Source organism: Uloborus diversus, chromosome 4, assembly GCF_026930045.1.
Source record: "Uloborus diversus isolate 005 chromosome 4, Udiv.v.3.1, whole genome shotgun sequence".
Classification (NCBI taxonomy): Eukaryota; Metazoa; Arthropoda; class Arachnida; order Araneae; family Uloboridae; genus Uloborus; species Uloborus diversus.
In genome coordinates, this window is record NC_072734.1 from 47,380,317 (window position 1) to 47,447,078 (window position 66,762).

General features: G+C 34.9%; 1 protein-coding gene across 1 annotated transcript; it reads right to left on the reverse strand.

The window, feature by feature from the left end:
• Positions 1-23,311: 23,311 nt before the first annotated feature.
• LOC129220442 (uncharacterized) lies at positions 23,312-57,927 on the reverse strand. Its single transcript, XM_054854863.1, has 8 exons — positions 57,655-57,927; positions 41,681-41,704; positions 40,643-40,750; positions 39,665-39,762; positions 33,277-33,403; positions 31,410-31,583; positions 28,266-28,429; positions 23,312-23,536 (listed from the first exon to the last, which is right to left on the reverse strand). Exons 1-8 carry the CDS (start codon positions 57,710-57,712, stop codon positions 23,423-23,425), a joined length of 867 nt encoding a protein of 288 aa, XP_054710838.1. The 5' UTR covers positions 57,713-57,927; the 3' UTR covers positions 23,312-23,422.
• Between the last annotated feature and the right edge of the window lie 8,835 nt (positions 57,928-66,762).

Here is a 66,762-nt window from a genome sequence, read left to right on the forward strand (position 1 = left end):
TGGACAGCGTCTCTCGCGTTGCTATATATATATAAACTCATGAAAATACTCTCTAGAGACAAATTTTGTCAACTGGGTTCCACTGAAAGAAAAAGAAGATGGTTCCTTTACTGATGATAGGGAAAGTACTCTAACAGAGATGTTTAGGGTACATTTTCCAGGCTCTATAATTAAAGATGACGAAAGTCATTCTGATATTCCGCTACACCCCTTACGTGGTAGTAAAGAAAGGTGGAAACTAGCGGGTGAAATTGTGACCCCTGGTAAAATTGAGTGGGCCATTAATTCATTCAAGCCTTTCAAATCTGCTGGACCGGATGATATTATACCTGCTCTTCTGCAGAATGGTGTGGATATTATCACACCACATCTTTGTAGGATCTACAGGTCCTGTCTTGTTTTTGGCTATGTGCCTTATGCTTGGAGAACTTGCAAAGTAATTTTTATACCCAAGCCTGGTAAGCTAAATTACAATGTGGTGAAAGCCTTTAGACCCATCAGTCTTACCTCTTTTCTCCTAAAAACTCTGGAGAAACTGATTGATAGGCACATTAGGGATTGTGATTTGAAAACCAACCCTCTTTCTAAGTGTCAGCATGCTTATCAGCCTAGAAGGTCCACTGAGACTGCACTTTATGAGCTGACAACAGCTCTGGATAATGCAGTAAATGGACAAGAAGTAGCTCTCGCTGCTTTCCTTGACATTGAGGGAGCTTTTGATAAGGTCCCTACTGAGACTATTAATGATTCTCTCGCACACAAGGGAATTGATCCCATGATATGTACCTGGGTTCATAGTCTGCTAACAACCCGTATGGCAAAAGCTTGCATGCTGGTCAGAACTATGATGGTGGGTAACTGCCGTGGCTGCCCACAAGGGGGTGTTCTCTCCCCTTTGCTTTGGTACCTGGTGGTTGATGAACTTCTGGAAAGAATTCGTCGCAGAGGTCTGCACTGCATTGGCTATGCGGACGACATAACCCTTGTTATTAGGGGTAGGTTCCATGATACTGTTACAAATCTAATGGGGTCTGCCCTTAAGGAAATTGAAAAGTGGTGTTTGGAGGCAGATCTTACGGTCAATCCGAATAAGACTTATTTGGTTCCCTTCACTCTTCAAGTCTCAAAGACTTGAAGATAATTAAGTTCTTTGGTTTGCCTCTTACTCTAGTGAGGTCAAGTACCTGGGTGTGATCTTTGACAAAACTTTGGACATGGAATTCTCACCTTGAGCAAATTACCGATAAGGCCAAGAGAAACTTTTGGTCTTGTAGACGTGCAATTGGTAATAATTGGGGTTTTTCTCCAAAAATCACTCATTGGGTTTATACTAGAGTAATTGTACCTACGGTTACGTATGGGGCAATTGCCTGGTGGGGTAAAACCTGTACCGTAACGGCTGAGGGTTGCCTCGCCAAAGTACAAAGGATGGCTACTGTTACTATCACTAGTGCCATGAGAACTACTCCTTTCCATAGCCTTGAGCTCCTTCTTAGCCTTCTTCTGTTGCATAAGCAAGTGGAAATGGAGGCAATTCTGTGTGCATACCACCTCAAGCTCATGGGTCTCTGGAAGTCCCCTCGTTACCTGTCTCTGTACGATAAACTGTGTGCAAAGACTAGTACGCATCCTTACTTTATGATGCCTTCTGACTGGATGTTAAAACAATTCAGCTTTAATGCCAATTATAACATTGTGTTTCCATCCAGAGAGCAATGGAAGGACGTACAGGATATCATTGGCAATGCACACGAAATCTGGTTTACAGATGGTTCCAAGACTGCGTCTGGAACTGGTTCTGGTGCATATTGCAGCAGCAATAACACTAATCTGTGTTTCTCTTTAGGGAAGCTTGCTACTGTCTACCAGGCAGAAACTTTAGCCATATTGGCTTGTGTAAACAACTGCCTAGAACGAGGCCTAAGCGGGAAGGTTATCAGAATATCAGAATATTCTTTGATAGCCAAGCTGTGTTGAAAGCTCTCAATCGTAACTGTTTTACTACCAAAACAGTTTGGGAGTGCCATAATGCACTGGTAAGACTAGCTGGCAGTAATAGGGTCTCCCTTTACTGGGTTCCTGGTCACCGTGACATTGTAGGTAACGAATTGGCAGATCAGTTAGCTAAGCAGGGCTCCAATGCACCGTTTATGGGACCCGAGCCTGTCTTCTGCCTGCCCTACAATGCAGTAAGGGCTACTGCAAAGAACCTTCTCATGGATTAATCATATGGCCTGTGGCTTCAGTCCGAGTCTCAAAGACAGGCCAAGACTCTGAACCAGCAGCCTCCCTGGCTCAGGTTCAAGGAACTGCTTAACTTGAGCAGGAATGAGATCAAGAAGTCTGTTGGGTTAGTAACTGGACACTGCTCTCTTAATAGGCACCTTAATCTGATGGGTGTTACCGACAACCTTCTCCTCTACCTTCGTGTAGAGGATGTCATATGGCTGATGAAAGCTCAATTCATGTGCTATATATGAATGTGACTTTTACTCTGCACAAAGATTTGAGCACTTGGGATACCACTATGTAGATCCCCACAGATGTAGATAGATTAGAGAAAAATTCTAATTTTTGTTAACAAAAATTAGAGAAAAATTCTAATTTTTGTTAAAAAAAATTAGAGCAACTCAAACGTTAGCTTAAAAAGTGCAAGTGACATCTAGTATTATTTCTTAACAGATTTTTTTTGGGGGGGGGGGGGGGGGGGAGAGTTAAGAACCTAGGAGGTTCAGTTTTTAATAGGATTTCATCCAGAAAATGCTTGTCTTTAGAATAGGGTTAACTTGACCTCACACTCTACCCCCCCCCCTCAAATGCCAACTTCATACTTTTCCCCCCTCTGTAGGAACATTTAGCTAATGCTGAAACTTGGCTTTGTTCAATACTTTTCAGGTCAAAATTTTTTTTTGAATACTTATCCCATAAGAGTAAAAAATTCTAAGCATTTCGAAATCCTTCGAATTTCAATGTAAGAAGAACAGTATTTAATAACTGATCTCCTCTTCCTACCTCAATATTACCTAGTAATGTGCATTATGCCATTAAGTATTTTAGTGGGCATCAAAATCATGATAAAAAGCTAATTCAACTTTTTGAAAATTATAGTTTTTCAAACAAAGTAATTAAGTTAAAATACTGTGTGCAGTGCTTCAAAAATGCAGTTGTAGCAAGGTGCAAAACCAAAACCGCTTTATTTCAATTATATTCCTAGTCTTGAACTTGTTCAAATTCAATATGTTTGTAGATGTATGCATTGCCAAATGCAGTGGCATAAGCTGCTGGAGCCAGTCCAAAATTTTTATCTCACTGGCAATTTTTGTGAAAATTTAATAAATAATCACTTTTTTTTTAATCTTTAAAATCAATATATGCTATATAGTAGTTATAAAAAAAAAACTACAAGATAATTTTAGTTGGGTAAAGTACAAGTATGTCAAAAGTATGTTTTCAGTTATGTCAATACGTTTATAAATATAATCTTATAAAAATCGTATTCAAAGATAAAACAAATACTCAACAAAGAGGAATAGATGAATAAATGTTTTGCAGGTTGAAAATTTCCCTGGAAAACTTCAAATAGAACGATATGTTTCCATTTCAAACGCTTTATTTTTTTCGAAGGGGGGGGGGGGCAAAAAATCCAAGATAACAAAAAATACCCTTGTATTTTAGCTCAGTAGGCTTTGTACTGTGGAGTACTTAGGAAAGAATCCGAAAGTTAACTAACCATAAACAGATGCAGAAAGATTGCTACACAATCACTAGCAAATCGCCAAAATTAGCTAAGCCTAATTTCCACGTGCAAACGAAAATTGGACACGAAGGGCTGAAACGTTACGAAAATATCGTATTCTTACGATGTTTATTACTCAGTTTAACATTCTATTTCATTAATTTAATTTTCATTTTGGTGAAGGTGTTGTTTTTATTACATTATTTTTCTTAATGTTTCGATTTTACAAGTACGATTTTGGAAAAGTGGTAGATATAAATGGGATAAAATTGAGCTGTATTGAAACTTGAAATTTTAAACTAGAACAATAAATGAGGAAATATTTCGCAAATTATTTTTAAAAAATTTTCCTTACTTTTTTTTTTTTTGTATTTTTTCAGAATTTACCATGGGCTATTTCAACAGGCATAGGTTGTGAATTTCTTTGACTCTAAGGAATTCGAGCACTATATTAGCTTTCAAAACTTTTTCTATCACTTCAAAATGAACGCTGTTTCCAAGCCTTTTACAAGGTTTATCAAGAGCATAGGAACCCTGCTTCTCTTCTATTCTGCAAAAAAAAAAAAGAACAACAGCCTGAAACATGTCAGTAATCTTCATATTTTTTCTGCCGGCATCTTTACCCTTTTCCTTACCCTTTCAATTTCCTTTTTGCAGAAAGCATTGTCAAGAATCGTGTACTTTCCGATGCACGTGTTTGCGTTTGCACTCGGACAAGAAATTGAATAGTTCTTCTGTTCTTGTTTAAAACAAAATATGTACTCCTTCTCTTGGAACAGGCACCCCCTGGTCCTTCAGGTGAAAATACTGGGAAGGAAAGACCATCTCCCTCTATTTCTCATTGCTGATTCTCAGAAGATAAAGAATGTGGAGAGCAGAGTCGGACAAAAATATAAAGTATCTGCGCACGCAACTCAAAAGTATCTGCAAGCTAATCATTGTTTATCACATTAATAAAAAAAAAAGAAAAAAAAACTGGGGGGGGGGGGGATTGTCGGGATTAAAAAAAAAGAAAAAACATTTTAAATCATAAGTATATAAGTATAATCATAAGTATCATGCGTATATACTATCTATTTATAACTTTTACAAATTAATTAAATAATATCAGTTTAAAACCAATTAAAAGTAAGCAGTAAGAATTTGAACGATTATCGCCTGATGTGCGCGTGCCCGCAGCGAATGTATGTGCACAGCAGCGAATACATTCACCGAACGCGCGGGTGTATATAATCTTTTAATATTTTTTACAATCTAAATAAATAAGATCAATATCAATTTAAAACGAATTAGAAGTAAAGATATTATCTTTACTTCTTATTCGTTTGAAATTGATCTTCAATTGATCTATATTTTTTATTTAAGAACTTTTACGATTATCGGACAACGTGCAACTCCGCGGCGTACGTATCCGCACGTCAGCGGATGTATCCGCGCATGGCGTGCGTCTACATTATCTAGCCCTGGTGGAGAGATGAAACAATGACTCCCCACTTTCACAGACCCCTTCCCACACCCTTTCAAACACATCCTCAGTAGAAGAAAGAACATGCTTGTGTTTTCAACTATTAAGCTTCTTAGAATTCCAAGAATCTCATCCCCTCTTTGCCCTGTGTGTGCTTCTCCTTTTATTTATGGGGCAGTTTTTAGGATGAAATTCTGGTGACATTGACAAGACATGGGCGTTTTTGTAGACGATTGTTGGACAAATGAAATTGACCCGATATCGCGGAGGGTCCAAATGATGCTTGAGGCATCTTTTAAAAAACACAGGGCACACTTAGTTACTTCTGAAAAGGGTAGGGTGCATTTTGCAATCCAAAAGAGGGGCAGGGCGCATTCTACTGATATGGAAAAGGGCAGGTTGCTGCACTCTTCAAAAACGGCCTAGCGGGAACACTAGCTCTCCGCCATGACCGGTATTGTTTTCGAACCTCCCCTAAGTTCTTTGTCACAGCTGATTGGATCTCTTCTAGGGATGAAAAATGGGTTCATTTCAGGCCTGTCTTAATCCGAGGGAACAAAAAGAAGTCTGCCGGGGCGACGTCAGTACTATAGGCGGCTGGGATAGTTTTCACCTGGTGTTTAGCCAGGAACTCACGGATTTGCAGCGGCAAGGTGGCAAGGTTTTATGGCAAGGTGCTTCGGCACTAACTTGCCTCACACTTTTCTTATCACTAAATTTTAAATAATGCAAAATACAGCAGTAGATGACATGTTCAGTTCATTTGCAACCATCTTGATTGTCAATCGAGGGTCAAAGTCCAACAATTGAGGAACACGAGCCACATTATTGTCAGTTTTGCTGGTTGACGGCCGTCCAGAGCGTTGTTCATCTTGAACCTCTTCCTGGCCCTCTTTAGAGGTCTTTAACCACCTCAAAGCTTGTGAATAGGACAGAGAAGAGTCGCTGTAAGCCTCACGAATCATTTTGTTAGTCTCCTCAAGAGATTTTGTTGGTTAAGCAACAAAACTTAATTGCATACCATTTTTCCTGTGACACGGTCGATGCGCAGAGGTTAACATTAACTTGTGTTCGGCCACTTCCACAGCTCCGAGAACCCTGAGACTGGTTTTCCAGAAAACCTTACAGTCCCCCTCACCTAAACCAAGTAGTTTGATTATATTTCGACCAATAAAAGCGGCCTCGAAAAAACCATTGCATTACTTTTGGAATACACCTTGTATAACCAACTATATACAAAACAATAAATTTTTACTCAAAAATTGGATATTGATCACATATTTAAAGAATTATTGTGTGAAACAACTTAGCAATCTAATATGTTATTCTCATTAAATGTGTTGGTTATGCATAATCAATGTTGATAGCCAAATTTCAGATATAAAAAGACATTCACAATGTAAAAAGCTTAACTGGTTACAAAAAAAAGCAAACCGCTTCTAAAATTATGACATTGAAAAGAAAGATTCTTTGGTTTACAATATGTTTCTTTCATAGTTTCATTAAGTCTTTCAATAAAAAATATTATAAACTGTGTAATACATATGTATGTTAGGGTGGGCCTAAAAAAGTCATTTTTTTATTTCGAAGTTGTAATAGCGCGAAAAAGCTACAAATTATAAAGACAAACAAAGGGAAAAAAGAATTATGGAAATCCATTGACATCTTCCGTCCGCACATGGGGCCTAAAGTTTGGCAAAATATGAAAAAAAACACCATTTTTGAGATTTTTTAAAAATTTTTTAATTAGGTGTTTTCTTAATATAATAGTTTGTAACGTTTTTAAACAGAGCCTCAAAACATTGAAACTTAACTTAAGGGGATATCACACGAGAGAAATTACGGGACATCGCAACCGCAATAGGAACCGTCAACGCTATCTGGAACCGGTTTTTCTACTCACTTCCACAAATGATTGCTCCAAAATTCTTGTGTGCTATGGAAATTCGCAGTTGCTCGTATAGGGGCAAATTTTTTCCTCCGCTAGAAAAAAATTGCCTTTAATTCTAGGCAAGTTACGAAGGAACCAATCAAGGCGCTGGGATTTCGTGACGTCACGCAGCGTCACTATAAAATACTTTTGCAATCGTGGCGACAGAAATGTGGGAATTCCTTTTTATTGTTGTATTTATTTTATGTTTCAATAATTTTCAGTTACGCTTTAAAAAAACGTATGAGCGACATTTAACCTTTGGTTTTGCATCTGATTTTGAATTTAAATCGCTACTTATATGTCAGTTAACATCAGTGCAAATTTTATGCATTTCTTAATTTATATTGGTGCTTTTTGTTTCATTGGGTTTTTGAAAATTGTTTTGCACAAATGTTACAATGGGGTCATTTCCAAAATTTTGAAAGTATTTCTTTCTGCTTAAAGAGCATGCTTAAAAACATAAGATCTGACCATTTTTTAAATAATTTGTTTTTGTTTAATATTTTGAAAAAATTACTTAAATCGTTGTGCTTTCATTGTTTATATTTCTGTCGTGTGACGTCACAAATGATGAAATGCCATTTCGTGTTGCCATTCAGAGCAAAATATTTAATTCGCATCTTTACTCACGTGTATTGGCAACGATATGGTTGATAGCAAGCGTAGAACGCAATTTTAATTCGCTTCTTCATTATCATAACGTGGAAACGTGGTAGAAAGATGCGCCAAAATGCATCATTTGTGCACATGGAAAAAAAAGATGAAAAATTACCACCTTTTTTTCTTTTGAGGCACAAACTTACTGCCAAAAATAAAAAATACTTATTCAATGCGAGTTTTAACGCAAAACATATTTTCCTTCCTTTCTGTACCGTAATTTTCAGAAGGAATTTTTAATTTGTTCATTTTGAAAAAAGTAAGTTAACTATTTCACTTTGCCCCACATTCCCCTACAGTGTTTTTTAAATTTATTACTTTGATAATAATATTTATTATATTATTTTTTTATAATAAAATGAAATTTCCATCATGCTATACAGAATGGTGTATAGTAGCATGTAGGGCAGACATCTATTGTACAATAGAAATCTAGAACATTATGAAAAGTTTTAATTTTCTCAACTTTATAACGTTACTAGGCAGGATTCTTATAGTGTTAAACAGTTTTGCAGCTCAAATAATGAGAGTTCAGTCTGCAATCCCAGTTATTTACGCGTAGCATATTTAACTGAAATTTTAATGATTTTATTAATCGACTAAAAGAATGTTTTTAAAAAATTTCAAAATTGTACATTAAATAATACTAGCTTTTTGCGCTTCATCGTTTCATCACATTTTTTTTTAAAGCGTCATTTTATTTTTAAATGTCAGGAACTATTTCAATAAACTCGGCCACACATTTTTCTGTGTGCAATATGTATCTTGTGGTATTATATTTGTGTAGGTTAAAGAGTTAGCACATCCAATAAACTCGAAGTTTAAAAAAATAACTATAAAAGACCTATTGATCAGAGTTTGCTGGTCTTTTTTTTTTTGAATTTTTCATGTTTGTTTTTAGCTATGAATTTAGGTATAATTTGTTAGAGTTAAATTTTTTTCTTACCTGTCAATAAGTGACTAATAATTCCTATCTAAAATTAAGATTTTATTTAGTAGTTATGGGAAAAATAAGCCTAGAGAAGTCATATAATCTGTATGTCTTCTTTAAATGTAATAAGAGTATCACTTTAAATGAAACATTCAATTAATAGTAATAAAATTTTTCTGTTTTTCTGAAATTTTCACCATAAGTTCTACAAATTAATGTTAAAACTCAAATATGAATTTAACAGGAGGAGCTTTGGTGACTGCATGAAATAATAATTGATGCTCTAGCTCTGAAATCATTGCCTTGATCATTTCCTTTTTTTTTTTTTTTTTTTTGCGATCTTTTCACAAATCCACATACAATTTAAGCTGCAAGAGCTGCATTAAGTATTTGATTACTAATTTCATCCATAAGTGTCAAATTAACGGACACAGTGTGATAACCAAATGCGGAATTGACGGAAAGTGGTGAACAAGCGCAAGCACATGGATGTAAGTTAAAAAATGGTAGCCCCCGTTGTAAACAAATTGAGCAACCGTCCGCGCAACCCAGTAACCCTGTAGGCAACTTCCCGTCCGAAAAACCAGTTCCAGATAGCGTTGATGGTTCCTATTGCGGTTGCGATGTCCTGTAATTTCTCCCGTGTGATATCCCCTTTAGGTATTTGAATCCTTAGGCTCACATAATTTGGGCATGAAAATTAGTTCCTAGTAACCTCAAAGCATATATCTGCAATTATTTGCAATTTTGTGCTTTATAACGTTGTTTTAGCAAACGAAATTTTACAAAATGTAATTATTTCTTATGATTAAAAATGTTTTTTTTCTTTTGGAATCCAAACCCCACTCTTCCCTTCCCGTTTTTTTTTTTTTTTTAATAGACAATTATTAGCTTGCAGATACTTTTGAGTTGCGTGTGCAGCTATACTTTATATTTTTATCGGACTCTGATCTGCAGCAATCTTTTAGCATCTGCTTTCTGTTTTCAATATTTCTTATTATTTCTTCAATAGTGCACAACACATTTCCATGGCCATAAAGCGATAAGGAGGAAGGATGACATCACCCCGAGGGTCCCCTGTTCCAATCACAGTGCAGTGATTTGCCCAGATGGGAAACATTCGGGAAAGGAAGGAAGACAGTCAGTATTCTCGATTCTGTATTCTTTGGCAGTATCAATGCTGGAAATGAGCGTAAAAAACCTCCCACTATAGAATAAAATGTGATGCAAACCCTGAGGTAAAGAGTAACGAAGTGATTCTGGGAATTCAGCAGTCTGAGAATTTTAGTATCAGAAGGAAACCAGGTGTTTGTTCAATATTGTTCATAAAGTGAAAGGCCCTTCGAAGAGCATATTCTACAAGGCCCAGGCTACTTTTTATCCCTTGTAGTAACTGATAGTAGAAGACATGCATTTTTCATATTCAGCTCAGTGGCAATCCAAGTTAGGCGAATTGTTTGGCGGGAAGCTTTTCAAAGTGAAGTGATTGCTTGGTGAGCAAAAAGCTTCCCGCCAAACAAGATAAACAATTTAAAAGATCTATCCATATTTCTGAGGAGTTGAAGGCGGGAGGAGGTTCTAATGGAAGTAGCTGTGATGAAAAAGGAGAAGAGGGAGGATGATAGTTTGGCAGATACTTGGCACGCAAACTAGATATCATAACTTTTTATGGCTGAGGGTTTTTGGGTTTAGGATGCAGGTTTTCTTTTTTGTGCAGAAAAGTTAAAGGTTTTCTTGACGAGGAAATTTTACAACAGGGTAGTTTTTGATGAGATTTTTTAAACATTATCTTAATGGGTTTTAAAATTGGACCAAACATTTTATTCATTGTAACAAATATTTCTTTGTATTGTTATTCGTTGTAATGGGATTACACTGCATATCAAATTGTATTTTCAGAATTAGTAATTCATTCCTCATCATCCCTAGAACATTCATAGCATGTAACATTTGCGAACATTTCAATAGTCTACCAACTTCATCAAGAATATTTTGGATCTCTTCTGAATAATGAGGGTCAGATTATAAATGAATCCATTTATCTGCGGACCCAAAGTGAGAGCCACATATTACAGGTTAATGGAAAAATATTCAAATTATTGGACATTTTACAACAGCATCAAAAGGAAAATTTTTGCATCACAGAAACAGGTCTTTCATTTCATAAGCAAGTATGAAAAGATTTTTCAAATTATGGCAACACAAGAGTTTTTAGTTTACATGTCTACATTTCCATGATTAATATGTTTTTAAAAAGTGTGCTGCGAATATTCAAATAAAATTCTTGAAAAGGCACACAAACAAATCTCTATATTCAATTTTTTCCCCTCTACATTCTCGATCTTTTTTTTTTTTTTTTTTTTTTTTGAGGGGGGGGGGGCATTTATAAATACAAATGTTTGATTGGAAAAGTCTTCAAAAATCAGAAATCTCAGTTATCATAAAAAAGGAAAACAATCACCATGACTAATGTATATTGGGTGGCTTACACTCAGCCATAGTACCTTCAAAACAACGAGTTTAAAAAGCAATTGATTTTCCATTACAAATAGACGCTTTACCCTTAAAGGTTCGTAAAAATACAGGCGATCAACGAAAATACCAATCAGAAAAAACAAAATGACCGCGAGGAAAAACACACGATGCATCACGAATTTAGACGGCAGCAATTAACAGATCAACGAAGCTATAAGGCGGCAAAATAAACATAGCGTCCAACAAATGAAAACATTAATTTTCAATTCTTGTATTCCAAAACTATACTACTTAAACAACATAGAATACCTTAAAATTAAGTTGTGATATTAATTTTGATGTATAATTATTAAAAAAAAGAAAACAAACAAACGTAACGTACCTTACCATTCCCAAACATTGGATCTATTTCTGTTTGATCTTCTTCTTCACTTCACTAGAACATTTTCCCCCCTCTTTTTTCTTCTTTTTTCAGAGAGCAGTGAAGAACATCATTTCCGCCGCTTGCTCGCCGGCACGAAACTATAGGTAGCGCTGCTATGAAATCCTAAATAGGATAACAAAACCTACTTTTTTGTCTATGTCTTCGTCTTTTGATAAGTGTGCTTGTTCTGCTTGCTAATATGAATATTATAGCTTTCTTTAATTGTTTTTACTGTTATTCTCCCATTAATTAGTCATAAACTGTAGATTTACCTTTTATTTTGAGCTACGAAAAAGATTGCTTATGCTCTCATGGTGAAAAGAGTAAACTATTCGCAACTCCAGAGCTCGAATACGCTACCTTGCGGTGATTAACAATACTGCCGAAAAAGGTAAAACATTCCGTTCCACGTGTTTTCTTTGGAGTAAATTACAGGCTTCAGACAGTTTATGGTGTAATGTAATTTCAGAAGAATGGAAGAAAAAGCTTACCACAAACAGGATGAAAAATTACTGACTTTCACAAAGCGTCAAAACAAGTTATAAGTTACGGTATTTGCTTGTTTTACCTTTGTCTTCCGCCATTAGGCAGTGGCTGCAGCGCCTCCTATAGTTTATCGGGGTTACGAATTGGGATGGTCGTCAAGTTTTGGTGAGTGTAATTTTGTTTTTGTTGGGAATATTGCTTCCTCTTCCAGCATGGGAAGGCATCAGAATTATAAGAAAGATATAGAAGAAAGTTTCGTGATGGTCACAACATACTAGTTTGAAATCGGATCCTTCAGTTGTGTTCCCCCTATACAGTGGTCGCCGCTTATATGAATCATATTCGTTCTAAGCAATTTCGCTTCCTAAAAGCGGCTGATTCAATAAAGCTTCTGGATTTTATTCTGTTTTTGACAATTTGAGTCATTAAAGCGGTGATTCAATTTCCCTTTGATTCAAATAACCGGCGTCCACTGTATTATAAAATCTCGCTCACTTTATTTTGACTTTTTTTCTATTAAGAACATATATCGGCAGCCCGTGTGTTTTTCTCTAAGCTTGAAATTTTATAATGATAGGGTAGGCCGGGGCACGTTTACGCAGTGTCCTTTTTTCAAAATGAATTATAACTGGAGAGCCAACAGTCATAACAGATTGATGCTACTTCCTAGCAAATATTCTCACTAGTTTTTGAACATTAGTGGAGCTTCGGTCTAGCATGCAGAAATAATAATGAGTCATTCCAAGTCAACTGACCTAATTTTTCAAATAGTGACCACTCGACCATCTCCGATTTGGATGAAATTTTATAGAGGCGTAGAGATGTCAGAAACTAACTTATGCAAATTTTCAACTTCCTAGGTTCAAATCCAGATGATCTAGGATCTCCGAAAAATGTGATCCAAAATGGCGGATCAGCTTTTTGTGCCAAATTACCAACTTTAGACTGAGTTTACAGGAATTTTTATCACGCTGGAAGGCTGGGATTTTAGGCGCTTAAAGTACGTTTGGCTTTTCATATATTCAAGTATTTTTGTGAGTTTCAGCTCGTTAGATTTTGTGTAGCATGCGCGTAAACTTGTGAAAAAGCACGACATAGATATTTTTTTCTGGAACTTGTCATAAAATCTGAATAAAAATAATCCAAAAGCTCGTGCTTTGTGATACCATTGTAAAAAAATTTTGTTTTTAACGGGTTACATACAGTTGCAAAGCTTAAATATCTATTTTCTAAAAGATATAGAAATACAAAGTGGCTGTCAAAACCGTTCAAGTGAAAAATGACCTAATATCAAAGCGCTATATCTCAAGTTTGTCACATCGCATCTTCTTTTCGTTAAAACTATTGGAAAAAGAACAGTTGTTTTTCCTTTCAAAATAAGTTTTTTTCTTTGATGGTATTCTTTCGTTTAAGGATTGAAAAATGAGCTCGAAATTCTGTCTGTCGTAACGAATTTCTATCTTTAAGAGAAGGTTGTGGAAAATTTTATCACACTGGAAGTCTGAAATTTTAGGAGCTTAAAGTATTTTTAGTTGTCAATGCATTGTAGAACTTGTATGGATTTGAGCTCATTAATTTTTTATACAGCACGCATGCAAAGTCGCAAGAACAACGCAGTGGAGAAACTTTTTTCTGGACTTTAGAATGTCAAATTCTGAACAAAAATGATTCAATAGCTCGTACTTTGTAATTCTATTATCAATATACATGTTTTTAATGGGTTATAGTTGCAGAGCGTATATATTGATTTTCTAAAAGATATTGCCATACAAACTGGCTGTCAAAATCGTTCACATGCAAAAAAGCCTATTTTTAATGCGCTGTAGCTCAAGTTTGTCACCTTGCATCTTCTTTTCATTGATACCATGAGAAAGAACATATTTCTTCCTATAAAAATAGTTTTCTTTCCGATGGTGTTCTTTCAGATAATTGTTAAAAAAATGAGCTTGAAATACTGTTTGTCGTTAGCGAGAAAATTTCGTTCTACAATGAATAAAGAATTGTGAATGCCGTGGAAACTGACTAATAGTGATTTTGCAACTGTTATAAGTCAGAAATTGTTTTTTATTCATCTTTTAAAAAATACTTTGCAAATGAAATATGATAAAAAAAGAAAATTATCTTGTTTTGTCTAATGTATCAGTCTTCTTCCTGTCTTCAAGATATTTGTCTGTTTCTATCATATTTAATTTGCAATGTAACTTTTAAAAAGAGAATTAAAAAACTATTTCTGACTCTCAAAAGTTGTAAAATCTATATTAGTCTGTTTCCACGATACTGTTTATTTGTTGTAGAACGAGATTTTCCCGCTAACGACAAACGAATCTTTATCTTAAAACGGAAGAACACCATCGAAGAAAAAACTTACTTTGAAAAGAAAAAATCTGTTCTTTCTAATGGTTTTAATGAAAAGAAGATGCGAGGTGACAAACTTGAGATATGAAGCTTTGAAAATAGGCTATTTTTCACTTGAATGGTTTTGATAGCCACTTTGTATGTCAATATCTTTTCGAAAATAGATATTTAAGTTCTGCAACTGTAACCCATTAAAAACAAGTATGTTTTACAGTAGAACCACGAAGCACGAGCTTTTGGATTACATTTGTTCAGATTTTATGACAACCTAAAATACAGGAAAAATTTTCCATTTCGCGCTTTTTCACAAGTTTACGCACATGCTACACAAAATCTAAAGAGCTGAAATTCACAAAAATACTTGAATATATGAACGGCGGCCAAACGTATTTTAAGCGCCTAAAATTTCCTGTAAACTCAGTCTAAAGTTGATAATTTCGCACAAAAAGCTGATCCGCCGTTTTGGATCACATTTTTCGGAGATCCTAGTATTAAAGTTGTATTATTGTTTATGTATATTTCTTTATTATTGTTTGGCAACACTAAGTAGTTTTTGGAGTTTTAAAATGGCGATCATCTAGTAAGTTGGAATAAAGTTTCGCTAATAATGTCTTCGTCTTTTCATCTTTATAGTTCACACTTTACTCTGCTAAGTAGATACATAACCTTAATATATTACTTAAAGTCATTAGGTTATGTAAAATTTATCAGGTTATGGGCCCAGCAAGCTCATTGCGTTTTTAAAAGATTAAAAGCAGAGACTAAGTTAAATCCGAAAAAGAAATAGTTCAAAGATGGATTTATCAAGAACTGTTAAGTCGTTATCTGGATAAGCAGATTTTCCAAGGTGGAAACGGAAAGTAAGAGATATATTAGATTATCACGAAGGAGTATTGGAAGTAATTGATGGTAAGTTAAAGAAACCTGAAGAATTACCTAGTACAGCAGACGAGCAGAAGTCAAAAAAGTATGAAAAATGCGCCAATGTATACCGAAAAGCCAACAGTTATGCCAAGAGTATGATCGCAAGTACAATAACAGACTTCGTTTATCAAAAGATTATGGACAAAGATACAGCTTTTGAAGCTTGGGAAGCTTTGAAAACGTTGTTTGAAGCTTCATCAAAGGATCAACTGTTCAAAATCTGCAATGAATTTTTTAAATTTGATTGGACTTTTGGAGATGACATTTCAACACATGTAGCGAAATTAAGTAGTTTGTGGAATGAGCTGAATAACGGGCTCATAGCTAAAGGGGAAAATAAACTTCCAGAAATGTTGCTCGTATGTAAAATTCTACATATTTTGCCAAATAACTTCAAATCATTCAAATCAAGTTGGATGCTTCTTGCAAAAGATGAAGAAAAGCCTTTTGAAGATTTGGCTGCTCAGTTAAGTATGTTTGAGCGAAATTTCGCCGACAACAATGAAAGAAGTGAAAAAGCTGCAGAAGCTCTTGTTGTCGCCAAGTCTAAAAATAAAGCGCATGAGAAGAAATTTCAAGCCAAGAACAAGCTAAGCAACAAAAATGTTTGTAATTATTGTAAAGCAGTTGGACATTGGGTCAAGTCATGCTCCAAATGGATTGCAGATGGCCGGCCTCCAAAGCCAAGCTCGAGCTTCCAGAATAAGTCCTATAATAATCAAGTGAATATTTCATCGCCAAGTACGACAATGACATCCTATTGTGAAGAACGTTTCCTATCAGAAGGGGAAACGAGCACATTTTGGATAGATAATGGAGCGACAAGGCATGTTACTAACACATTTATTTATTTTAGCAATTTTGAGACATTTCCTTCTTCGGGCACCCATACTATCAAAGCGGCAGGAAAAGAAGTGTTGACAGCTTTAGGGAAAGGAAGAATTCTAGTCAAAGCTTCAGTTGGAAGAAATACAGAAGTAATTGAGTTGAAAGATGTCTGGTATGTTCCTGGAATTAGCAGAAATTTGTTTTCAGTGTTAGCTGCTCAGGATAGAAATCAGAATAGTGAGTTTACTTCTACTCCTACTGAATGCTGGTTGAAGATCAACAATGAAGTGAAGCTGTATGGCACTCGAAGTATATGTGGAACTCTCTACAGGGCTGCTCTAGAGCCAATACTTCCAGAAAAAGAAATCGAAGTTCAAATTGCAGATACGTATAGCGGTAAAAGTTTCTTACTGCAATTATATCACAGTCGATGGGGACATCAAGACAAGCGTCACGTTAGGAATACGCTCAAAAATGAATTTAATATCAAAGTGAATATTAATAAAGAGCCATGCGAGCCTTGCATATATGGTAAAGCTCATCGTTTAAGGTTCTGCACTAAACCAAAAGCTACAAGAGTTGGTGAACTTGTGTCGACTGACGTCTGTGGACCATTCGAAGAGTCACACAGAAAGTATAAGTATTTTGTTGTGTTTAAAGATCATTATTCTAAGTACCGGTATGTTTTCTTTCTGAAACATAAGTCGGATGTCGTGTTTTCTCTAAAATCGTTCATAGCTCATGCTGAAAATTTGGGACATTCAATTAGAGAAATCCTTAGTGACAATGGTGGTGAGTTCGACAACCAAGAAGTTCGAGAATTTCTTCAAATGAAAGGAATTATTCAGAGACTCACAGCACCATACACACCAGAACAAAATGGAACGAGCGAAAGAGAAAACAGAACAATTGTAGAAATGGCAAGAACGCTAAAGTATTCCAACCAAGAAATCGAATTTCCAGCATTTTTATGGGCAGAGCTTGTTAATACAGCTGCATACATTTTAAACAGGACTGGAATTCCATCCGTGGAAAACGTTAGTCCACATGAATTATGGTTTGGAAAAAGGCCAAGGATAAAACACATGCGCATAATCGGCTCACTTTGTTATGCTCATGTGCCGGTACAGAAAAGAAAGAAAATGGATCGGAAAGCTGTAAAAGGTTTTCTGATTGGTTATAATGGGGATGAACGCTATAGAATTTGGATAGAAGAAGAAAGAAAAGTAATCCTGTCAAGAGATGTGATTTTTCATGAGAAAATGAAAGAGTGTGAAAAACATATTACAGTCTTACAGGAAAATTCAGATTCAATAAATCATCCACCAGATCAAGAAGCATGTGAAGAGGAGGAAGAAGAATTAAGAGAGGAAAGTATTAACATATCCGATACCGAAGCTGAAAGTACAGATGAAGAGGATGAACTTAAGTCTTTACATGGTAGGAATCTAAGAGATCGTTCTCAGATAAAGAAACCAAAGCGATTTGAAGAATACATCATGGAAATTGAATCCTTCGTCTATGATGAAAAATATCCAGAAACATATCGAGAGGCTATAGAAAGTTCTGAAGTGAACAACTGGAAAAAGGCCATGGACAGTGAAATGACTTCTCTGAAAGATAATCAGACATGGAAGTTATGTAAACTACCTAAAGGAGTCAAGCCGATACCATGCAAGTGGGTTTACAAAATAAAAAGAAATCCAGATGGTCGTATTGATAAATACAAAGCAAGGTTAGTAATAAAAGGCTACGCTCGACGGAAAGGAATTCACTTTCAAGAGACCTTCTGTCCAGTTGCAAGAACAAGCACCATAAGAACTTTACTTAGTATAGCAGCAAGTGAAAATATGAATTTAGTACAATTTGATGTCTCAACAGCTATTTTGTATGGCAAGTTAGAAGAAGATATTTTCATGTGTCAACCTGAAGGCTATGAAGATGGTACTGACAGAGTATGCCACTTAAAGAAAAGTCTTTATGGTCTGAAACAAGCGCCAAGGTGCTGGAACCAGTGTTTTGGATAATATTTGCGTAAAATTGGTTTTGTAAGAAGTGAAGCAGATCCATGCTTGTTTATTAGAAGAAGCAATAGGGAATTACTTATGTTAGTTCTGTATGTTGATGATGGTTTAGTTGCGTCAACAAGTAAAAAACACTTAGAAAATTTTCTTGGAGATCTGAAGAAAGAATTTAAAATTACAACAAAACATGCTGAATACTACTTAGGGTTTGAGATTCATCGTCAGGAAGATGATTCTATAAAGTTATCTCAAACAGCCTACATGAAGAAAGTTCTTGAAAGATTCGGCATGAGTGATTGTAATCCTGTGTCTACGCCAATGATCAAAGAGAGTATTCAATCAGGGAAAGTAGAGAGTACTGAGACAACATTTCCTTATAGACAAGCCGTAGGAGCACTAATGTATATCATGACAGGAACTCGACCTGACATAGCTTATGCAGTAGGAGTAGCTTCCAGAGCTTTAGAAAGACCAAGTAAAGAAGATTGGCAAAGAGTTAAAAGAATATTCAGATACTTGAAAGGAACTTTAGACAAAGGATTAGTTTACAAATCAGGATACAAGAAAGGCATTATAGAAAGCTATAGTGATGCTGACCATGGAGGAGACACCACAACAGGGCGTTCAACAACAGGTGTTGTTTGTATTTACGCTGGTGGAGCAATATCATGGTGCAGTCAAAGACAGTCGACTGTAGCAATTTCCACGAAAGAAGCGGAGATAGTTGCAGCTAGTGAAGCAGCCAGAGAATTAGTTTGGCTTAAGAGATTGTTCAAGGAAATAACAAATTTAAAGCAGGTACCAGAACTTAAAGTGGATAACGAGGCAGCAGTCAAATTATCTCAGAATCAAGGAGAATTCCATAAGAGAACAAAGCACATTCGGATTAGACATTTCTTTGTGAGAGAAATGGTAACGAGTGAAGAAATTACTGTAAAGCGAGTTCCTACTGAACTACAGTTAGCTGACCTTTTTACTAAGCCACTTTACGGCCCTAGGATTCTAAATCTGCGCAGCAAAATAGGACTGATTTAGAATTAAGAACTGCAAAAGAACATTCGGGAACACTAAACAATAATAAGGGAAAGTGTTAAAGTTGTATTATTGTTTATGTATATTCCTTTATTATTGTTTGGCAACACTAAGTAGTTTTTGGAGTTTTAAAATGGCGATCATCTAGTAAGTTGGAATAAAGTTTCGCTAATAATGTCTTCGTCTTTTCATCTTTATAGTTCACACTTTACTCTGCTAAGTAGATACATAACCTTAATATATTACTTAAAGTCATTAGGTTATGTAAAATTTATCACCTAGATCCTCAGCATTTGGATTTAGGGAGCTGAAATTTTTGCATAGGTTAGTTTCAAAGGCATCTCGGTAGAATTACGGTAACCGGGTCACGGCGATAAATATTTCATTCTGACAACCCGCTACCTTACCTTGGCGACGGAGCAATTTCAGCAACCCTAAACCAAAGCTTATTCGCTATTCGTTTGGCCAATCAACCATTTCAGAATTCACTACACAAATTGTAATTTACTTGTCTACTAAATATTTTTATTTTAACTCCAAAGAACAATATTTTTAATTTCTTCAAAGGTGATTTTTTCTGAAAACTGGCAACATATATTGTGTTTCTTCAATTTTTAGATCTTAGAAACATTTTATAAAATTTTTCTTCGTGGAATGTTTGTCACTTTTAACTATTTTAAGCTATAGATTTAAAAACTCGTTATACGGAACTAGTTTGATATACCCCCCAAATCGGAAATTTGGCGACTTTTTTTTCTCACTCATGGTACAAAATACAAGAAAATACTAAATTTGGCAACAGCAAAAACCTAAAAGCTGAAGAAACCTTAATTGGCAACACAAAAAAAAGAAACAGCAACCCTAAAAAGTCTGTGGGGAGTGCCAGATTTGGCGCGTAATTTTTGGGGGGGTATATCAAAGTTATACCCGTTATACATATCTTTGGATACTTTTTTGGAATTTGTTTGCAGTAAGTAATTTCCTTCGTGTTTTGTTGCTCCAGCTTCAATTTAAAATTCATTACTTATCGTGATAACATTTTTCAGTAAGTTTGAATTAAAATTTTAGTTCTAACGTTCTCTGGATGGATCTTTTGATATGATTTAACTTATTTAGTTCATCTTTTTAAGTTTCAATTGAACATTAAATTTACTTAAGGGTTCTTTCTATGTTTTGACGAATTATTTCAGACTAATGTCGTTTTCTATCCAACTTTTAATGTTGTTAAATTTCCTAGAAATGTATGTTTCATCTTTATATTCCTAAGGAAATCATACATAAAAAGTCTATTATTTATGTCATGAACCTTTTCGTTTTATGCGCTTTATCTTCCCACGCAGTTAATGTTAACATCTTGAAAAAAGTTACCTTTCACTTGTCTATTCTGCAAACTTAATTTTTAACTAAGAAAATCAATAAAGGTCTACAAAAAAAAAGGTTTTATGATATGTTTCTGCATATTTCACTATATTTTCATCATTTAAAAATGAAAAAAGAATTTTGTTACTTTTTTTTTGAGCAATCACGATTGCTTATTGTTCTTATTTGACCGTTTTTGGTGTCCGTGCCTTTTTCAACTTGGACCAGAAGCCTATGCAACACCACCGCCCACCGTCCTCTGCTGGCGGCGCGGCGCGGCTGCTCCGGTTTTGAGCTACCCGCTTCTCCTGGTCGGAGGCGTCCATGTCCTACGCACACGCACGTTCACACACATACTCTCACACACGCCTACGTGCATACACGCATACGCACAGGTCTACGCACACACACAACTATGCACACGTAACCGCCCAGGAGGAGAGGCAGGCTTGGGGGGGGGGGACAGGAGCCGTTTCCAGAAACAATAACTCCAATGAGTAGGGTCTTGTCTCAGTTTGTGATTGCGAAAAACATAATTTGAATTCAAAATTTCAAAATTCAAATTAATTTTTTTTTTTTGCTTTTTTACGATTATGATTAAAGAAAGAAAAAGATTAAGAAACAGTTCTAGTTACCAAGCTGATAGTTTGAGCCAACCGAAGCTCCGCCCCTTTTCTTTGGGTCTCTCTCATTGGAAGATTTCCTCTGTTTGCAATGTAGTACTTTGTTTACATTGAGTCGTAGGTGCCAAATTTGGCTGTTTTTGAGAAAAATACGCCAACGCGACCCGGTTACCGTAATTCTACCGGCATCTCTACACCTCTATGAAATTTCATAAAAACCGGTGATGGTCGAGTGGGGACTCCCATCTCCTAGGTCACTTGACATGGAATGGCTCTAATCTGTTTTCTACGAAGTTGAGTAAATTTTTTGTTGAACATTTTGAAGCTTATTGTGAATAAATAATATACTTAAACGTGCCTCTGACACTTTTTCAGCTCCAAACTGTCTCAAACCCTTTCAGTATTTTCCGGCTATTTAGTTTTGAAAATTACTATTTAATTTTTAATTAAGTTACACATTCGTATCTTATAGCTTACAATCATATAGTGCTGTCTTCATGCTTCTTCATCAGCTTCAACTTTATACACTATTCAGTCTGTAATAAATTTGCTTTATTTTAGCGATGGTAAGACATTATTTTCCAAACACTAACAGCCTCGTTAGGTATCAAAATAAATATGCGTAAACGTGTCCCGCGTCTGGGGCAAGTTTACGCAACCTGAGCACTCCATTTTTTTCACTCCATTAACAGCTTCTTAAAACCGCAATGCCTAAATTTTCCGAAGTTACACATAAAAATTAGAAAATTCATTGAAAAAAATCCTCATAAACGGGTCCCGGTCTACCCTATTTTTATTTTAAAAAGTCTAATATGTCGGCAGCCCTCATGAAGCTACAATATTTCTTTATGCACTTATTATTTCATTGTTTATTAAACTGAAGTCTATCGTGTTTTGCACTATGCACGGAATTATGTTTTTCGTTAATAAAAGGGTCTCAAACGTACATTTCGTTCCTGTTACGTAAATTATAATGCAGGATCTTGGCTGCTCCAAAATAATATTCAAAAATGGCATTTTCTCTTAAACTTTTGCAGAAAAATACTTTTTGCCAGTTTTATTCCTTTTTTTTTATTTTCAAATAAATTATTGCTATTTCATTTTTTTTTTTCTTTTTTTTTTACTAAATTGAAATTGGCGGCCCCTTTTCTGAAAACTTATCACTCTGCGAAATTATGCAAGTTTTTCTGAAATTAAGTTCTCGTTTGGCTTCAATTAAACAAAGTGCAAGCTATTTCTTTTCATCAGACATTAATGAGCTGTTCGATGAGTTTAACTATTTCAACAAAACATGCAAGCACGATTAGTTAGCCAACATTTGAATAAGAAGTGAAAGCCCATATAATTTATGGCACTTATGTATAACTGAAAAGTTAACATAAGTACCGCAGTTAAACTAAAAGTTAACATAGAACGCAGGAACTTTTTGGAAAATTTTTCCGAATGGGCCCTGAACACCATTACCTCTTTTGTTTGAAGAATATGAAAATATTTTTTTTTCTCCCTTAAAACAAGCTTTTAGTTTTAACATAAATAGTTTTGACAGTTTAATGCAGAAGGGAACTTTGAAATTTTCGTTCGTTGCAACGAGGTTTCCCCAAATTCTATAGTAAAATCTCATCACAGCGAATACCAATAAAACGAAATAAAATTTCAGTCCCATTTTAACTGTCATTACGTTGCTTAAAATCCATCACAGCAAAAATTTGCGGTCCCGTGAACATCATCGTAACAGTTTTTTACTGCACCACACAAATTCCCAAAACCCAAACTTTTCTTCTGATTCGCGGCACCTTTTGAATCATTCAATTGATTACGATACCCTAGCCTATCTCTATTGTATGTATTGTATATTGGTATCGTGCATTTTGTGGCACCCGCCTCGCTCTCCCTATGGCACTCCAACTCCAGATGTCGTGAGACCCACTTTGGGAACCCCTAGTATAACATAAAAAACATTGCAAAAAGTTAAAATATACAATGACGCAAGAACTTGATTCGTGTGTATACAATTCATGCAAAATGAAAAATAACGCGAACAGTAATCATATTCAGCTGCTTAATTGAAAATATTTATTGACATTCATAACTATACAAATCAGACACAAAAACAGAAAATTTTCTTTTCTTAGAATGAAATCTTTGGTATGCATTCTGCAATGTTTTCACTTCAGCAGAACAAATTCCACGGTCTTATCGTGAAATAGACATGCATGGAGCTGATGCCACCGGACATCTCGTATTGGTCATTGATGCATTGAGGAAAAGGAGAAGGCAAAAACATCTAAAAGGGAAGAAAATCAGTAAAAAGTTATTCTTTGTAAGGAAATTGAAGGGTTTGCAGCAACAAAGAGTTAACACCATTTTTTGGTCCTTTGGTTCAACAAGGATTTATCTTCGGTTGATACAGTGCTGGAAAAAAAATTGCATCACCCTTGTATTTTCACAACAATGGGATATGTGAGAAGTTTTGCTCGACCGATTAACGATGAATGTATGTGAAATTCTGCAAAACTTACGAAACAAACATTTAGCAGCAGGAATCCGATAATTGTTTACTTTATTTATGGAAATACATGACCAAAACTGTAACAAGTACAATGTGAAGTGCATCCACGTTGCCAAGTGGATGACGAAAAAGTAAGTAGAGGTTTTAATTGTAACACTCGTTCTGTTCAAAAATAAACAAAAGTGACATGGAAATGTTTAAACATCATAAAATATAACCTAATATTTTGTTGGTCCGCCTCTAGCTTTAATGACAGCTTGATATCAACGGGGCATTGAACGGATGAGTGATTGAATGTATTCTTTACTGAGTTCGTGGTACCAGACACGAATTATTGATTCCCGGAGTTTTGCAAGTGGGCTTATGTTTCATCACTTCTACACCCATTCTATTCCAACAATTTTCGATCGGATTAGATCGGGTCTGTTTCCGAGCCAAAGCAAATTGCTGACCCCCATGCTCATTTTTCCATTTCTGAACCTGCGTGTGAGTTTAGAGAAAAAAAAATTGCCCCATGTGAATTTAAGTCTAATGGCAGGATAAAGGTTTTTAAATTGTTACTTACCAGTTTTGCCCTATGGCACGGAGCAGAATCATCATGGAATATGACGTTTGGAACTGAAGTAAAGTGATCCCGAATAGTAGGAAGCAATTTCTCCTCCAAAATGCCAACATACACCTGAGCGTTTACTGCTCCTTGCACAAAGTGAATCCCACCAACTCCTTTATCAGAAATACATCCTCAAATCATCTGGGATACGGGATGCTTGACTGTGTGTTGAATGCATTCGGGATGATATTCCTCTCTGCGGCGTCTGTGTGCTGTCCGTGAGACACCACGCAGATTGAATTTGAACTCGTCCGAAAACACATCTGATTTCCACTGATCGACAGTCCACCCTTGGTGAGCTTTTGCCCAGTCTAGTCGCCGTTTCCTCATTTTTGGCTTCTTTCGTGGTCGACGTGCCACCAAACCCGCAACATACAGTCGTTTTCGTACAGTAGACGTGGATGCGTGAACAGCCGATTCGTTTTCCCATGCTGTTCTACGGTCTGTGGAAGATGATTGTCTGCTCCAAAGACTGAGTCGTATCAAATACCTGTCCTGCGCTGAATTGGATATTCGTGGACGACCACTGTTGCTCTTTCTTAATGTGCTTCCGGTTCTCTTTAGCTTATTCAGTAGTCGCAGTTGATTGCGAACAGTTTATTCTTTTTGCTATGGAACGTGACGACAATCCTTCTTTGTCTAATGCAACGGCAAACACTCTTTCTTTGTGGTGTCAATTGAACGTATTTCGACGTACTGCAACTCATAAGTCCAGATCGTGAATGAATGCGTCGAACGTTCAACTGGTTTTTTTTTATACAGTTAGAAGAATGATGCAATCTTACGCAATAACTTGCGTCATGTACCGATGCCAATTCGTGTTATATGATGCAAGAACCGTTAAATATTTCATAAGTACTTATAAATGCTAAAAATATTTGGATTTCGCGGGTGATGCAATTTTTTTTCAACCACTGTAGTTCTCAAGTTATTCGCTAAAATGAGTTAGCTGCTTCATTTGCTTGAGGCAACATGCAGTTAACTCCAGGAGATTTCCCAACAATCAAAAAATGGAGTTAAACTCTTTGTTGCGGCAGACTCTTCAATTGTCCAAAATTATGCTTATAGTGTAGACTAATTATTGAATGAACATTGAACAGTGTATCCTACAGTAAACTCCCGATTATCCGCAGAATTGGGTGGATCAGGTGCCGCGAGTATAGTGCAAAAGCATACAGTACAGTAAAAACGTTTTGTATTTTTGTGCTACAAAATTTAACATTAATAAAGAACAACTATATGTACGATGAAGAAAGCGCAATAAATAGATAAGCAAATAAATAAAACAAAAACAACAGAGTTCAAATTTACAATTTTTCGAGAAAAGGAAACTGACATTAATATTTGCTTTCGGCTGCTAAAATATGTATTTATGATTGTTAATTAACTTGCGGATAATCCGCCCCGACGATACCCACATACCCACTCGCGGAAAAACGAGAGTTTACAGTTTTGCATTTTCAGAAATTCATAATATCGTTAAAAAAAAAACAGTAGCATTTGGTACATATGCTAAAAATATTTTTGTTGATAGTGTGGCTCAGGTAAGTTGAACTATGACCTGGACCATGTTTACTTCTTTTTTTTGGGGGGGGGAGGGTTCAGTGAAAAGGGGACGTTATTGGCGCAGATTTGAATACTTTTGAAAAACTACTATGAGAGTCACCAAATTCAACTAACGCCAACCACCCTTCCCTATAACACCCATATAATATCTTAATCGGCATCATTGTTAAATTTATGAGGGCAACCATATAATTTTTTAAAATGTGAAATCTCTTTGAGAACTTTCGCAGATTAGGTTCAGGTTTTTTTTAGAGTTTCAAATGAAAAGTGGAGTAGCAACTCAGCGAAATGAACATGACTAACCAATGACAAGTGAAACATTTTCTAATCGCTGCCTTTTTGAAATTATAAATCTAAGTTGTTGTCATCAATTCATTTAATAAAAAACTTTTAAAACATTTCTTTTTTTTCCTAATTGTGAACTGTTAATTACCTGGGGGTGGAATTAGACAACCCTGATTGCTGAGAAAAAGCATTGAAATGCAAATACTATAAATCTCGGAAAACATTTTTTGTGTAAATTTCAAAATTTTCCACTTTTTCCAAGTGAAAGTAAAGCAATTTGGAAGAAACAAAAACCTGAAAAAAAAAGTTTTCCCCAAGTTACGGTTCTTTCTCATATCTATTTAGAATTTAAAAAAGTATTTAAAATTAAAAACATAGGTTAAAATTTTATAAATATTGGAGAAATATATCTTCTTTACTAATAATAAAGCTCTAAGTCTCTCTGTCAGAATGTCTGGATCTCTGTGACGTGCATAGCGCCCAGACCATTCCGCTGATTTTCATGAAATTTGGCACAAAGTTAGTTTGTAGCAAGGGGGTGTGCACCTCGAAACAATTTTTCAAAAATTCGATTTTGGACACTGACACCACTGTAAAAAGTGTAATTTTACAGTAGAACCAACTATACATAAAACAACTTCATATAACCTCGTAAAATGAAACATAGTAGTTGAGTTACTGACCTGGTGGCTAAAGTTGAAAAACAAATCTGTCAGTGTTCCATCGTATGGGGTGACCACGTTTGGACCCAGAGATGACAAGAACTCATTTTCAATTAATTTTGCAGTTACCTCAATGTTCCACCGGAATCAGGGCCTGTTTACCCAAAAGGCTCGGGAAGCTTGAGCTTCCCCTCAGAATTTTTAGGGGGCCCAAATATCACTGTAAAACTGTGCTTAACAATTCCAGTTTCTGCTTTTAACTGCGTTTTTTAAAGAGATTGAAAACATTTAAACATGCTGAACAGAAACGTTCGCATTTAATTTCCTTCGTGAAGTGTCAAATATGATTCAAAATGTTACTACCCAAATTTACTGAGAACTCAAGTGCAACATTATGTAATAAACAAAATTTCTGTCAGTCAGTAAGAGGGCAGGGGCAGCAAATAGGGATCAAGAGGGGGCGGTCGCACCCCCAAATTCTTAAAGGGGAATGATAAAAAGTGAGCAAATTCAATTTACGTAAATCGCCAATCAAAGTTGAAGAAAAACAATCTTGCTGGTTCTCCATAATGGTTGACGAAACTTGACACATTTCCAGACAAGAGCAAGTATTTCCCGTTTTTTAAATTATTAGAAGTTCATGAAGCCTTTACTGGCCTTTTCAGAACAGGAAAAAAAAAAAAAACTGATGAAGAATCATGGTTAATTTTAACAAAAGACGTAATTTCCGCATATGGGCTAAATATCTCGTTCTTGTGAGCTCTGCGTAACGATAGTTATGAGAGGCCCGTGCAGTGGTGTGGCTGCACAAGAAAATGCCGTGGTATTTTACATTCATTGTTACGTTCATACTTTAAGTGTGTCTATTTGATGAGTGTTCATCACTTTCTTAAGCTAGAAACACATTTCAGCTGCTCAATGCATAGTATGGTTCCATAGATACTCTTTAAAAATACATACTATTTTTGAAAAAAATCTCACACCAACAAATATCTTTTCTGGGGGCTCTTTAACTATACAATCTCCCCCCATATCATGATTACTTGCTGTTAGCCAATATGTGTTTTTTCCATACTGAGGTAATTCGTATTTAAGAAACTCGACCCCCCAAATGAAATGCTGAAATGCCGCCCCTGTAAGAGGGAATAAACTTAACTCTGAATTCTGTTGGGCCACTAAGCATTAGTCAATGCTGTATCAATGTCCATAGAATGCTTAGAAAATTTTCCCCAAACAAAAAAAGGGGGGGGGGCACCAAAATGAGGCCGAGATTCCTCTATTCTCAGATGTTAATCGGGCCCTGACCGGAACAGAGATGTGCTGTCTATTACAGCTCCATCTTCAAGCTGAAATGAAAGAAAATGTTTGAAAAGCGGCTTACCGAGAGGGAAGAAAGTGGTGGATGTTCAAATCTGCGAGAGAATTCGTAATTGCCGCTGTTCCAGAAGTTAAATGTCGTCAGTTTTCCTCTATTGTAGATTACAGCAAATGGGAAAAGGTGCTCACAAGACATGTCTTCTTTCACCTTGTACCAATAATGTACTCCTAAAGTTAAAAAAAAAAAAAAGTGAAGAATCAAAACATTCAAATACAATGAAGACAATCTACGTTACGATTTGAAATTCAAAACAGTCAGCATTTTATTTTAAGAGAGAAAAACGGCAACTTTTGAATGGAGTTCGTAACAGTTCTATGTTTTAAAATTAGTTCTCGAAGCTGCCAACAAATGGAGATATGCCTAAAAACAACAAACTACTCTAAAAGGAATAATTAACTCCGTGCTTGAAATCTGTTCTATAGTTGAGGCAGTAAGAAGCAAAAGGATGTAAATGGACACTTTCAAGGTTTGAGTAAAAAGCGGTTAAAGTTCCGATAATAGGTTAGGCTTTCATGGAAACGTTATTCTTAATCTTGCTGTATAGCAGCACCTACCAGGACAACTAGTACTATCTCATCTCCCAAAACAGAGAAGAGGTTCACCTACCATTTGTACTGGTTTTCTCCAAATTTTTAATTTTGGCACTTACATCCCTTTGCTTTTTTCTCAGTGCCTCAATTGTAATTTCGTATCCTGTAAATTTTTTTTCTACTATCCTTTCATTTTGTTCGTAAATGAATTTTTGCTTGTGATCTTAAATTTCCATGTCATCATTTGCGTCCTGCAAGTTTTAACTACACTAGCCTCAAAAAGTTAAAGTAAAACCGGTTTTTGAGTCTAGTTTGCAAATAAATGAATGTAGAAACAAAAAATTTGGAGGACATGTGCATTAAATAGTTTTTTATTGAACGCGCTATAGAAATTTGTATAAGTAAATTGCAAAAACGATTTATAACATAAAAAGCAATCCTTGCGGAAAAGTCCATTTTTGGAGAAAACAGCACATCACAATAATATGTAGTAAAATGTCATAGAAATAATACAAAAATGGGTTCCAATAAGGAATGTGTCCCTCCTCCTCCCCTAACTTGAATGCATTGGCGGCATCGATTTTCCATGCTGTTTATTAAGTTGTCGGATCCCCAGAATATTAAGCGAAGACCATACACAGAGTAAGCTCTGTAAGAGTGTTCCCAGCTCATGTAACGACCTTGGAGGAGAATTTAAAGAAACAACCTGTCTGACAAGGGAGTCCAAAGATGTTCTATCGGATTCAGGTTTGGAGATCGAGCTGGCCATTCCATTCGTTCCAAACCGTGATGCTCAAGATACTCCTCAACAATACAAGCTCTGTGAGGTGGTGCATTATCATCCATAAGAATGAAGTCATTATCAATAGCACCAGCATATGGGCGGACATATGGATCAAGGATCTCATCCCGATATCTCAGACCAGTCAGAGTTCCTCCGTGGAAAACATGCAGGTCAGTGTGACCACCGAGCGAGATCCCCGCCCAAACCATGTTTGTGTGTGTGATTCCACCATCTCTATAACTGTGTCTTTTAACAGTGTTGGATTGATGATATCTAGTGCGCTGTTCCTTCCAGATCACTAGACGCCCTGAATCACTCTCCAATGTAAATCTGGACTCGTCTGTGAACGGCACAGATGCTTCAAAGAACTTGTTATACCTGAACTTTTTGATTTCAGTGTATGAGTCTTATGAATATTCAAATTCTTCAGTAGCAAATATCTTTTGAGTCATTTAGAATCAAAACCATCTCAGTTCATTTTAAAAAGTTTAACTGCGAGACCAAAATCATTTACAATGTCTGTCTTTTTTTTTTAACGAAAACAGCATTTTGATAGCAGTTTTCAACTTGATTTAGCTGAGTACTTTCCCAACCGCTTGGTACAGTGATAGTACTCAACAAAAACGATCAAATTATGAAACGAAAGAACTTTTTCTAAATTCATGGGTTGAGCTGGTTTTGATACTAAACACTTGATTTGAAGATTGTCATAATGCTTTACCGTTAGTAATATTTGTACCACATGGCTGGACAAACCAAAATTCTTCATGAAATCTTGGATGTTGTGAACTTTCTTCTTTTCAGTATTTATTCTAGACGTTCCTCAAGTTTTGCATTTTCGAAAGTAGGTATCAGAAACTGTCCCATATTAACAAAAACTGTATTACGTATCGATGGCTATTGCAACTTGGTAATGGCTCTACTTGAAATGTCCCTTTTTTACGCAGATACTTATACCCAACAGTATTTATTTTCGGGAGCCTTAATTTTCGAGAATTTTATATTACCAGAACCGACAGTTGAAAAATCCGCAGCAAAAAAGTATTTCGCGAGGATATAACTTTCACAGTTACGACAGGCTTTCGAAAAATTAAGCCTCGCGAAAGTGCTTTTGCAATACAGTAATATTGCCTTTTACGTAAAAACATCAGATAATGCTTAGGATTATTTTCATTCAACGTTTTTCTGAAATAAAGACAAAATACATAAGGAAATGCTAAGTTTTTTTTTCTCCGTGGAATTTAAATCTATCAAGAACTAAGAATGAAAGTGGGGAATAAGCAGAAAAACTGAACCTCTGTCCTTAAAATCATAATACCCACCTATAAAGGTCCTGGGGGTGTTATGACTGACTGGGACTCTATTTTATTTTATGGTTTTAATCAAATGTTTAATTTAGCACTTAGAGGTTTTCTAATTAACACCGCTACCTCAGTACCAAAATGCCAAAAAAAAAAAAAAAAAAAAACTCGTCCAGTTCTAGTGCTTATAAAATTCCTAAAAGTAAGATATTAATTCCCACGAACTACTCTGCTGTGTGGAGTAAAAGGCAGTAATTGCAATTTTTTCATTTTTGTTTATTGCTTTTTCATTTTTGTCATCTACTCTAAGTTAGCTTTATTGTATATGTTATTTGATTTCCGATGAAAAAAAAGCGCGAAAAAACCGTCAAATTCCAACATTTCCCTGTAGTTAGACCAATATCTTATCGTTGAATTAATCCAAAACGTGTTTCTTCAAATGCATTGCATACTCATTTTTGCCGATACTGCCGTTTACCTGCACACGAAAGTATTCTCATGTAGGGTTCAAATCATAGTTTAAAATACTTACCCATAGTTCTGAAGCATTGGCCTTTAACCCACTCTGTTCCTTCCAAATCCTTCTCGTACAGTGGTACTTGAACGGAATTTCGGATTGGATCTGTTCCATTTTGTAAATATAAACCAGTTCCAGTACCGTCCTCCTCAAATTGCTCCTTGGTGCGTCCGCCATTGCAAATTATGCCTATCAAAACACAAGATAATCTGGTTCAAAACACATCAGATATTCTTATTATCATCACCGATGTTGTGGCATATTACGTTTAAAAAACTTTGTAGCATAATACTTTATAAAAGAAATTGAAGAAATCTCTGCACACGATTGAAATTTTCTTCAATTTTCCACTTTGAAGCTTTTTACAATACTTGTTCTTGCTTATATTTATTTTGACTTATAAAAATGAACATTTAGTGTAATATAAAACCGCAAACTTTCAGAACACGTGTTTGAGAACATATTTTGGTTCACGGCTGTGGTCTTTAAACTGTATTTCATGGAACCCTTTTGTTCCACGGAAGAATTCAAGAGAACAATTTATGAAGCACTTTTATTAGTTGGCTAGTGAAAACATACAAAGAGGAGTGAATGGAAAAACTAAGGGAGGGGGGAACTCTTTTTCATTATTTCTCTCGCTCAGTTTTCAATGATTAAAGATGTTTTTCTTTGCAAACGTGGAGGTACTTGTTTTTTTGGTATTCACGCTCATCAATGTCATTAAAATGATGGCCTTTTGTGAAGACAACACCATCATCCTTTCCACAGAACGTAAATAACTGGGTTAACAGTCGAGAAACGGAGCCACCTGGCATCTCCATCTCCTCAAATTGGACAGGGGAAATTTTTTTCAATCATTACAACAGTTAAAATACCAGCCAACGCACTTTCAGGTCCACAAAATTAACGAGCACGTATCCTACATGTAATCGTCAGTTTTTTTTATTCCGGACATCGAACCCGGATTGCCCTCCGATCCCGAGTCCGATACCCTAACCACTGTGTTCCCTTCAGCCCTGTCCCCAAATGTAACGAAATAGTACATGGAGTTCGATTTAATGTTATTTTATTTTGCTTTTGTGATAAAAATTTAAAAATAAACTGACTTTCTACAACTGTTTTTACATAATTATGATCGACTAAGTATTTTTAAGATGTATTTTTTAACATTAGCGTACTCCACCACATTCAGGGGGAGTTCATGTGGTTCTCTCAAAAATCTTGTTCAAAGAGATCCGTGAGTTGACAAAGTTTAAAGGACATTGGTTTATGGGAAAGTAGGCTTATTTACTGTTAGAGAACCTTTTGCTATTTCAACTTGGTGAACCGGGTGTGTGTGTGTGTGTGTGTTTTTTTTTTAATATTCTATATAGTTGTTTAAAAATAGTATGCATTTTTTTCTTTCTCCTCCCCCCTCCACTTTCTACAAACTTTTTTTTCTTTTATTACTTTTTTTTTTTTGATGAACTGAATGGTGTGCCTCAGATAAAATCATTTTGGTGTGCATATCTGTTGAAACTTTTGTTAAAGTTGATTTTTTAACTTTTAAACCCACCATTTGTAAGTTTAACTTCTACAATTCCCAGTGAAAAGATGAAAAAAGTCTGAACGGTACTTTCTTGAACAACATTGTCAGACCCGTTTTTAAAAACGGTCCTAATTATTCAAGTTAATTTTAGAACTTATCATGAAAAATATCCTCCAAATGCTCATTAAAATATGAATTTAAATGCGAGCAATCAAAGTCGATGTGTTTGTGTTATTAAGAGCTGGAGAACGTCCGTCTCCTCTATTGAAAAACAAAGTTCAAAATTTAATCAATCAACGAGTAGGATGAAAGTTCTAAGGATTAGCCTTGATCTTTAATAGCAATTAAACTTACTAGGATCAACAAAGTACGCAGTGGTGAAGTAGACTTCCTCCTCCCCAAGTATTTTGTCAAGTTGGTAGGCAGATGTTCCAGCAAAGTCGTAGGTTGTGTTTACTTTGTCGATGTCATTTTTTGGTATCTGAAACAGAAATTAAAATGAATAGGTCTGTCGTGAATTTAATTTCATAACTCTCAGATTAATTACATAAAGAACAAAAAGAACAGAGAGAATGGCACTGGGGCTGAGTTGCTCGATTGAAAAAGCATCAGACCCGTGGCTGATGGGTCGCGGGTAGAAGACAGGGGGTACCCGGGGGTCAATGTGATCTTCCAAAATATCCTTTTTGACAAATTTTGTCTGATGATTCGGCAAAATTATCATCACTCGACGAAATTTAGAGTTCTAGTCGCAAAAATCATCCAAATTTTGAATTCTATTAGACAAATTGAAAATTTGCGCCCTCCCAAAAATTTAAATTTGGAGCGCCCCTGGTCGAAAGCCCTCTGTATATGATAATGGCGGTCATGAAGTCCTCCAAATTCTCAATCACAAATCAATACCTCTAGGGTGCTGGATCAGAATTTTTTTCGTTTCCTGGTCTGGATCGAAATGTTGAAAGATAGCCCTTCCATAAATAGTGTCCTGTCTGAGCCAAGTCGGCCCTAGTTGTAGTCATTACACGGAAAAAGCACAAATATACTTTAAACCTGAGCGTCGAGCTCAGGTTCCCGAGTGAGTTAAGCAACAGCAGCAAAGAATGTCACTAAAAAACTTTAATGTTTTTGTTGGCGTGTGAAATCTGAAATTTCTATAACAGTAACTGAAAGACATGTGTGAAAGAAACGTTTTATTTAGGTATGGAATCGATATAATAAGCATGTTATCTAAAATGCTTGAAAACATGTGTAGACTTCGTTAATTTGTTTTGGTATTTTCATCCGCGATAAGATATAATTTGTTAATTTCCGCTAACAGGAAGACCGACATTAGAAAAATAAAGCGATTTCTCTCTTGGAGTAAACATTGCTCAACTTTACCGCCACTAAAATTCGAAACATTTGATTCAAAAATCATCTGTCAGTCGCCCTATTGCCATCTCAAAAAAGAAATTAATCACCTTACTTAACGTGTGGCGAAGACATTAACTTATTGATGTATTTTTTTTATATCAAAATCAAAGTTCTTCCCCCAATTTATATTTTTAAAAATCTTTCATCAATTTATGTTTTGTAGATTGTCTCTATTCTTAAAACAGTGAACACTCATGGGAGCAGACAAAGTGTTCAAATTATGGAGGTGTTCATTATCAAGGGAGACTGGATAGTGGATAATGCATATGTATTCGCCGGGACCAGCAAAATGTGCGTTCAGAATATTGGAGTATTCACATTAGATAGTGTTCAAATAGAGAGAATCCACTGTATTTAGGATTATTAACTGCAATAACTTGAAATTATTTCGTTTAGCGTTTTACGCATACAAAAAGTGGGCACTGCTTCAAGAAAGTGGCTACTAATTAATTCGTTTTCGCCGACCAATTGGAGATAAGAGAATTTCTCCAGTCTTGACCTTTATCGCAATCTCTTTCAGAACATAACTATAAACATTACATTACAGTCGAACCTGTTTATCTCAAACCTGCCTATCTCGAAAACCTCTCTATGTCGAAGTTTTTCATTTTCCCTGTATAGCTTGACCACGAAAAGGCGGATGACCTTGAAGCAAAACCATCATTTGTATCATCTGCAATCGGTTATTATTTTGGAACAGATAGGATTAGCTAGACAATGCCTCTTACTATTCGGTGCTTTCTGGCAGATTCTACCTATTACAGATAGTACAAATAATATTTCGCTTCAAGGTCATCCTCCTTCTTTTCGTGGTCAAGCTATACCATAAAGTATTAATACAGTGTTTTCGCTCATGTTTGTCTCCAATGAAATTTTATGAAAAACTGTATACCTCGAATTTCGACTAAAGTGTCCTTCTTGAATTCGATCCCCAACGGTCTTTATTAACTGGAATTTTTAGACAAAAACCATTTTTCTTAATATTAGCAGTCACGTAATGCTCCAGAATTAAAACTTAATGTACAAAAAGCAAGTTTTCCAGCTATTATATCCATTCGGAAACTGAGAGGAAGGGGACATTGTTGATTAGTAAAATTGCTTCCAAAGTTTTACTTTCGAGTCATTGCTCCAATTTCTTATTTTTAGAACTGTTTTTAAAACCTCTATTTCTTGAAACCTTCATATCTCGAATTTTTCTTCTCTCCCGTAAAATTCGAGATAGACAGGTTCGACTGCATAACCAATTTGAGTCGATTCCAGCGGCGCACACAAGAATTTCTCAAGGGGGGGGGGGGTCCAAGATCGAATGTCCACCCTTCTCATATCGTACTCCAACACGTATCAAACATATTCCTTTGTTTTTATCGATTGTCAGGAACAAAAAACATTAAAAAAAATATATTGAGCAATTACTTACGATTAGTTAATAAAATAACTTTATGAATACCTAATAGTACTTAATTAAAATAGCAGAAAGCAGAAGAATGAATGTATATTTACTTTTCTCATAGTCTTCTTTACTAATAATAAAGCTGAAAGTCTCTCTGTCCGGAGGATGTCTGAATGTCTGTAGGATGTCTGTGACGCGCATAGCGCCTAGACCGTTCGACCGATTTTCATGAAATTTGGCACGAAGTTAGTTTGTAGCATGAAGGTGTGCACCTCGAAGCGATTTTTCGAAAATTCGATTTTGTTCTTTTCTATTCCAATTTTAAGCCCATTTTTCACAGAAATTTAATAAAATGGCAAAGTATCTTTATCTTCTTTACTAATAATAAAGCTGAAAGTCGCTCTGTCCGGAGGATGTCTGGATGTCTGTAGGATGTCTGTGACGTGCATAGCGCCTAAACCGTTCGGCCGATTTTCATGAAATTTGGCACAAAGTTAGTATGTAGCATGGGGGTGTGCACCTCGAAGCGATTTTTCGAAAATTCGATGTGGTTCTTTTTCTATTTCAATTTTAAGAAAAAAAAATATCATAAGATGGACGAGTAAACTACAAAATTATCATAACGTGGAACCGTAACATGGGCACAAGTCAATTGGCGAGAAACGAAACTATCATATCGTGGAACCGTAAGATGGGTACAAGCCAACTGGCGAGAAAATTCACCATACATTATTTGTAAATATACAGGCGAACCAAAAGACCTTTTGATTTTTCTATTACGGGCAAAGCCGTGCGGGTATCACTAGTTAAAAATAAAAACAACGAAGCAAAATCATCATTCTAGAACAATTTACGTTCACATACAGTTCGATTTTGTAGAGGAAGAAAAAGCGGAAATACATACATATGAAGGGTTCGGGGCAAGAATGCGATTAGATACACTTTTGAAAAAATTAGTTTTTTGTTCTAAATGTTGCTTTTTGGTAATTGAAATAAACATCACAATGGATTATGTCACTGTCAGAAAAACGTATCTTGTTTTAGTATTGCAGAATATAGAATGTATAATGTCTATAAAAATATTTGTAGAATGTTTCAAAAGTTGAAAATTGGTCTACCGGAAAAAACTCATGTGGCATATCACATTCTTGCCTCGAGCCCTTCATACATATATATATATATATATATATATATATATATATATATTATTAAATCTGAAATTTTAGTTAACTTTGCCTGAAATTATTTTACGCACAGTGCTCGTAAGTTTCTAGTCAATTTGAAAAAACTCAAGGGCCATGGGAGGGGTTCGGACTCCCTGCTGGACCCTCCCATTGTGTGCACCATTGGTCGAATCCTAAATTTAAAAACAGTTTGTGTGGACTATATTGTGTAAAATTATCACAGATTGTCTTAACTTTCAAAAATCATTCCTTTTTTTACTTTTATCTTTTTCATCCAACCAGCCTGAAGATCGACTTCTCTATGAAAATGCATTTAAAAACAGAATTGAATGTGAAGTCTCAGTTTTTCAGCAATGGTTACAGCTGCATTTTACTTCTTTCTCTTTGCAGGTGGCTGGCGCTCGGCCGGGAACTATAATAATAGAGTGAAGAGGAGAATCTAGAAGAGCAAGATTCTTTCCTAGCTTTCTTCTAGAAGAGCAAGTTCGCATAAATTATTTTTTCTACCTACAGTGGGTGGGGTGCATGGGGAATTTCCTTGAAACGCTCCTGTAATGATAGGGTCCGAGGGAGAAGGGTTCACCGTTGGGTAAAATAATGAAAATAATTTCCGAGAAATCCAGTTTCTCTCCCTTTGTCCTAAGATAAAAAGAAATTGAATTCTAAAAACGCACCAAGAGCGGCATTTCGTTTTTTTTTTTTTTTTTTTAATCTTTGTCTGGAAGACAAGACTGGGAAAAATACAGGTCTGAGTTCAACTGTCTGATGTGAAATTAAAAGCACAAGAGAAAATCGCCATTTTTAAAAGTAAGCGATGTGTTTTAGAAGCGTTTCTCGTTCGTGTCTTATGATCTGGGGGACTGATCCGCCGGCCCATCGTCTCGCGGGCCGTTCCTCGCTCCCGTCTGAGCGCTCTTACATCCTCGTTTCTGTTCAGCTTCGTTTTTATGCGCCCTCTAACCCGTGCTACTTAATTTTGTTGCCCAGGTCGCCTATGTTTTTTTTTTTTTTTTTTAATCTCGCTATGCGTCTTTTTTTTTTTTTTTTTTTACCCTCAAACCTGTGGGTCTTTTTTTTTCGCCAAACCTGTGTGCTCTTTGGAAGTCAATGTTGGCACCCTTTTGGGGGACGCAGTTCACCCCTGTTTACGTATATTGCAAAAAGTTGCAGTTAAATAATTGGCTCATCAGTCATCAGCTTGCTTTAGAAAATATAATTTTAAAAACACGAAAAAATACTTATGCAGAAAAAAGTTTAAAAAATGCTACCTATGACTGAATATAAGAATCATGCTAAAATTTATTTTCAATATTCGAATTCTACAACAATAATGTACCTAAGGGTAGAGATTCAGTATAAGATATTTCTCCAGATGAGAAATGATTCTAATATCTTAACAGAGCGGACAATATGAATCACAAAATATCTTGAAATTAAAACTAATATTTTAAAGGTATTTTTTAAAAGTTGTTGTGATGGAATCATTTTTTGTGTGAAAGATGTATTTTCTCCGATATCTTATATTATTGGTACGTTTCAGTACGATCTTAAATCCCATATTTCAACCCAGAATGATTTGAAGCTGGGAATCACCTAATATTTTCCATCATCTTCCAAGAATAATATATTAGCTTTCATAAATTATGTGCAAAGCATTGATACTTTTATACACAATAAAATGGAGAAGCAACAAATGAATATATTAGTGTCAGTCAATAAATAACGAGACAGAGGCTTATAAAACAGATTTTATTCGACATTCTTCAAAAATACTGACCAAATATAGTCCTTATGTTGCTGATGACACTAATTATGCACTCACTCCTTTGCTTCATCGTGCAAATGAAATCGTTGTCCCCAAAGTGCCTTCTTGAGTTCCCCAAACATGCGAGATCAGATGGGGATAGATCTGGACTACAAGGGGGGTTGGTTCAAGATTTCAAACTTAATTTTCCGTAAAAGTTCTTTTTCTGCATTGGTTGTGTGTCGTCCCGGTAAGCTTTCACTCACTGTCATCCTGTTTCTCAACAACGCTAAACTACAGACAGCAAATGCAACAGAGGACTTTTCTGGAAAATTTAAGTGGGAAGTCTAAAACCACAGCCCTTATAGTCCAGATCTATCACTAAATGAATCCACATCTTTGGGGAACTTAAGAAGACATTTCGGGGAGAACGATTTCATTCGAACGATGAAGCATGTGTAATTTGTTCCAGCAGTAGCCAAAGGATTTTTATGAGCACGGAATTATGCAACTAATTTCTCAGTGGGATAAGTGTTTAAACAATTTCGGTCAGCATTTTTGTAGAAAGTCGAATAAAATATGTTGTATAGCCTCTGTCTCGTCATTTATTGACTGCCCCTAATATATAATTAATTGGTAGTAATTATTTTTTAAAAATTGAAAAAAAAAATCGGACACTTGTTTTTGCAAGAATGACCCTGATAATATCCTACATAGATCCAGGCTCGTCATTTAAGTAGATCAGGGGGGTCAATCCTAAGAAATTAATGCATTTGCGTGTAAATGGTCGCAGTTTTGCTGTTTTATGGTAGAATGTAAATTGAGTTTTTCCCTCTTTTGCTGCTCCCCTTCCCCACGGAAAAAGGTTTTTTGCTCAGAGTTACAAGCTTTTTTTTTTTCTTTTTGCTTTGACGATTAAGATATTTAGTTTTAAGCAAGATGTTAGTCAAAATGGGAGAAACAACGTTTTTTCTAGAATACGAGGAAATATCGGAACAAAGAAAAACATACTCCATTTTGTATTCCAGCAATGTAACCATTGTCATCAAAAAGTAAAACTGCGGCAGTATCCAAACCCTTCATGTAGCGGTGACCTAAGAACTTGCCTCCTGTAAGAAAATATGTATGAGGCAAACACAAAACAAAATAAGTGATTAAATCAACGTTATTGGAGCAACACGTATCAAAAATAACTGGATACGCGTGTTTCTACTAGGAAAAACTCAAAGAAAAATGCTTTGTGCTTCTCTCGACAAACATGGTAGCTGCTTAGCGCCGGAACGCCTAGTCGGAAATCAGAGGCCTCGGATTTATCTACAGCTGATGAATCTATTCTTGTTAATTTTGTAGATTTTTTCAAAACTCTTAAGATATGTAGTTTTGATTTTTAACAAGATTAATCAATTAGCTACTAATGAGAGAAAATGAAGAAGTTCTATTCCTTAGGAGAATGGCTAGGGAACCACATGAATAGTGTAATACAGTAAACTCCCGATTATCCGCAAGCGGATTATCCGTGGGTCGGATTATCCGCGAGTGAATTAACAATCAGGAATATTATTTTCACCGCAAAAGCAAATACCAATGGCTGTTTTTTGTCGAAGAATTGTAGATTAAAACTCGGTTGTTCTTGTTTTATTTATTTGTTGTGCCTTCTTCATCGTACATACACTTTTTCTACATTGATTTTAAGTTCTGTTGAGCAAAAATACAAAACATTTTTTTCTGTACAATATATATTTTCACTGTAGCATTTTTTCGGTTTATCCGCGATTTTTATTATTCGCGACTCTTGTGCCACCCAATTTGGCGGATAATCGGGAGTCTACTGCATATATTTTTTAAATAGATAACTGAAAGAGCAAGTTGAGATATTTTTTTGACGAAAATTATTCAGATGTTCAGAATAGTATGTTCAGAAAGTTTAGTCTGGTTTGCCATAAAAGGAATAAGCTGAAGCGCTTGCGAAAAATCTCTAGGAAATCTTACCTGAACATTCCGAAGATATCTTTGCAAATCCTTCACTTCTGGCCTTGCTTTCGGTCATAGGAAGTTTGGCGAAAATTCGAGAACTTAGTAAGTTGACTCCCCAAGTAACTAAAAAAACATTACAGGAATGCTTTTTTCAAGGTAAAAAGTACAATGTAATGAATAATGTTCACAAACATATGATAAAAAATACATAAGATGGGTTCAAGAAACTTCGAAGGATAAATAGTAAAGAATCAAAGATTTGAATGATAAATTATTTAAGTAGTCTGCCGACGTTTGCTATGCAACTGATAAGTTGCATAGCAAACGTTCGGTTTGACTTCGAAAGGTTACAGGAATTTTTCCAGGAAAAGATAAATTGAGCTGGAAGTCACTAAAAATTTTATGAATCACAAATTATTACTTGCTGTAAATTGGGTTTGCTCGTTAAATGTGAGTTATGCTCCTATAGTCTTAACATTGTACCAACAAAGTAATTCTGATTCCCACGTTAAATCAGGGGTCGTTATAGGAGGGTTCGGTAGTATGAATGGATTCGGGAAATCTAAGGCAATCTCCAAAAAGGATATATATATATATATATATATATATATATATATATATATATATATATATATATATATATATATATATATACACTTTTCTGACATAGTAGTACTCATTGCTAGTTTTTGTTCTATAGCATTAAAAACCACCGAAAATTATTATTTTTTTTAAATCACAAAGACAAAGTGAAAATCTTCATTTTTTCTAATTTTCATGCTAGTTACGAGATTTGATGATATTATCCAATTTCGATAGTTGTTTTGTTTTTCAAGTCTTTACCAATCGCCACTATTCCGTGCTACAGTCACCGAAAGCAAAAGTTCTTTTTTTTTCACATCACCCGGTGTACACATAATTGTCATTTTAGTGCAAGCTCTCACTAAATATACAGAATTTCCTTGAAACAAAAAGGTGGTTTATAAAAATTATATAATCTTGATAAGATTACATCATAAAAATGACATTAAGTGACACCGCTTAAACACTTACCTCTTAACCCTTGCCATGTTGGCTCTGAAAAAGAAGAAAAGTGAAAATTAAGATCATAGTAAAAAAATAGGAAAGAAAAAAAACGTTTGGAAAGTAGTAATTATCAATCCCAGTAAAACAATGAACAATTACAAAATTATTTACTTTCCATCCACAATCTTCATAATCATTTAAGAAGTTTAAAAAACATAGAGGTGGGGATTGCTAAAGGGTGATTTTCAAATTTATTGACACATTAGGTTTAACACAATTTTTTTTAAAAAAATCGTAACACACATTAAAACTTTTGCAGGTAAAAATTCATTACAATTTATAGCTTTCTAACCAGATGATTATTTGTGAATTAATTTGATTAGATTTTAGAAATTCCAAAAAACTTCTTGGGAAGTCACCATTTTTACTTTCTTCTATATCTAATATATAGAAGAAAGTATTGGATTCGTGCAAATTTTCGAATTTCGAATTTTGACGGATTCGAACGTTTTGAGGTGTGCTGAGTCCATTTCGACCATTTTTGGAAAATGTCTGTCTGTGTGTGTGTGTGTATGTATGTGTGTCACGTCTGTGTGTGACCAGTTTTTTGTGGCCGCTCTACAACAAAAACTACCGCATGAAATCGAACGAAATTTAGTACACATATGTGCCCCTATGTGAACTTGTGCCCATTAGTTTTTGGCGCGAATTCCTCCAAGGGGGGTGGAGCAATGGGACGTTTTTTGAGTTACGCGTGCTTGCTATTCCTCAGGAAGTAACTGGCGGAATCAAACAAAATTTGGTCCATATGTTGGTATTAACAGGAACAGGTGCTGATTCAATTTTGGTGTCAATAACTCAAACGGGGGTTGAGCTATAGAACGTTTTTTGTCGTCAATTGTGACTGCTGTATCTCAAGAAATAATGAACGGAATGAAAGAAAAATTTATCGACAAGTAGCCCTTAGTGGGTATAAGAACTGATTTTATTTTTGTGTCAACAGCTAAAAAGGGGGTAGCGCAATCACCCGTTCTTTTTTTCCATTTTGAGTGCCCTATCTCAAGAAGTAATGCTACGTTCTGGTTGAAATTTGGAATATATGTGAATCCATTTGTAAACAGGCTTTGGTTCAATTTTGACGCCGATCGCTCTAAGAGGTGTTGATTTTTTTTTTTTTTTTTTTTTGCGAAAAAAAATATTTTTATTAATGCAACAATAAGAAAGATAAATCGTAATAGATTGTCGTCTGCGTATTTCTCGTGATTTTAATTGTATGGAAATGATAGGAAATATTATCTCAATGACTTAAAATTTTTAACTGTTGCCATCTTATGTTTGTTAACAAATAAAATATTTGTAATTAATTCAAGCAAGGCTTTTAAAATAACTTTCAATTTTCGCTCTTTGCTTTGCTTTTGCAATAATTCAGACATTGGGATGGTCGTCAAGTTTTTGCATGTGTAATTTTGTTTTTGTTGGGAATATTGCTTCCTCGTCAAGCATGGGGAGGGATCAGAAAAAAAAGAAAAATATAGAAGAAAGTTTCGTGATGGCCACAACATACTAGTTCTCATTAGTTGTTACCTCTATAAAAACATCTGTAATTTCGTTTCAAAAAATAAATAATGAAAGTAAATCCCGATGAAAGTATCTTATAAATATTCAGTGATAAGTCAAAACTGTATAAATATTTATTTTTTAAAAGAAATTTTAAGTATTTGAATAGCTGTTTTTCTCATGAGTGTTACTTTGTTTCCTAAATAAAGGGTAAAGATCGTGATAAAAACACATTAAATAAAACATTAAATGTTTTCATTGTAATTACCATGAATAGCTAAAAAATGCCAGTATTGAAAAAAAAATTTTAGGGATAAAATTAAAAGTTTATCATTACAAAGCATACGAGTAGCATACGGGATAAGACTCATGAAATAATTTTAATTCATAGTCACCACAATCATACTTTAGCATTTCATTTATATTTTTTACTCTTGTTTTATGATTAAAAAAATGGTTACACATGAGACAATTTTCGAAACAAATACTATTTAAAAAAACAGTTATTTTGGGTTGTGGGAATTCAACCCTAACACGTTTTGTTTATTCACACAAAGAGGGCGTAGTTCAGCCAAAGTAGGATCTTAGACTATTGATAATACTGTGTTTAAAAGCGAAATCAAATTGAAAATTCATTACGTGACATATTATGCTACTTTGAAAATATAATACATCTTAATATTCCCTTTTGTCAACATTATATTTCTGAGTTTTGCTCAAATACATCCACTTATTGATGATTTAACTTATAAAAATATGATCTCCTTTATTTTTAATGTTCAATGGAGAAAATTTGAATATTAACTCAAATTGTACTTGAGCAAAACCATTTTCTTCAAGTTTAAATAAAATTATCTTCTCGAGAAATATTTTAAAACATTACTTTAATTTTTCAGTTTTCAAGAAGTGATGACAGGCATACCCAAACATATATGCATTAGGTTTTCTTATGCATCCACTTTCAAATTGAATTTAACTGTTTTAAATGTATTATAGTTTTTAATTCTTTTAAAATATATATTTATTTGAGTACCATATCTTGAGAATTAGAGTTTATCCTAAACAACGCACACAAATTTCATTTGCGCAAACATTAGCTTTGTGTCAGTGCTCCCTCTTCAATTTTTTAATGTATGTGAATTTATTATACATATTTAGGAAAAAATATATCTCCTTAATAAAAGTACGAGTTAAAAATAATATAATATCTATAACTATGATTCTACTCGTTATTTGGGACTCTTATCATGAGTGTAACTCCTTTTGAATGCTACCTTTTCAAAGTAACAATCATGAGGGGTAACACTCATGAGATTTAAAGAAGAATCCTCCGCTTTAATAAATTCTATCCGTGTTTTTGAAAATTAAGTTTGATCTCTTGTTTTCTTAACAAAAAATACATCACATCCTAATTGTATGTTTCTATACGTAAAATAATACAAAATAAATGGGTAACACTCATGTGAACAGTCGTAAAAATACTCTTCACATTGAATTGTGCATTCCGATATACAACATGTAAATAATAAATGTATCCTGCTTTAGACTTTCACATTCTAGGAAAAAACAAATCTGGCTTTCACAATACTGTTACTAACTGCAAAAAAGAAACATTTTGCTCATAAGAAATACTAACTTCCCTTTAGTAACACTCATCAGTTGCACATAAAGACGAAAACGGCTTTGAAAATGTTATATGAGCAGTTCAGTAAATCATGGATTACGTTTAAGTTCTGGTAAAAAGAAGGCGCGATGTTATTGGTTATGTGCGAATTTGTCACTTCTCTGGCGTCACTCCTCTGGCAGTTTTAAAGTCAATAGTGTAGTCCGCTGAAGGAATATTTTCCTTTGGTGCCTATAAAACTCAAAAAAGTTCAAACATCATCTGGCTTTCATCTTGCAAATACAAAAATAACGACAACTAGTGAAATAATGAATGTTGAACTAAACAGGTAAGTTTTCTTTGGGAACGCGAAAAATTCATTTACCGTATATTCACCCATATACTAGCAGCAAAGAAAAATTGTGCTGATACAAGTAGTCCTTTGTTGTGAAAAAAAAAATGCTTAAATTTAAGAAAAAAAAAGAAAATTGTATTTTTTCACTCCCCCCAAAAGTCCTGTGGAACAAGAAATAAAGATTTAAAAATGCTAGGGTAAGTAGTTGTATCATTGTCCTTTAAAACAAAGCAAAAAATGTCTGGTTGTGCCAAACATCGAAGAGATATAAGCCTTCGAAAATTGAAAATGCAAGTTACATTTTTTCGCACAAGTTAACTCAATAGGGAAGTTTTCGATTTTTCAATTTTATTTTTATATGATAGAGTAACATGCATGAACATCATAGGTGAAAAAAATTTTGCAATACGATAAGTAGTTTTTTTTTAATTAATTTTTAAAGTTCAAGTTCTTGTGACGTCAAATGGCATAGGAAGTGACGTCATGCCCTCTTCCGATAGGGGAGAAGCCGAAGGTCACGCATTCGACTTCGAAGACGAAACGTAAAAGGCTTATCTCCTCGCATTTAACTCCTCGCGTTTCTGGAACATTAAACCTCTCATCCTCTCGGAAATATTCGAATATCCTCATTGATGTTACATGAGGAAGATTTAGATTTTGCTTTAACAAATCCGGTCTCTATAGTGTGTTCAAAAGGATTATTGAATTTCTAAAAAATAAAAATATCAGCGCGCTCAAAATGTTCCTAGCGAAATCAAGGGATCTTCGGCGGACATTTTATTATACATTTTTTTTAAATTTCGACTTTTTACTTTTGCTGTTATCGAGCTCGTTTTCAATTTAGTCGGTTTTGACACCGTTGAAAATACTAATAAAATAAACGCGAGTGAATCATAATTGCGAAGAAAATAGTTTTATTAAAAGATGTCAGTATTCAAATAGATGAAATTAATGTATGCTGAATGTCTGAAGAGTATTGTGTAAAATCGAGAGCGTCGGGTATAAACAGATTTCTGGGGACATGGACGCCATCGCACGCAGGAGGAGGGCCACATTTGCGAAGACCCGTGAACCAGACGAGTTTGCGTTACAAACGTTAGAAAAGTCAAAGTAACATCAAATGCGGTCAAACGAAAACAACAAACAATTCATGATTGCCCCCCCCCCCCCAAAAAAATGAGCAAAAACAAAGAAAAATAAATCTAAACTGCTGAAACCTTTTTCTCCTCTCCACTGAGTGTTTTTTTCACGCTTTGAGCATTGGTGTGAACTGAATAATCGATTAGATTAACCTTCTGTTTGTACATCATTTCGAAATAAAATTTACATGTCTTTTTCTCGCAATCAGTCACGCTTTAAAACTGCCGCAACAATGACGAAATGTACAACGACAAGGAAAAACACTTTAATCCAGCACAAAGAACCGATGATGTTTGTAAAACATAAACGAGAACAAAATTAGAATAACTCGAAACGTTTTATTGTCGATGAAATTCAATCGAAATACATCAAAACGCTCAAAATTAAATATTCTCCCCCAAATTTCAACAAAAATTTCAAGCCCGAGCAATTTTAATTATTTTTGCTAAAATAAGAAAAATCTAACAATTCAATTAAAATTATCCAAATTGCGTCAAGGACAAACTTACATTCACCATTTGTAAGATCCGTGAAATCATTCGAAAGAAACTTCGTGACGAAATAAATCATCGCAATACTCTGCTGCATGAAATACCCAGAATCGCATTAATCAACTTTTACTTTGCAGAAACTAATTTTTCTAAGCATCTCTATCTAAAACAAATTTGGAGTTCATGAAAAATGTCACATTTATTTTCTTTCAACAAATTTTCTGACACACTTTTTTCACAAGCAGGATATTGTAATAAAAAATGTGTGATATGACACTTCTTCCTCCCTCCCCCCCCCCCCCCCCCCCCCCCACCCTTGGTCACAAGTTCACGAACCCATCCCCGCTTCAAAGCGTGACATCATTCATTTCTGGACGTCTTCTTTGGATGTAAACAAACTATTGCTAAAACCCAACAAGTTGAGTCCCAACGTTCATCAATGAATGTTTTCAAAAAAGAAATAATTAATTGTGCAAATATCAGAGACTATGGTTTGTTCTTTATTTTTATCACAAGACAAGTGATCAAATGGCTATAAATATCTGCTAGAATTAATGAAAAGGAACGTGAATAGAAAAAAGGGAAACCTTATCCCATGATCTTGAAATTTCATTCTGATTCGATAGCTGAGACATATCTTAAATAAGTAAAATGTTGTTGTGTGAAATTCTAGAGCCTAGAATGTGATCTTGAAAAATGAGATCTCTGAAGAATATTAACTCTTACCGTTATATACACTGCGTTCTTCAGAGTTTTTTTTATTTTAAATCAGACACAATATTTCAGTTCTTAGAATGCTTCATCTTGAAGAAATAATTTTCAATAAACAAAAGGACTTACAAGAAGCTTTGTATAACAGTTTGACTAAGCAGGTCATGCGACATGAGCAAATTTTGTTGCATTCGATACTACATCACGCAATACGATGATCAAAGCCATTAAAATGGACAATTAAGCAATTAAAAAGTATTATTTTAATGAAATATTTCTCAAGAAAGTTTTCGCTTAAATTTTGAAATTTTTTGAGTGTTCATTTGCTTTCTCTGTGATACATGAAAGCTCTTCAGAGATAAGAAATTTTGTATGCGAGCGTGTATTCATCATTATGCACATGTAAGGAAAATGGTCCAAATGATTTCCTTTGCATAAATCTCTGCGTAGCATACAACGATTATACCTTCTACGGTTTTTAACGTGAACGGTTACGGTTCATATACTAGATTTTTAACGGAATGTTTCAGTGGTAAATCTTAGAGATTCGCGATCGACTTTCTTTTTCCTCGGTAAATTTATCTCCAAAATAAATTTTCAACTTTACTAGTTTTTACTTTCTTCTATATCTAATATATAGAAGAAAGTACTGGATTCGTGCAAATTCGTGAATTTTACGGTATTTATGCGTGAAGTGCGTTTTCACAAAAAAATTATCACTCTAAATTGTGTGATTGGTGTCTGACATGTTTTCAAAAAAAAAAAAAAAAAAGATTAAAAATGTATGCAACACATGCACACCTTTATAATATGAAATATCCCAATAATAATAAATGGTAATGAAATTTAGGAGGGTAGAAGATATGATTCACTGCAATATAAAAATACTTGGATAGTTTCGCAGCAGCTAATGAAATCCTTAAAATGATACATAAAAAAATCGGGCTGAATTTCGCAATCGTTTAAAATTTCGTGCAAAGGCTAGAGAACTAATGATAGAATTCGTAAAAGATTAAAATGAAACTGGACTTGCACTGTTCTACAAATTTGTTGCGCAATATTTTTGCATTTATTTAACAAAGACATTTCAATTTCGACTAGGCGCCCGTGGGGGATGTTTTGATGCTTGAGATTTTGGCACAATCGTCAAGTTTTAAGCAATTTAGCCTCATTCAGGGAATTTCAGTAAAAATTATTGCCCAAAATTAGATAGTTATGATTAGTGATGTTCCGGATATCCGTATCCGCGGATATCCGAGGGAAAATAAAGATCTGCATCCGTATCCGTTACTTTTTTGACGGATCTTAAACGGATCATTTCTATTCTAAAAGTTTTTAAATATGTGAATAAAATACTCTTAAATTCCGTTTAAATAAGGTTTTATTCCCTATTTAAATTATAAGGCATCAATTCAGAAGTCAATTTGTACCTCCCCCGCCCCCGTTGCAAAAAGGAAGGGGAAATAAGTTTTAAAAGTGTGCATCAGTGTGTCTTTTTGTGGCATCGTAGCTCCTAAACAGATGAACCGATTTTGATAGTTCATTTTTCGTTCAAAAGGTGACTTGATCGAAAGTGTTCTTAGCTTGGCCTCGTTTATGTAGAACTTGAATTACCGGAGATATTAATTAAAAACCGATTTATCGTTTTTCACAATTATGGTAGTAAAAATTTACCCGTACGTTAAAAATGTTGGCTTTAATTGAAAAAACGAAGTTTTCTGTGTTTGATATTTATTTGAAACTTCCAACTTATATACAGTAGGATCTATAATCTTGTTAAGTAAATTTTAAATGCAATTCTAAGCCTTTATACGCGTGATTGGTAGCGATTTCATAGTAGGAAGATAAGGAGTAAAAGTTCAATGATTTAAAATTTTTACCAACTGCCAGTTCATATTTGTTAACAAATGTATGTTCTGACCCGCGAAATTCATCTTAATATGAGGTCTGCTCTCTGAGACATGTTTCGTTTTTTTAATTTTTAATTTAATATTAGTTTTTGTTATTGATTTGGGGTTTCTGTTATTCTTAATTTTTGTTTTTCTCGGCATCCTTTAAAAAAATTGGAATTCTCTATTCTAAATTCTCTATTTACTGTTTGTAAAGGTATTCCCGGCTCTATATTTCGTCGGTCGAAGAAGTTTGGTGGAATGGGTCAGCGCTGCATTTATGCTGAAATAAAATGGGAAAAATATTTCTAGCCTGTCCAGTAGCAGCTTTACACTCTTGCTCCTGTATCCTACATCTACCGAGTAAGCTAGAAATAATTTTTCACATTCCATCTAAGCATCAATGCAGCGTTGACCCATTCCTTATAACTCTCCCTCAATTTTAACGGAGATTTCTTTAAAGAGTAATTCATAGTATTGATTATATTTTTGCCGCAGTTGACATTTTTTGAAGAAACTGCCATTATTCTGACGGGAATACCTTCCGTAACAAATTTTACACTTGAATAGTTGAATTGGGTTAAAAAAAAAATGAGATCCGTATCCGTGAATTTTGACACTAATGATCCGTATCCGCGGTAACTCCCTGGCAGTAAAATATTTATTAAATTTAAAACTATTCCAGCGATAAATATTTCCAAGAAATTCTACTTTAATTTATTTTCCTGAGACGTATCATCCATTGAAATCGATGTTCTAGTATTCCATCCGTGTGCAATAGAATGTTATAGTTTGTAATAACTGCTATTGCATCATTGTAGATTAATCTGAGATCACATTTTAACATCCAGAATCTCATAGCAATTTTTTTTTTCTTTGTTTTGTTTTTACAATATATCTCAGAAATTGAAACGGGGGGGGGGGGGGGCAGAATTTCAAGATCCTGTGATAAAGTTTAACCTTTTCCATTCATGTTCTTTTTACTTTCTTCTATATCTAATATATAGAAGAAAGTATTGGATTCGTGCAAATTTTCGAATTTCGAATTTTGACGGATTCGAACGTTTTGAGGTGTGCTGAGTCCATTTCGACCATTTTTGGAAAATGTCTGTCTGTCTGTGTGTGTGTGTGTGTGTATGTGTGTGTGTATGTATGTATGTGTGTGTGTATGTATGTGTGTCACGTCTGTGTGTGACCAGTTTTTTGTGGCCGCTCTACAACAAAAACTACCGCATGAAATCGAACGAAATTTAGTACACATATGTGCCCCTATGTGAACTTGTGCCCATTAGTTTTTGGCGCGAATTCCTCCAAGGGGGGTGGAGCAATGGGACGTTTTTCGAGTTACGCGTGCTTGCTATTTCTCGGGAAGTAACTGGCGGAATCAAACAAAATTTGGTCCATATGTTGCTATTAACAGGAACAGGTGCTGATTCAATTTTGGTGTCAATAACTCAAACGGGGGTTGAGCTATAGAACGTTTTTTGTCGTCAATTGTGACTGCTGTATCTCAAGAAATAATGAACGGAATGAAAGAAAAATTTATCGGCAAGTAGCCCTTAGTGGGTATAAGAACTGATTTTATTTTTGTGTCAACAGCTAAAAAGGGGGGGTAGCGCAATCACCCGTTCTTTTTTTTCCATTTTGAGTGCCCTATCTCAAGAAGTAATGCTACGTTCTGGTTGAAATTTGGAATATATGTGAATCCATATGTAAACAGGCTTTGGTTCAATTTTGACGCCGATCGCTGCAAGAGGTGTTGATTTTTTTTTTTTTTTTTTTTTTTTTTTTTTTTTGCGAATAAAAATAGCTTCATTAATGCAACAATAAGAAAGATAAATCGTAATAGATTGTCGTCTGCGTATTTCTCGTGATTTTAATTGTATGGAAATGATCGGAAATATTACCTCAATGATTTAAAATTTTTAACTGTTGCCATCTTATGTTTGTTAATAAATAAAATATTTGTAATTAATTCAAGTAAGGCTTTTAAAGTAACTTTCAATTTTCGCTCTTTGTTTTGTTTTTACAATAATTCAGACATTGGGATGGTCGTCAAGTTTTTGCATGTGTAATTTTGTTTTTGTTAGGAATATTGCTTCCTCGTCAAGCATGGGGAGGGATCAGAAAAATGAAAAATATAGAAGAAAGTTTCGTGATGGCCACAACATACTAGTTTATTATTGCTGTAATAGTCTTAAGATCCCACTAGGTTTGACCTACCCTGGTCGAGGTTCCAAAAGTTGTTCCCATAAATGAAAAGTAAGTTTTAAATAGCACGGTAAAGTAAGAGTCTACCTTTATCGGGAGAACTAATCAGGGTTGTCAGGGGTAAAAAGTGTCAAAAATAAATAATAACCCTCATAGAATTTTCAAAAATTGCTATATTATCAATGAAGAATAAAAGTTGTTAATAAAACGCATGTCAGGTTGTCTACCTTTTCCCGATCCATAATCAGGGTTATTATTGGCACTAAAAAGTGCTCAAAAATGAGTAATTTACCTTCATACAGTTTCCAAAAGTTATCATAAATGAAAAGTAAAAGTTGTAAATTAACAATATAGTAAAGTTGTCAATGTTTTTCAAATCCCTAAGCAGGGGAGTATACATTGATAACTATTTTCAGCTATTAATGCTAAAAATTAAACAGTTATCGAAGATTGACAGTGTGGGCCAAATAAAAGAAAATATTCTTTATTAATTAAGTATACGGTAACAATAATATAATTTGTTTTCCTTAAAAAATTCTATGCGCCATTGAAATTCAAATAGCATATATAATCACCCATATATGAATACATTGAACCCACGGACACTTATTTTGGGAAACCTTGCTAAGGTATTTGTAGCACTTTGACCTCTTGTCTTACGATGTAAATAAAGAACAACCAAATGTCTAATATTTGCGCAATTAACTTGTATTTTTGGAAACATTGAAATGGATATTGGGTCTGAACTTATCAATTTGTTTAAATTCATGCTTTACTCCTTGAGGTCGTCTGGAAACGATGTTCCGCTTTGAAGGGAGGAGGATGTTTGTGATAGTTTGTGACAAAGGTGGGTAATAAGAAGTGTGACCTCACATTTTTTATTACAATATGGTTGTGAAAAATTGTGTGATATTTGACAAAAAGGGGAGGGGAATCAAAAACGAAGAAAAAAAAAGTATGGCATTATTTTTAAACAGTCCATTGTGTCAAACTTACGAAAACTTCTTTCTCCCTGACTTTGCCTCTGACTCCACTTGAAACCACACACAGAGTTAAACTATCAATTCCCCCCCCCCCCAATAAATGAACACTATAACTTCAACTTTTTTTTATTTTGTGAAAATAATTAGGAGAAATGCTTTAAAAGAGCTCAATAATTTTTACTTTTTTGTCAACTAAAAGATCTTACTCCTTAAACTTTCCTTTTACTAATTGTGTGTTGTTTTTTTCCCTTACTTTTTTTACATTCAACTTATTTTCGAAAGAAGCATGTCATTGAAAGGGAAAACAATTAGTTCTCAAGAAAAAGTTATTGAACAAAGTTGTAGATGCTTCTGAAAAAGAAGCAGGTCAAAGATTATGATGATTCCCTTGTAGAAAATATACAAAACATAAAAAATTACGAAAAAAAAAGTGGAATTTTATCGAAACATCAGTAGGGTTACGCCTTAACCTCGAGACATGTCTGCAATATTTTTTTTAATTTGTATTTAAATAACTTCTACTTTTCTCTTATATTATTTCCTCAAATAGGCGAACGTTTTATTTTTTTACAATAAAAAAAAAATATTTTATTTTTCGAAATTAGGCAAGGAATCACATTTCAATTTCTGTATTAAACATAAAAATATTTTACCTAGATTAGAACAATCATCGACGATTTTTGTCTATTGAACAAAATTTAGTCCAGTTCAAGAAAAAAATCTGTTAAAAGTCTTTGACCGGTCACGCACATGGATGTATTGTTAAAGGAAAGATGGCATGACCTACATCGAATTCAAGGAAAGCAAAGAACATGTTACAGGACACCGAACCTGAGTGACCTTTATTCAAATTGCTTTCAAAGTTTAAATTAACAGTCCCATAGACTGAGCGTCATTCGAGGAAATTCAGACTTGAAGTTTTCGGAACAACAGTAATGTAAATAATGTGATACGATCATTGAACATTTCAAAGACGTACTCGCTACTTCGTCGTAATTCTTAATTTTTTAGATTTAAAGTGTAAAAGTGTAACAGGAATGTTACAAATTATACACTCTCTTACTTGATTGTAATTCCCAATTTTTATCGATGTTTCAAGAAAATAAACTTTGTTTTAGTATATTGCGGCAAAATTAACATGTTTTTGTGAAATAGAGTTTTATGAACACAAGTCACAACTTTCCATAAAATTTCGTCATCATATAACCTTTGAGAATTGGAACTAATTTTTGCAAGCACAACGCCAATAATATATAAAAGTAAAGTATATCATATTTATAAGAGGCAGACTGTAATGTATAAATAATCAGCTAAGTATGTTTCATTTAAATTTTGTTCTAATTCTTTCAACTCTGGAATAAAATTCTTTGGTACTTTTGTAAACTTTCAAGTGTTGATTTACACATATCGTTGTTATAATATGGCTCTGATAACAAGGCATCTGACGATGAGCGAATTCATTTCCACTTGAGGGAGAAAGAGACAGTGGTACTCATCTCAACTACAGTCGTTAAAATTCTATTTTTGGCAAAAAGTACAGCAAATTAAAATTGGAAATTCCCGAGGGCTTGGGTGAAAAAGCAAGCAGAGCGGAGCTTCTTGGTTCTCAAAAGAGATATTTTCACCTTCTAAAATTTAAGTGCATTAGTATAAGAACTATTTTTCCCTTTCAGGGTTTGAGCCTCTTTTCGCTGTAAGTTCTTTATGTCAACTCTGAGCTCTGTACTAAGAAAAACAATTGGAAAACTATTCCGCTTTCATCGTTATACTTGAACTGCCATGATCAAGGAATGTCAGTCCCAACTTTTCTACCAATTAATGGACCCCCTGACTGCTACATTTTCTTAACTAAGTAGCTTAAAAATGCGTATTTCTTCATGTACAAAAACTAATATGAAATATATTTACTAACTTTACACAAATTATGTTAGAAATAGCGCTTTGTATGATACTATAATCAGGCTCAGAAAAAAGTTTTGCATCACATTTTTCAAACCAGATTCAAGTTTCATTACGATTTTTTTTCTTCTAATTTTTGGAGCAACAAATGATGCAGTTTTAATAAAACCTTTTCTTTATTAAAATTAGGAGGTATATGACTTTCAAAGTGAATGAATAGATCAAAGGTTCACAATTACGTCAATATTTCAAAACCTTAAATTTGAAATACGTGTTCACATGGAAATCCTGAGATCAACAAATTTTGTCATTTCTTCGTTTTAAATGGGATTCGCGTGATACGCAGCAAGGCTAAAAAAAGGAGTTTAGTTTTTTTTTTTTTTTTTTGGCATTATTTTAAAGATAAAAGGAAAATGCTAAATTAAAACTGTTTAGCTCTGCAGTTAATTTGCAATGCTCAGTCGCAACTAATGTTTACGAGAAAACAGACAATTTCTTTTAAGCAATTAACAGCAAATCTCTTTCTTCGAAGAAAAACCGAAAAGAAAAAAAAAAAAAAAAAAAAAAAAAAAAACGAGAAACTTCAATTTGAAATTTAGCAGGTTAACTAACAATTAGTCTTAGGGATCTGATCTTGATTCAGTTTCTTATCAGAAGATGAGTGTCTTGTTCTTGGATTTAACTTCTTGATAAAAACAAAAGGAAAATATTGACATTGTTTGCTATTATGTAATATCTATCACTGTTGTTTGCAATTATGTAATTGCTATCATTGAACTTGACTTTTTCTACCTTTTACTTTTTCGTTATCTTTCAAGCATTGAATTTTTTTTCTTGTTGATAACATTTTGCCACCTAATGGTCATAGCTTTCTCGAATAAGTTCCAAATGACATTTATAAAATTTCTTTTTTTTTTTCTTGCGAGTATTTTTACGATTAAAGATTACAATCCTTTAAAATAAATTTAAAGGCAAACATAAAACAGGTTTTTCAAGACAGCCACTTAGATTAAAAGTTTTTGAAGAAAGTGAATATTTTGTATTAGTGCTGATAAACTATTTTTTCATTAAAGGAAAACAAAATAACTTCACATTCCAAAATTAGTTCTGAGGCGCTCCAAATTATTTAATCCGCGAATTTGTCATAAGAAACTGTATGATTTTGTTTTTAAATTGCGTTAAAAACAAGAAATAAAAAGAAATCTTCCTCTTATTAAGCATCTAAATGGGGGAAATGTTTAAAATTTTCCAAGCTTTTCCACAATCATTATATTTTGTAATATAAAACCAAATGCTCCTTCGAATTAATTAAGAGGAAAAGGGAAAATACGCGGACTAGTACAGCTACTAGCTTCAGGTGCTCCCAGAAAGTAAATTCCGGTAAACTACTTCCAGACTTTATGGGGGGGGGGGGGGCATAATCAGGAGTTTATGGCGCAAACTATGACAATGCAATTTTTCGGGAAGGTTGTTATAGTTTAGTTAGATGGTTGTTTTCTCCTTTTGGGGGAGCTCTATCTTAAGGGACGTGCTCTGCAACTTTTGAAGTGTACGGCTCTTGGGAAGATGTGAGCACCCCAGTATAGCTTGACCGCGAAGAGAAGGCGGATGACCTTGAAGCGAAACCTCATTTAGTATCATTTGTAATAGGTAGAATCAACCAGAAAGCACCTAAAAGTGAGAGTCGTTCTCACTGATTCTATCTATGACAAAATAATAACAATCAACTTATTACAAACGATACAAATGATGTGTTTGCTTCAAGGTCAGCTGCCTTCTCTTCGCGGTCAAGCTTTACTTGCAGTCCTTTCATATATACAAAATACCATATTACGATTGGCAATATGTGCTAAGGGATTCTAGGTTCTAGGGGTTAACTCCCAACATATTCTTGCTTTGCTCTCGATAAGGACCGAACTTGGGCACCCCGAGCTTAAATTTTTTGGGAGGGGAAAATTCTCAATTTACCGAATGGAACTCCAAAGTTTGCCGAATGTTGATAACTTTGCCGAATCGTCAGACAAAATTTGCCGAATCATGACAATTTTACCGAATCTCAGACAAAATTTACCGAAAAAGGACATTTTTGGAAGGTCACAGTGACATTCCATCGGGGCGCCCCTCGAACCAAAATAAGTCTTCTACTTTGTCTTAGATTGTTATCTCTTTCATACGATTTATTATTTTCTTTAAATCTGTTTAAAACGAAACAAAATAATGTTCTAATTAAAACAAATTATGTTTATTTACAAAGTGGTTGTAAGAAATCCTAGAAAATTAAGTAACGTAAATACATGTATCGATTTCGAGGAAATAAAAAAAAGTAGGAAAAAAATCAATTAAAATTCCAACTAATCACGATACACTTTTTATTAATTCCTGTATAGACACATGTCTCTTAAAAAATAATTGTTTTAAAATGATTTTAAATTTTCTCATATCACTAAAATAAGGTACAAATTTCTTTAGTTGAAAAAATGAATTAAACTTTTATAAAAACGCAAGACAACTTTTATGTAAACCAAGAGCTTTCGTGTGTATAAGTCAAAAATTTTTCAACATATAAATGATGCGTCTAGAGCTTAAAAAAAGTAGTGCAATTGGCTATTACATTTTTTTTTTTTTTTTTTTTTTCACCATATAATCCTTTTCCACTGCAAAACATTCTACTCCTCGTGGATTTTTCAAAAATCCTCACTCACTCAAAGAACTTCAATCGTTCAAATTTATCGAAAACATTTCTGTGTTTAAAAGTAACTTCTGTAAAAGCACTTATTTTCATAAGGCTTTAACTTTCCCGATGTTCGAGAACCCGTCGTAATCGCGAAAAGTTAAGCTTATTTTATGAATAAAATTTGCTTTATAAATATAAAATAGGTTTATCAATATATATATACATATAATAAATATGCTTTATAAATTAAAAAAACGGAAATTTTTCAAATTGCGAAATTACCTATAGCTTTATGTTCGCGAAACTTAAGACTCGCGACCAAAAAAAAAAAAATGCTTTCGGTATCTGTTTAAGTTTTAAAATATTTCTCTCATATTATCAACTTACAAATAACAATAATATTTATAAGATTTAATTCATAAAATGATTGTTTTTTTTAATTAATTAGTAATAGTATGAATTAAATTATTATTGAAATATCCACATACCTGATCGAACAGATACACTAACCACCAATATTACAGCTAGGAACAGAAACTTCAACATTTCTGATGTTTTCGCCGCGACGAAATGCTGCCGAGAAAGAAAACTTTCGCAAGGCTTTTAGTTTTATCGTCACAGGTCAGTTCTACTCTTGAGGTCAGAGTTGATTCAAATATGCGCCCACTAACTGTTGTGTGTTTAAGTGGCAGAACAGGATACTGGGGCGTTTTTCGAGTGGATCACTGCGCGTGCTGCGTCATGGAACGATAGAAAGGAAGTCAATGCAATCGTCGAGAACCCACTGGTAAAATTTGGAAATAAGGAAGCAGTCGATGGATAATCAGAGAATTGATTGCCTCCTTCCTTGATAAGGATTCGTAACGTGCAATGTTTCTTTCCTAGTAAGGATGAATGAAATAGAATAGCAATCCCTCGCAGGGTTGTCCACAGGGAGGGGGGAAGGGGATTGTGGCGCAAGGTGCGCCATCAAAAGTTTGGGGGGGGGGGGATTTTTAAAATTTAAAAATGTATTTATTTAAATTTATTTATTCATTTATTATTATTTTAAACTATTTAATTTATTCATTTTATTTTATTCTGTTTATGTTTATATCATTAATTTTTTTAGTTTGTGTGTGTGTGTGCACGTGTATGTCATTAGCGTAGCACAGAACTTTTCTAATAAAATAATAATAATGAAAAAAAGAAATCATAAATAAATGAAAAAATTTTTAAGTGAAAAAAAAAATTTTTTTAAGTAAATAATATAAAAAAAGATAACAAAAAAATAAATAAAATAAAAAAGGGAAAGAGTTTTGAGAAAATTATTTTTCTTGGGGGGCGGGGAGGGAAGGAACTTGCGCCATTAAACTTGGGGGGATGGGCACCCCTGATCCCTCGTTACATCGCATCTCCTTATATAGTGCATCGCATTCGGATAGAGCAGTATGGTTCTCAACTTGGGGGCGCTCGCCCCCAGGGTCACCCAGTAGTTAAATTTTTTTGAAGGGCGAAAAATCTCAATTTGCGGAATGAGACTCCAAATTTCTCCGAATGATAATAAATTTGCCGAATAGAACTCCAAATTTTGTCGAAAGATTATAATTTGGCCAAGTCGTCAGACAAAATTTGCCGAACAGCGATTTTTTAAAGGTCACAGTGGCTTCTTATCAAGGTGCCTCAAGCGTTCGACCACAAAGGGGCAACGAGCTCCTGGAGGAAGTGCTTAAGTCTTGAGGGGCAATAGGGATGGCGATGAGTGTGTCATCATTCATAGCCAAACTTATGAATTTTCAAATTTTCCATGAAAAAAATTAATTAAAGTGTCGGTGTCGGTGTTTTCAATTCCCCAAGATTTCAATTAAAAAAAAAAACCAGTTTTATAAAAATGTACTTCTGTTTTTGGAAAGTACGTCAATGATCTTTAAAGAATTTTTCTTCAAATAGCTCACTTCGTTTTGTAAAAGAAAGAAAAACGTAAAAAAGGTATTTTCATTTACTTATTCTTTAGTTTAAGAGTAATTAGATAAAATATTTTGGTTTTTTTGTATTTTATTTCAAATTAAAATTTGACATTTTCGTTTTCAATAGCATCAATATTCATTAGCGTCAGCTTTTTTTTTTTTTTTTTCTAAAGAAGAAAGATGGGGGGCGATAGGTTTCAATCAACCTCCGAAGGGGGCGATGAGCTTAAAAAGTTTGGGAACCACTGGGATAGATCACGCTTTTTCATTGTCTCCCCCAAAATTTGTATCGCCCCCAGTTTCGCCGACACGAAATCCCGCTTCTCCCACCTGTCTTTCAGTTTCAATCATGTCTTTTGATGCAGTAAAGGGGGGGGGGGGGGAGAAAATTTGAAACGTTGCAAAAATGGGAATAAACCCAAAAATTAAAAATGGGGTATTTTTAAATTCCCCAAAATTTAAAACTTTGATTTCAATTTGAGATCACTAAATGTTATTTATCTCGGCAGAGGTTCTTTTGCATAGGGCTCCTGCACTAGTTTTGTCAAAAACTGAGCCCTGTTTCTCAGGAAAAGTAGTTTCTTCTTTCAATCATTGATCAAAATTGTTATGTTTTCCAGGTGCACCTCCCCCCCCCCCTAAGAGCAAGGGCTCACCCCCTTAAATACCTCGAGGAACCCCATCAAGAATCAAGAGCCCCCCTTAAAACAACACTCCTAAAAATTTAAGTCTTATTATTTGTCAAAAAGTTGCTCCATGACCCCCCCCCCCCCCCCCCCCCCAGGTGGTCACCCCTGCTATTTTCATTTATCTAAATCCGCTGCAGTTTAAGCTCCTACTTTGAATTTAAACCAAAAGATAGCAGAAATATTTTAAGCCATTTTTGTTGTTTCGTCTTGAAAGAACAATTAGTGAGCTAATTTTCTTTAGATGATGCATTTTTTTTTTTTAAATTCTTTTGCATAGAAAGTCGTCCAAAGGCTAGAAAAACGAACGTTTTGTTTGTGTGTACATCATTTTTTGTACGTTAAAAGAATCGTTGCTTTCATGACCTCGGTTAGATCGCATTTTCGAATACATCGTATTTTTATGAAAATGACCTCAGTATATCGCGCTTGCATGTTGCCTTTCGACAAGCAAGTTAGAAGTAGGGGTTGGAGGTCGGAGGTCGTGGGTTCGATTCCCACCTGTACCCTGGATGTGATTTGCTCTCTTTGTGCCGCAAATCTTACTTGTACTGTCCTGTATGTCAATAAACTTTGAAAAACTTGTTATACTATTACTGCCAGGATATAAGCTACCTTGCGAGGTTAAGCATGCATCTCCAAAATATTCACAAACAAACAGACGAGAGCTTGCCGTAGTTTGGGCGTGAATTTACTATTCTAGTAATTACAGCGGTACCTCTCAATTAGGGATATCAAGAGGACTGGATATTTTTTCTCTGAAATAGAGATGTCCCTTTTTCGGGAGAAAATAATGAAAATTGTAATTGACATAAATCAGCTCGTTACCATAACTAGGATCATCCAGATGGGTGGTGACTGTGACTTCCCAACAATGTTCTTTGTTCGGAAAAGGTTTCCAGACAATGTGGCTAGTTCAGGGACTACATTGGAAAAAAGCATTTTTTAGGAAGCCCAATTTCTCTTCAGCAGATCCGGATCTATAAATTTTGAACCCCTGCAACAAAATCTGTAAGGCCCCTCCTCAAAGGCCAGCAGTGTATATTTGCAACGTTAATAAGTTTTAGTGCCTTTTTTTTTTTTTTTTTTTTTCATTTTTTAAAACATTTCTTGAGTTGTTGGACCTTTTAAGGACGTGTCCCCCTCCCCCTTCCGCACTGCGGGGTCTGCGGGTACGCAGATCCGGGCTTACTCTTCAGTATTTACAGCTGACAATCTCCATCAAACAATGAGCAGATCGTTTGAAACACTAATACTAATGCCCTCTCTTCTCATTAGATTAAGGCATGTGTGCATTAGAATGGGCCGAAATAAGCCGAAAAAAATTTTTTTTTTTTTTTTTTTTTTCGAAATTCAGTTTTGGATAGCGCGCAAAAGTTGCGTAATGAGTTAGTTAGCACTCACAAAAAATTTCTTGAAAATTACAAAATATCTAGCCGGCCCTATTTTACACTGAAAAACCGAAAAAAAAGAGAAAAATGAACTTTGCTCAAAATTAAAAAAAAAAAAAAAAAATTCAAATATTTCGCTACAATGCAACGAAAATGGTATACAGTGAGCCAGTTCAAGCCCATAAAATGTTTTATTAATTTTAATGAATATTTAACCTCACCTTTCTGACATCAAAAATTGGAGAAAATTGAAAAAATATTGGATTTCTTCAAAAACCATTATGAAAATTATTTTGCAAAATTTACTCATAGACTGATTAATTGAATAGCACTATTAATCATAGCAATTATTATCACGCAATAACATTTTCAAGGATTACATATAGAGAAAATAAAATTTTGAAGAAAACAATCTACAAATTTGATTTATAACACCTCACGCATAATGAATATTATATTTTGAATAATATTGTCCCTTGCTATCAAAGGATGGAAGTTCTTTCCTAACTTGAAGTTTGGCACGAATCTATCCATCTCGTGCAGTTTTACCTCAAACTCTTATTGCAGCTTCGTTTATTAGTTTCACACAACGTTCCACAGCCTGTGTGTGACAGGGAAATTTCTCGAAAGTTAACTCTGTTGGCTATTCTTTTCACATTTCTTTCAAGTCTTGGTTTATTAGATGCATTGTAAGAGGTGTCTCTATTACAACACAGTTTCCCCAATCAACTAAATCAACACAATCAACGGCTTCAAAATTGAGTTTAGGAAGTTTAAAAAATCGTACATGATCCAAGCTCTTCGTCTTCTTTTTTCTAGAGTTGAGAACTCGCCTAACAGCTAATTCCCGAATGTATTTTATAGTCAAACAACATTGTCAACGCGGTAGCTATTCGGGATGAGCGAAATATGTATTATTTGAGAAAACTTTTAAAACTTTGTCTGAAAACTATCTTGCAAGAGAAATCATTTTCTAAAAATGTTGGGCATCATACTGGCAGATCGGTTTCATTTTAATTTCAAACCACATTGGCGCAAAAACTAGAATTACATGCTTTACAAGCAGTGTAAGATTATCTGATGGACTTGAAGTGCCTATATACAAGCGTAACAAGCGGTTTGCAGTTGTCAGCCGTCGTGCATGACTGAGTTTGCCTGAGCTTCTGTCAGCTACGCTAGAAGAGCAACTACCATCTTTTACGGCAAGACAGATTCGATACAAACAGGGCCGATCCTAGCTAAGGCTCCTATAACTCTACTTTAGGGGCTCTAATCCTAGCAGGTGTGCAAAGTGTGCGCCGCACAAGGGCGGCCAAAGCAAGGGGCGGCCGCTGGCCGCATTATGTAATTCTTACAATCAAGCAAAATTCCTCAAGAATTTCTCACAAGATAACTTATAATAAGTAGAATAAATATGCTGATTTTTAAATGTTTAATTGTCAAAGTATGTGTCGATTTCCCGGCAACATAGCATGCATAGTTTAAGAAAAATAGAATGTTAGGGAACATTGTGTTGGTTTATTGTCCATTAATATTTACTCTTAAGACACATGCTTCATTTGGATGCACAGTTTGTGACAGAACCGGTAATCAGGCATGGATACAGGGGAGGGGAAAGGCCCTCTTCTGATGCATGAAATGGTGCCGTCTAAAAGGAGCACTGAGGACGGTCACTAATGTTTACCCCCCAAGCTTTTATAGACCTAAACAATGAAGACATATTTTATTTATTAAAAAAAAAAAGCTATACTGATTAGATACTCTTGCAAGCATTTCAAACAACAAACTATGTAACAAACTCTGTGTTTAACAATCGTGGATGCGTGAAGAGAAAGTGGAAAATTACGAGTCCCTTGAGAATAACATATATGAATGACGAACTAAAATTATATACTTTTCCCCCTTTACGACAATTTTTCTGATTAAAGTCTTGAATGAACTGCTCGGTTTCAGATCAGGTAGGAGGACAGGGCCCTTACCCCGGGAAGCAAATTTAAATGTGACTGCAAAACGAAGATCCAAAAGGATGCTATGACCTGCTTGACGAAACTAAAGAAGGCTTAAAATTGCGTTTCTAGGAGCTTACCTTCGGAAAATTTCACTGGTTGAACCATCGATCTTAAGGATCATATTAAGTCTCTGATTCACCTATTCCACCTTAACTTAATCAAACATAGCCTAAAAATGTTGGCTCCAAAATCCAAAACGTGTTTTCAGACGACAGCCCTTCCTATCATCAAACGTCATGTAAAATTGCTTTGACATTTTTCGAAATTTTTGCAGTGGAGGATCCCGAAATCCATTCGCAAACATTACTATCAAAGACAGTCTCAATTAGCGTCTTTAGAGAAGCCTCTAATTCCACCACCTCGCACTTAACGCATTGAAAAACAAACTAAAATTGCGTTTTTCAAACATCAGTTTCAAGAACTTTTGGGGAAAGTCCCCGGATCCTCCTTTTCTCCAACGCAATCACTGTACCTGAAAATTTCGTTTTTAGACGGTTCAGTAGAGCCATAGCTTTCTGCCTAAACTAGCCTGAAATTGACTTCAGTTTCAAAAACACAGTTCGTGAGGGCACACTGAACCCCCGCCCACTCTTAGTCCCATCGTTATCAAACAATGCTTAAATACGCTTTTGGGATTTATATTTCTAAAGAATTCCGGAGAACTGTCAGGCTTGTGTAACTTTTTACGGCGCTAGGGCATATCCATCAATCGTCGAAATGAGGTGGACAAAAGTCTATAGTTATATTTTTTAGATATTAATGTTGAAAAATTTCCGAAAGATCCGTAGAAGCTTCCCAGTTTTGTTGACGTCACCAAAGATAATATAAAATTGCGATTTTAGAAATATCCACTTAAGAGTCCCAAAATCCTTCCTTCCCAAAAAAGCCTATAATAGATTTCAGTTCCGAAAAATATTTTGGTTCGGAATATTTTCACGTTTTCCCTATTGTTTTCAAATCTAGCCAAAAACGGGTTTTTGAAAAAATAGTGCCGAGAAATTACCGGAGGATAGCCGCCAGATCCCCTATCGTCACCAAAGACGGCCTAAATTTGCGTTTTAAACTTATATTTCGAAATCTGTCGATGGGAGACGATTGAATCTCCCTCCTTCTTGCAACGTCAACAAAGGTAACCCAAAATTGCGGGTTTAAAATTTCAGTTTCGGAGATTTTTCGGGAAGAACGCCGATCCTTCCTAAGCTACGGTCATAAAATATAACTTCAAATTGATTTCAATTTTGAAAAAATTTTAGGAAAGAACTGCAACATTACTTTCACATAAAGTCTCGAAAAAGTTCCTAAAACTGCGATGTTTGACGTCAATTTCGAAAATTTCTCCATGCACTTGAATATACTTGACTCTTTTGTCCTTGCAACCAAACACAACTAAAGATTAACTAAAAATATTTTTCATACGCCAATTTCGATAATTTTCTTGGAGCAATCCTCCTCCCCTAAACCCCTGACACCTCCCCGCACGCTTCCCCCTTCCTCTGTCCCTTCTCTGATTTCACCGAAGAAAGACTATAAAATGCGTTTTTATAAGATAATTCTTCTGTCCCCCTCCCCTTTTTTTAAATTCGAACTTGGCATAGAAATTTAAAGAAAGATTTATATAGACATTAAAGATTAGTCAAAATATGCAAATTACTCTTGAGGGGCGGCACATTAGGTCTTTGCACACGGGCCGCCGACACCCTAGGATCGGCCCCGGATACAAATACTGTTGTTCAGTACTTAAATTTTGTACATCTTCCATATCCAAACCAGAAGAATGCAGTCAATTTTATCAAATTTGACCACTGGATTTTTTTTTTTTTTTTAAATCTCTCAGTAACTGTTTGATAGCTCCAGAATATGAATGTGGTTCTTTGTGCAACCGTTCATTTCCAGAATAAGATGCCTCATTGCAACTCATAAGTATGCAGCAGACTGTAGTCTACTGCAGTTAGTATACTTCCTTGCTCTTGGTACTACTACTTGCTACTACTTGGTCCACTTCCTTACTCTTAGTAGTAGATAAGTATGCAGCAGCTTACAGTTCCTCTGTAAAAGTCTTTTGAAATATGTCTCAAGTAAACGAATTACTTTACCTTTCCATCCGTATTTTAACCGATAAGTTGAGCAAGCTCATATTACACTCTTTCGCAAAGCCTATAATACCTTGCGAAATTTCTTTTGCACTTTCACCAGCTGTTAGCGATATGTATCTAAAATAGTAATAAAATAATCCTAGAAATAATAAAAGCAGTTCAGCGCCGTTTTTTAGCCAGGAGAAACAATTGGAACCTCAGATTAGAAAATTAGCTTCTTGTAAACTATTTTTATTTTTAGTGTGTGCATTTTTTATAATTGGCGGACAAATGTCGCATAAAATTGATTGAATTTTCAGTGTATATTCTAAGTAACGCAACATTTACATAACATTTCAGTATTAGTACTTATTTTAAAACTACTTTTTAAAATTGTTGTTAATTTTTTTTTTTTTTTCAGCTTGACACCGAAATGCATTTTTCATTCCATCATCAAATCGTTTCTGCAAGTCTGTCTGTATACCCCCACCCTCCCCCGTTGCCTTGTTCCTTTTCAGATGACTATAACAAGCAGGCGTGTTGTGTCTAAGTGGAGCCGAGTTGACGCGCCATCTAACAAAAATATTTTATAGTAAAAGTTCAATATCATAAAGTAAACTTAAGGGTAAAAGCATTCAGTTGTTTCATCGTTCTCATTGAAATGGCTCTGAATACTCATCGTCAACGTCGTACTCTTTCTCTTAAAGAAAAAATTGAAGTTATAGATTTCGCAGAAAAAAATAAAATTGGAATACGGAACATTGCTGAAAAGTTTGGTGTGGGACGCACACAAATTTGCTGTATATTAAAAGGAAAAGAGAAGTTTAAGAAAGAATGGTTCATAAATGGAAACCAAGAGAAGAAAAAAGATTTTCCTAAAAGTAATGCCCTTGCAGTGGATGAAATTGTGTTTAAATGGTTTGTGTCCGCAAGAAGCAAAAATATTCCGATTTCTGGCCCTAGAAAAGGCGAAAGTAGCAGCTACTGAAATGGGTATAGAAAATTTCTAATGGATGGTTAGATCGTTTTCGAACGAGACATGATATCGGTTTTTAAAAAAATATGTGGTGAATCCATGGATGTGGATGCTGACGTTTGCGAGAAATGGTTTGAGAAAGTGCCTAGTTTGATTGAAAATTACGAGCCATGTGACATTTATAACATTGATGAGACCGGTTTGTTTTATAGAGCTCTGCCAGATAAAACCTTAACTTTACGGAAAGAAAACTGCTCTGGTGGCAAAATCTCCAAAGAACGCTTAACAGTTTTGTTGGGTGGCCAGCATGGATGGTACAAAATTAAAACCAGTTGTCATCGGAAAAGCAGCCAGACCTCGGTGTTTTAAAGGACTGGATATAAAAAAATTACCTGTAGACTGGTATTCAAATAGAAGAGCGTGGATGACAACCAGTGTCATATCTGATTGGCTTGTAACTTTTGATAAGAAGTTGGGGAGAGAAAAAAGGCATATTGTTATTTTTATGGACAACGC

Excerpts from the sequence above, each read along its gene's own strand:
- LOC129220442 (XM_054854863.1), bottom strand. The coding sequence starts at position 57,712 with ATGTTGAAGTTTCTGTTCCTAGCTGTAATATTGGTGGTTAGTGTATCT. Across the intron at positions 33,404-39,664 it reads TTGCTGGAATACAAAATGGA|ATACCAAAAAATGACATCGA; the intron begins GTATGTTTTTCT and ends TTTCTGTTTCAG. Across the intron at positions 31,584-33,276 it reads TGCGTACTTTGTTGATCCTA|GCATAATTTGCAATGGCGGA; the intron begins GTAAGTTTAATT and ends GTGTTTTGATAG.